Below are 72,089 nucleotides of genomic sequence, written 5' to 3'. Positions count from 1 at the left end.
TTCATATTTTGCTGGAATCTGTTAAACTTGCAATATAGTCCAAAAGGGTCAGGTTCCTTATCTGGTTCTTAACAGTAAGTTTGTTAGATCATCAAAACATAAGGCAAGGACATTTAAAACCTATCAATTTCCCCCTTTTTGATGATGACAAACTTAACATCGATACCGTGGATTTAGAGTAGTGAAAACCATATTGAGTAATAGGAGAACACAAGTTTCACAATTAGTTCCCCCTGGCTTTATGCCTTCCTTATTTCTCATTTTTAACTACTACACATTTTTTAGAACCAGATTAAGTAAAAGTTTCACAATTAGTTCCCCCTGACTTTTTTCCCCCTTTTGGCATCATTAAAAAGGCACAAACAGATAAATAACATAAAGAAGTCTAGCCAAGCTAACTCATGCCACATATGTGCACACAACATGATAGAGAAGAAAAACATAGAAATTAAGCATTGAGATAATAAAAGAGGATAGATTTGATATTGATGAAAATTCTATATGCCTTTGCTTAAAAAGAAAAGGCAACATTGGACTGTTACGACGGGAGCAACACTATTTCATCCCAACCACATCAAAAAAGGAAATCAAAACATATGCCAAATAAGAAAAACTTAAAAAAAAATATTTCCAAAAACCGGCCACTGAAGGGGTATTTAGGGGGGAACTAGGAGTAAAGGGCTTGGAAGCTGCAGCAAGTGATTGGAGAACAAGGTTTATTCGGGCATTGACCGACTTTTGCTCATTGAGCAGTTCTGCTTTCAGGTTCTCTACTTGCGCCCTGAGATCAGCATTCTCCTTTGTCAAACGAGCTACTTCATCATTTGACGTCGGAACCCCTTGGGCTTGCTGACCTTCCAGGATAGCATTCCTAGCCTTCAACCGACGAATTTCCTCAACTGCACTGTTCTGAACATTAATAAGTTGTGAGACGGTTGATGTACTTTTTACCCCCCCCCCCCATTCTTTTCTATACACTCGCATTTTTTCAAAGTAGTTTGTGAGAAAGTTTGCTTCTTAGTCCCCACCTTGCCTGGCCCTATTGGCACTTCAAAGAATTTAAACACTTGCGTAAGAAAAGAACCCATAGGCCATGATTATCATCTTTGAAGGTGGCAACCTTTTGCATGTGTTCAATCATAATTGCAGGCAGACTCACATGAGTAAAGCTATCCAGTTGCTCCATCAAGAATAGGTCAAACTTAGAAGTCACCGACCTTCTCTCAGCTCGAGGTAATAGAACTTGGTTTAACAATTCGAACAGCAGCTGATAGACCGGGAGTAGCACTTTGTTATGGATCCGGTCACCCTTTTGGTTTGCATTGTCTTTTACCACGGCATTTCTGAAGTTAAACTGACACACATCCTTTACACTGGACACACCATATGTAGGAACTTTAAGAATCTCTCCAAGCAACTTTATATCCAACACTATCTCCACTCCATTCACCACAACACAGATATGGTCTGTCTTAACGGGAAAGAGGATAGCAAAGAAGCTTTGTACCTCGTCCTCATATACCTTAGGTGCATCTATTTGGAATAGATGCGCCCATCGTTGAAATTCGACCATTTCAAGAATTTGTCGCATACCAATCATCTCAGAGATTGTTGGGTCAAAAGTACGACCCATCAAAACTTTTTGGTGCCTCAGGCGTTCTGAGCCAAGGCTGACTTCACTTCTCATCCTCTTGACAGAACCAGGTTCCTGAACAATTTCAGACTTGCATTTGTCGGACTTCTCACCACTTAATTTCCCTTTTCCTTTGGATTTGACTAACACATCCTCATCAGATATCGAGAACTCACTCACCACCTTCTGCAACTTGGAGCTAGAGGTTGACCCCTTCTCTATTGAAGCAGGCTGCCTTTTTTTCTGAGACCGCCTAACCAGTGAACCAGGTTTATCTGGGGTTTTCTCGTCCACCTCTACCACAAGAATCCCTTTATCACTTACAGGCACACCATCTTTCACCAGCTTCCTTCTTTGCTTTTTACTACTTTTTCTGCTCTTTTGAAGGACAGAGTCATAGGCCTCCTTAGCTTTCAACCTAGTAGTAGGTCGTTTAGTGGAGGACTCAGGAGTGGATACAACTCTTCGCTTAACTATGAACGCATCATAAGCCACGTTATCTAGGTCCTCTTCATCACTGAACCTCATCTCAGGTACCTGTATGTCCAAAGGCACAACATCAAATGCAGGAGCAGAACTGTCCTGGTCATGAGAACCCTGAACTGGGTCCTCCGGAGAGGGATCAGGTTCCTCATGTGAGGTCCCAGTAGCTTCTGCTAGTGCAGCGCCTTCAGCATTTACAATAGCTACTCCCCTCCCCCCCCCTCCGCACCTTGTACCTCATTTTTCTGAGAGATGATCTCATGCAGTACACCATCAGCAGACACCACAAAGACAGTTACAACACTCCCTTCCTCAATTGGCACTACTGCCACCACGGAATCGGAAGCAATAATGGCAGAACCCTCTGTGACCTTAGGATTTTGACTTTGTTCTCCACTTGGTCTTTGACTAGTGGGATCCTCAGAAGATGGAGAGAACGGATCAACAATTTTAGGGTTTTCTGAAATATAGAGAGACGAAGAATCTGGGTGAGGTGTGATTTCAGCAGGAAGGGTAAGAATGGGTAAGGAAGGCTCAGTAGGGACAGAAGTCTCCATAGGTTTATCAGTAGCAGGTACGACTAAAGTAGGGAGGTCGGAGTTTGTCTCAGCCATTGAAAAATTGGTGTGAAAATGCTTTGGGAAGTTCTAATGGAGGACTTATGGTTTGTGGAGAACAAAAGAAGGGTTTTTCTGAAGAGAGGATAATTATGAAGAGAGAGGGATATGCACCAGTTCTGAAATGACAGTTGGGCATGAAGACGTGCAACATTTCAGAGGGAGATGGAATGATTTGAAGTGAAGAGATGTGATAGCAGGATCTGAAAAGTTGGATGATATGGCAGTTGTGTTTTGTATCCTTTTAAGACGTGTATTAAAGAATGCACCGAACTACTAACCTTTGGTACAAGAACCAGGTTCTTGACCTGTTATTTGAAAATATTAATCCTCGTTTATCATCCATGCACTTCATCTACGACTTCTATACTCATCATGCGTGTTTACCTATAATGGTATTGAAGTGAGTTAGACAGGGCCAGAAAACACTTTTAGCCAATTTTTCTTGAAGATGTTTTTCATAGCCAAATAATGAGGAATCGGGTCCTCAATTGGGCTTTAAAAGCCCTAACTTCACTCTGTTTCTTTCAAAATATTCCCTACTTAATGCCTTGGTAAATATGTCTTCAATTTGATCTTCTGTGCTACAGAACTTCATGCATATCAATCCTTTCTCCATATTGTCCCTCAAAATTGATGCCTCACATCAATATGCTTGGTCCTTTTGTGTTGAACTGGATTCTTCGCTATATTGAGTGCACTTGTGTTATCACATAGAAGGGGTACACTCTTAATGAGTACCCCAAAGTCCTCTAGTTGCTGCTTGATCCACAAAAGTTGTGCATAGCAAGATGCTGCGGCTACATATTCTGCCTCAGCTATTGAAAGAGCCATTGAGTTTTGCTTCCTTGTGCCCCAAGAGATGAGATATGAACCTAGGAAATGAGCCATTCCAGAAGTGCTCTTCCTGTCTACAAGATAACCTGCATAGTCTGCATCAGCATATCCAATGAGGTTAAACCTATCACCTGTGGGATAATAAAGGACCAGGTCTTGTGTTCCTTTAAGATATCTCAGAATTCTTTTGGCTGCCTTCAAATGAGATTCCTTGGGATTTTATTGAAACCTTGCACATAGCCCTACACTGAAGACAATATCGGGTCTACTAGCAGTGAGATAGAGAAGAGACCCAATAATGCCTCTATACATAGTTTGATTCACAGGAGACCCAGCTTCATCCATGTCCAGTCTGGTGGCCGTAGCAATGAGAGTGTCTATCACCTTTGATGCTTCCATGTCAAACCTCTTCAAGAGCTCCCTGATGTATTTTTGCTGACAAATGAATGTACCAATTGGGGACTGTTTTACTTGAAGACCCAAGAAGAAGTTTAGTTCCCCCATCATACTCATTTCAAACTCACTTCCTATGAGTTTTGCAAATTCCTCACACAGAGAATCAATTGTTGCCCCAAAAATGATATCATCAACATAGACCTGAACAATGAGCAGATTCCTTTCCTGTTTCTTTAGAAATAGGGTGTTGTCAATTTTCCCTCTTTTAAAGCCATTTTCTAAGAGGAACTTTGATAGTCTTTCATACCAAGCTCATGGAGCCTGCTTCAGCCAGTACAACGCTTTGTCCAATTTTAAAATATATTCAGGGTGTTCATGACATTCAAACCCTGGGGGTTGCTTCACATAGACTTCTTCCTTAAGAAGTCCATTCAAAAATGCAATTTTGACATCCATTTGGAACAAGGTGAATTCCATATGATATGGAAAAGCGATTAGAATTCTAATAGCTTCCATGCGAGCGACCAGAGCAAACGTTTCATCATAGTCAATCCCTTCCTCCTGATTGTAGCCTTGAACCACTAGCCTGGCCTTGTTCCTTATGGTAATTGCATGTTCATCAAGCTTGTTTCCTATTACCTACATGGTTCTTATAATGGTTTGATCTGAGGTTTTGGGTACCAGGTGCCAAACATTGTTCCTCTCAAACTGATGTAACTCATCTTGCACGACTGTAATCCAATCTGCATCTTTCAAAGCTTCCTTGTCATTCTTGGGTTCTATCTAGGAGAGAAAAGCTGAGAAGGCAAGTGAATTTCTGGCTCTTGACCTGGTTTGTACTCCGAAATCTAAAGTAGTAATGATGTTGTTCATTGGATGAGAGCTTTGGTGTCTCCAGTTAGACGTTTGAGGTTCATTTTGAGAGGATGAGGGTGCGTTTGGCTAGTTTTCTAGCGCTCTTATCTCAGGTGCTAGTGGAGTTACCTGAACTGCAGCAACCACTCTTTCTTTAGCTTCAGTGGTTGTAATTGAAGTACTTGGTTCCATTGGAGATGAGGTAGTATTGTCTTCACTCAACTTTTTTACTTGACCCATCATATCTGCCTTTCTGTTTGTCATGTCAATGACTTCACCAGGGACCAGTAAGAGTTCTCCATCTTGATCTTCTTCAGCACTCTTCTCACATGATGGATAAGACTCATAAAAAATAACATGAACACTTTTCTCAACACATTGAGTTTCTTATTATATATTTTTAAGCCTTGCTTTGAAAAGAGTAGCCCAGAAATATTCCTTCGTCACTCTTGGCGTCGAATTTACCTTCCATTGTTGAGAACATAGCATTTGCACCCAAATGTTCTTAGGTGAGTTAGCTTGGATTTTCTTACATTCAACAATTCATAGGGGGTTTTGTTCAGAAGTGATCTGATCATGCACCTGTTCACCAAGTAGCATGCAGTGTTGACAGCTTCAGCCCAGAAGTTCTTTGCGATTCCATTGTCGATTAGCATTGTTCTTACCATCTCTTCCAGAGTTCTGCTCTTCCTTTCTACTACTCCATTTTGATGGAGAGTTCTGGGAGCTGAGAACTTGTGAGTGATGCCATTTTCATTGCAGAACTCATCAAATTTGACATTGTCAAATTCTATCCCATGATCTGATCTAATACATGCAACTCTAAACTCCATCTTCACCTGAATTTTCTCCACAAAAGCCACAAACACCTCAACAGTTTCATCTTTAGTTTGGGAAATAGAGTCCATGTAAATCTGGAGTAGTCATCCACTATCACAAAAATGTATCTTTTTCCTCCCCTTCTTTGTACTCTCATAGGGCCATATAGATCCATATGCAGAAGCTCTAGTGGCTTTGGGGTGATCACATCTCTTTTAGACTTAAAGGAGGACTTCATATGTTTTCCTCTAGCACAGGCATCACAGACCTTTTGCACTTTGAATTTTGACATGGGCAGACCATGGACCAGGTCCTTCTAGATTAGTTTATTTAGAAGAGAAAAACTTAATAGAAGAAAATCGGATTGGGCTTTTTCTTCAAATTTAAACCACAAGCCCAAAAGAAACAAACCCATACCGGGTCAACCCGACCCGGTCCGCCCCATAACCCCAAAGATCCAACTCCCCCTCTTCCTTTTCATTTTCATTTTCCCAAAAAAAAAACCAAACCCTAAAAAACCATCTACCCGCCCCCCTCTATCTTCTTCTCCGTCGTCCCAAACGACCCCAATACGAGCAGCAACCATGGCTGCCTCCTCCTTCCAACTCACACATGCACACACAGCAGTCCACCATCGTCTACCAACAACCCAGCCCCATCGCTACGTTTAGCCATGAACGTCCACCATGGCTGCCATCCTCCATTTTCTTCGAACCAACAACAACCCCATTCCCATCGAAACCAAACGACCACAGTCCTCCACTCAGCTCACGTCCAAACGAACCCCATCGGCTCCTGCTTCGTCCAGCGAACAACAACCACCTGCTGTCATTGCTTCGTCTTCACCTCATCGCCAAACGCCCCACTGCGTCGTCTCCGAGCAGCCATGAACGAGCAAGCAGCGACAACCCCAGCTCGAGCTCCGGCTCAGCGACGCAACAACAGTCAGGCACGTTATTTCTGTTGCATTCTGCTACGTTTAGCTGCTTCTTCGTAGTCATCTACTCGTCGAGTTATTTTCCGGGCAGATTCGAGTTATTTTGGTTTCAAAGTTTCCGGGCAGATTTGTTTCCAGTCGAGTTCGTCGTTGATCCGATCCGGTTAGTTGGTTTAAGTTTCATTTCTGTCCATATCTTGTTTGATATTTTCGGATATGAAATCAGTATATGTTTGATTCATTTCTTCATTATTTCTTCAGTTTGTTTTTATTCATTTGTTCTTATTTAGTTTAATATAGAAGTGTGTTGGTTATAATGTTGTTAGATTTAATTTGAAGTTCAATTATTTAATCTGAGTGCTCCGTCCACTAGGCATTAATAATATTACAATAGTACATGGTAGGGGACAAGACATAATGGAGTGAGAATAATGCATTTGTTTAATATAGTGGGGGACAAGACATAATGGAGTGGGAATAATGCATTTGTTTAATATAGTGGGGGACAAGACATAATGGAGTGAGAATAATGCATTTATTTAATATAGTGGGGGACAAGACATAACGGAGTGGGAATAATGTATTTGTTTAATATAGTGGGGGACAAAACATGTAGGCATGGGGAACAAGGGAATTAAATAAGAAAAAAAACATTAAGTAGTGGGGGCAAGACATGCAATTATGGGAATATTTTGGGTTAGTGGTTCAAGACAAGAGTCTTGGTTATAAATAGAGCCATTTTTACACAGTGCAGGAAAAAAAATAGAGGAAAAGTTGAGAGAGTTGACTAAAATTTGAGAAATCAGAATTTGAGAGCAAAAAGAGAAAAACAAGCTGAACTTTTACTTGAATAATTTCAGGCTGCTTTTCCTTGAGTGTTATTCAAAAATCAGTAAACTACTACGTCTTGTATCCGTCTCTCTTCTTCTTTGACTGCGATTGTATTCTGGTACTGCTGGTTTTCAATCTGTTACTGGGTTATTCTACTGGTCATTACTGGTTTTGTTGTGTTGCTGAACCTGTTGTTGCTGTGTATTTACACTACTGCTGCTTCTACTGATCTTCATCTTCTTTCCTTGCTTTCCAAATACCAGGTACACAAACTGATACACTGGTTCATCTTGTAAGCTACTCGAAGTATGAATGCAAAAATAGGAAAGATTTGAAGTTGTAGTTTAATGTAGTATTTTCTTTCTTTTATTGTCTGTACTTAGAACATTCTATGCGCTGCCCATGTAAACTCTGGTTATATACTGAATCTCGGTTGTATATATGTTAGCTAGTTGCCTTCACTAGAATCAGGTAGTTGTTGGTTATGTATAACATGGGCACTATCCTATAGCAGTTTAAGTTGTAAACTTCTTCCCCGTAGGTTTTTAGTTTAAAAGGTAACATTCTGCTAGTTCAATTTGTTCGATTAAACAGCATGTTCCAAATACACATTAGGCCTTAGGTTGATTACTCAATAGTTCAAACTATTTTAGTTAACAACTTGCTCATCTAAATTCGTTAAAAACGGGTTTCATTAGGTATCACTTTCATTTCGGATTCTTAAAGTTTGAACATGTGTAGAATCATTTAGCTAAGCCCAACATCTGAATAAGGATGGCACAGGTCCAGTTTTACCCCTTATACATCGGACCTGGGCCCATAATTGTTAACCGACTGCTCTTATTGTATCGTTTTCAGATTTAACGACTCACTTTCGAAACTCAACTATAATAACTCGTGAGCATGTAAATAAGTTAGAACTCTTTTTCTTTCATTATAGAGACGAACTAAATAGAAAACATAGTCACTATAGGTCAATCCTTTTGATAATGAGACGAGCCTCGCCAAATAAAAATGCAAATTGCGGGGCCCTCAATAATTGGTCATAATAAATACTTAGAATTTGGGATGGGCCGTTTAGCGAATTTCACTGCCTTCCTCAAAGATAATAACGCGTTAGACTCTTTAGGCGCGATTTTAATTAATTTACATTCTTAAATTCGGGTGTGCATTTATATGACCCAAATCCAAATCTCAACGGTGTCGGAATGTATCAACAACCACGGGTGCATTGATTGCGACGTGGTTTGAAGATCCATTTCCACGACGTTGCAATTCTTTAAAAATAATAATAAAGCGGTTTTAAACTTAATAAAAGCACACAGGTTATAACATGCATTAAAATCAGATATTTAGCCATTATAACAATTTAAGCGATCGTGATAGAACCACGGGATCCGTGGGTGCCTAACACCTTCCCTCGGGTCAACAGAATTCCTTACTTAGAATTTCTGGTTCGCAGACTTCATTTGGAAAGTCGAATATTTTCCTCGAATTGGGATTCAAGATAAACCGGTGACTTGGGACACCAAAAGCCAAACCTTTCTCAAGTGGCGACTCTGAATTAAATAAATAATCCCATTTTCGAATAATGTAACTTAAAATGGAAAAACTCCCCTCACGCATTTATCCTTCGGGGCAGGCGCGCAAAAAGGAGGTGTGACAGCTCTGGCGACTCTGCTGGGGAACAAACCCAGAATCTCTGGTTCAGGGTTTAAGAATTCGAGCTTAGAATAATTGTTGTATTTGGCTTTATTATCTGATCTTTATTACATGTTTGGGCATAACGTGCTAAATGTTGCCTTTTACCATTTTGATATTATCTGAACTGTATATAAACTGTGCCGAAACCCTCCTCTTCTCATCTTCGGGGATGTGCTTGCGGGTCGAGACTTCCTATTCTGTTAGTGTCATACCTTGAAATAAGAAAGAGGCCGGACAAGTTACAAAGCCGGACGATCTCGCGGGTCCCCGGTACGTAGCCCCCTCCTCGACTCGAGTTGTTCCGCTCTTGTACACAGTCTAGAACAAATAACCAGGTTAGGAACCTAGAATAACTCAGCTTCATGACGGATACCTAGTAGGAACGTTTGTTTGCATCATGTGCATTTGACTTTGGAGGCTCAACACAGGGGTTGGATCTGTCTAGGACAGATGTACCAAAATGACAAAAGACCATCCTGATGCATCCAACTTGCTACTTGTGCATTTGTTTGTTTCGGATTTGCATGTCGACCGGCTTTTGAATGTCTTGAGGAAAGGGAAATAGAGGTAGTTAATCGCCTGCTTTGGAAAAAAAAATCAACGTCCAAATAGTGTCGAAACTCTGCCGAATTTTTGAAAAAAAAAGAAGAAAAAATAAAGAGTTTTGATAAATGGTTTTGTTTGCCAATGGAAAAAGGTCTTGTTTTTCAAAAGAAGTTTGTTTTATCTGACCGAACTACGCGGGTCTGATTCTCACCGGATGTGAGATACGTAGGCAAATCTCATTGGTTCCGACCCCAATTTTCAAAAAAAAAATAATCCAAAAATATTTTCTTCCAGTCCCTTCTTTCAAAATATTTCCTTAAAAATTTTAAAAAAACAAAAAAAGTAGTTTTTAAACTCAAAAAAAATGGTTTCTTTCTTTCTAATATCTTTCATACAAAACAAATCAATAAAAATCAAAATCTAAAATACGGGTTTCCTTCATTCTAAAGTATTTTTCCAAAAAAAAATCCAAAAAATATCAGAAACAAAAATCCAAAAAAAATTGCTCTTTAGCTGTCTTTATTTTGTAAATATCCATAAAAACTTTGAAAATATGAGTCCAAAAATATTTTCGCTTTTCTTTAGAAGTGCTTTTGTAAATAAATAAAAAACTCAAAAATCCAAAATATTTACTTAAAAGTGCCTCTTTCGAAAATTAAGAGGCGACAGCCAAAATCCAAAGAAAATATTTTCTTTCTTATTTAGAAAAAGAGAGAACAAATGAAAATTCAAACAAAAATATTTTCTTTTTTACTTCTAAAATTCTCAAAGTTTCAATCAAAAGAAAAGGAATTTTTAGAAGTCTTTCTTTCAAAAAATAAAAATATAGTCAAATTCAAAAATCCAAAAAATATCCTTTTCTTCTTTTAAACCATTTTTTAAAAAAAAATCCAAAAAGAAACAAAAATCCAAAAAAAAAACCTTTATTCTTTTAAAGCATTTTTTGTTAAAAAAAATTCCAAAAAAAAAGAGTTAGTTTACTTACTCCATTCACGACCTCCCGAACTACGCAAGATCTGATTCATACGGGGTCATGATACGTAAGCAATCCCCATCGGATTCGATCATAGCCATAAAATAATTGAGTAAAAAATGAAAAAAAAAAGAGAATTTTTTTTTAAAAAAGTGCCAAAAACAAAAAAAGAGCGGAAAAAACAAGATCAAAAGTGGTTAAAGAGAGGCAGGAATAAAAGAAAAGAGGTACATAGTGAAGAGGGCTAGTTTAAGGCCGGGATGAAACATGCAACCCGTTCAAACACATGGTAGAAGCGTTTAGCTGTTTAGGTGCATTGCATCCCAACGTGCGATTTCCTATATGTTAAATGCCTCAAAACTAACAAGGTTGTGTGTGTGAGTAAATTAGCCAGGTTCTGTTAATGTGATTGGTTTTGTTGGTATGCGTTGATGAATGCGCAACCTTAAACGCGGCCATAATATTATCCACAAAACTGAGCTCCACTTCCCATAAATGTCCATCCTTACCAAGCTCCATACAATCCTCAATCAGATGTTCCCGGTACAATCCTCGCCCAAGAGAGCCTTTCAGAAAGAATCAGTTCACCCCTATTGGTGAATCGTATTCAAGCTTGTTCCAAAAGCTGATTAGGCTAGATCTATTGCAGCCAGTGGACCAAATTCGGCTGAACCTCGAGTCCCCACCGCACTGAGCTGACACTATATGTGAATACCACTCTGGAGCAGTGAGGCACAATACAAAGGACTATTGGACCCTCAAAAGGGAAGTTGAAGATTCGATTGAAGCTGAAAGAATCATTTTTCGGGATGAAGAAGCTCCTGACGTGATGAACAATCTGTTGGCCGCCCACAACAACAGGCCAATAGTCAGAATGATTTGTGAAGATGATGAATTTGATCGGGCACTGAAGGTCATTACAACCATTGCCGAGAAAGAAGAAAAGCCATAAAATGGTTGCCAAACATGAAAGTTCCTCATCAGACGGGAGTCTCAGTAGCCAGTCTTGCTATTCTTTCTGCATCCAGATTATCTCAGGGTGTGATCCAGATGTTTTACTTTATTGTCTTACTTTCTTGTATAAACCCTTCTATCTTCAAAAAATTCAAAAAAATTCAATCAAAATCAAGAAAAAAATGAAATTAATATTTCACTGTCTAGGAATGTCTCTTCTCTTAATCTTGTCATTTTTCTTTCTTATTCTCTTTTCAATTCTCTTAAATGCAGATTTCAATAACACAATATGCTTGCGGACTTCATGCCCGGATCCTGAAAGCTGTCAGACCTCGAAATAATGAATCAAGGATTAGATCGCAATGAAGATACGTTTAAGAAAATAAAATAAAGAGTTGGAAAGCTGAAAGAAAATTGGGTCCAGATTGGAAAGGTACATACATTGCAACAAGAGTACTGCCAAAAGAGTGTGTTGTACTTGGGACACATCGAAGGAAATGCCCTTGAAATAACTGTCAATGCAAATGCAGTCAAAAGGTACTATGTTGGATCCTACATATAGTTCTAATATTTTCCGGTTGAGATGACGAAGGCTTTCATTCTCGCTACCCAAACACTATCAACCCTTTGCAAACCCATTTGAGCTGGTTACTCTTCTTTGATTACCCTCTTTGGAACCTGAAAGTATTATTGAAAAATAAAATGTAAAAAAAAAAGAAATTGAAATGAAAAAGAAAAATGAAAAAAAAAAAGAAGAAAGAATTGGAAAAATAAGAAAATATATATAAAAAAAAGGAAGAAAAGACAATGAAAATGAAAAGAAAAAAGAAACGGAAGGGAAGAAGAAAGAGAAAAACAAAGCAAATCAGAAAAACAAAAGAAAATCAAAAACAAAATGTTTTCCTGAACTATGTCTGACTTAATTCTGAAAGGATACGTAGGCAGCCTTTCTCTGGGGTTCAGTCACACCAAAACAGAAATCCAATTTTCCCTGAAGCCAAAACTGGGGCAGATGTTATAATGGTTCAACCACGGGCACACCAAATGGTTCCGAAGTTGTAATTTCATCCACAATTCTTTTTACCAAAAACCAAGTACAATTCCTTCGGATCAATTGCCAAAGGCGGGGGAAACCAAGAAATATCATGGTTGGAAGCCGATGCATTCTAAAATTGAGAGAAATAAAATGAGAGAGTCTTGTCCGTGAAAACCTTCGGGCACCCTGAGGCGACGAGAGTAGAGAAACCAAGAATGAGAGAGTCCGTTTAGTGAAAACCCGCAAAAAGTACTATCGAGCGACGGTGAGAAGAGAAATGAGAGAGGTCGACTAGCGAAAACCCGCAAAGGGCGCTGTCGGCCAAAAAGATGATTTCACCACAGAAAGTTCTGGCAAGGTTCCCTGGTTGGGAAACATAGATCCGTTTTGGTTCATGAGGAAATGTAAGTTCGTGAGGTTTAGGCATCCAGTCCAAAAAGCATGTCATGTCAGTTTAAAGCCAGCATGCACCTCAGATAAGTCCTTCTTTTTCCCCGAAAGGGACGCTTCTCTTTTAAATTCGTTTTTCCGCTCTTTGTTTACCTTTCCTTGAATCCCTTTCAGCTTAACCCTAAATTCCAAAATGTGTTAGAAAGAAAAGGTGGCAGGACCGGTTTCACAGAGCTCCGTCTGGCAAGAGGTGAAGAAAATACCCAGCCTCAGTGGTGCGTCAGTCCAATCCCGACTGATCATGATGTTTGATTACCTCCAAAGTAAAGGCATTGAAGAGAAGAAAGTCCAAGGCAAATGTCTGGAAAGTGGAATGAAAACCAAAGCCTTACACGGGCGAGTCATCATGAAATCCTGAAATCTGAGTCTTATCAGTTTAAAAGGGGGTCGCCTTTGAAGCCAATCAATGGCGAAGTTTCTCAACAGAAATGAGGTCGGGACCAAGCAATTGGAATGATCAAGGCCACCTAACCAACCACCGTTTTCAAACTGACAATTGTTCTTTGTTTGGAAAATTGAAACAGGTGCAATCCAAAGCAACCGTGCAAGAAACAGGTGCAACCAAAGGGAAAAGAAATGCACAAGTGCAAGAAACAGCTTTGCAGCAAGGAATCAACCCAAAAGGGAAGTTTCCTCCAAATTCTTTCCTGCATTTTTACTAAACAAAAAAAATAAAAATAAATAAAACGAAAAGAGAAATAAGAAGAAAATTCCAAAAAAAGGGGTTAGTTTAGAATCCCCAATATCAACATATTTTTCGCAAACATTAGGGCTCCAATCCCTAAGTTAAAATTTTAGACATAGGGCCTCCATTCCCTAGTCGCCTTTGCCAACATTAGGGCTCCAATCCCTAAGTTGAGATTTTTAGACATAGGGCCCCCATTCCCTAGTCGCCTATTACCAACATTAGGGCTCCAATCCCTGAGTTGAGATTTTTAGACATAGGGCCTCCATTCCCTAGTCGCATTTTTTTTACCAATGTTAGGGCTTCAATCCCTAAGTTGAGATTTTAGACATAGGGCCTCCATTCCCTAGTCACCTTTGCCAACATTAGGGCTCCAATCCCTAAGTTGAGATTTTAGACATAGGGTCTCCATTCCCTAGTCGCCTTTACCAATATTAGGGCTTCAATCCCTAAGTTGAGATTTTAGACATAGGGCCTCCATTCCCTAGTCGCCTTTACCAATATTAGGGCTCCAATCCCTAAGTTGAGATTTTAGACGTAGGGCCTCCATTCCCTAGTCGCCTTTACCAATATTAGGGCTCCAATCCCTGAGTTGAGATTTTAGACATAGGGCATCCATTCCCTAGTCGCCTTTTGCCAACGTTAGGGCTCCAATCCCTGAGTTGAGATTTTAGACATAGGGCCTCCATTCCCTAGTCGCCTTTTGCCAACATTAGGGCTCCAATCCCTGAGTTGAGATTTTAGACATAGGGCCTCCATTCCCTAGTCACCTTTGCCAACATTAGGGCTCCAATCCCTGAGTTGAGCAATTTTCCTTTAGCAAACATTAGGGCTCCAATCCCTGAGTTGAGATTTTAGACATAGGGCCTCCATTCCCTAGTCACCTTTGCCAACATTAGGGCTCCAATCCCTGAGTTGAGCAATTTTCCTTTAGCCGACATTAGGGCTCCAATCCCTGAGTTGAGCAATTTTCCTTTAGCCGACATTAGGGCTCCAATCCCTGAGTTGAGCGATTTTTTTAGCCAATATTAGGGCTGCAATCCCTGAGTTGAGCGTTTTGCCTTTTGCAAACATTAGGGCTCCAATCCCTGAGTTGCACCTTTTAGACTTGAGGTTTCCAATCCCCTCATTAATTATGTAGATTTTTATGGCAATTAACTCACGAAATTTTACTAGTGAAACTGGGGCAGAAAAATTTAATTCGTTTGTTTGTTTTGTTGTCTGAGCAGGTTTGACCTCGAAGCACAGGGATCGAGATGACCTACGGAGTGAGTCTCAATCCAGAATAAAGAAAGGAAGGAAAGAACAAAAGAAGATGAGCCCAAATACTGGAGCAAACAAAGGGCAGATCGCTCAAAATCTGATTGAAGTCACGAGCTCCGCCAATCCCGCTTCACTCAATGCTGCAGAAATAAACAAGCACCTACAACTTGCAAGCATCAAGATTCAGATCGAAGTCTACAAGCAAAATCAGCTAAGACTCAAGATCAAGTTGCGAAAGAATTATGGATAGGAATCTTGTAACTAGTAGTTGATAAGCATAGCTAGCTTAGCTTTAATTTTTCTTTTTAATGTAATAAGGAGGTCAGTGAGCAGTAGTAACAGCAGTAACAGCAGCATCGCAGTTCCATGGTAGTCCCAACTACCAAAACTTCCCGAACTACATTGACCAGATTCTTGTTTAGCCCAGGATATGTAGGAAACCTTTGAAACAAAGGTTCGGTCAAATCTTTTTCAAAAAAATGCTTCACACGGAGTACTCGAATGGGCAAAAATCGCTCACTTTATCTTTGCACGAAAACTCTTCGTGTTTTCGGACAAAGAGGGGAAGTTGTAAGCACGTGATTTTTGCCCTATATGAGAATTACTCCCAAAAACAATTTTCCTTTGTGTGCAATTTTTGAATTTTCGTGGCATTTTTGGATAATTATTTGTATTTTTGTCTGTGCATGTTAACGTGTTAAATTAATAAAAAATATATAAGAATATGTCGCATTTGCATTTGATATTTATTTAAGTTTGTTTTACAAAACGAAAAAAAATCATAAAAAATAATGTATGTTGCATTTTAGCATTTAACGTCCAAATTGTGTGATTTTATCGTTAATTGCTACTTAAATGTGCAATAATTGTTATTAGTAGTTAACTAGTATTTTGAGATAATTTTGGGTTTTATAATTTAATCTTAGCATTTTTAGCTTTATTAATTAGGAAATTGAATAAATAGAAAAGAACAAAAAATAGAAGAAAATCGGATTGGGCCTTTTTTTCAAATTTAAACCATAAGCCCAAAAGAAACAAACCCATACCGGGTCAACCCGACCCGGTCCGCCCCATAACCCCAAAGATCCAACTCCCCCTCTTCCTTTTCATTTTCATTTTCCCCAAAAAAAAAGCCAAACCCTAAAAAACCATCTACCCGCCCCCCTCCCCTCTATCTTCTTCTCCGTCGTCCCAAACGATCCCAACACGAGCAGCAACCATGGCTGCCTCCTCCTTCCAACGCACACACAGCAGTCCACCATCGTCCACCAACAACCCAGCCCCATCGCTACGTTCAGCCATGAACGTCCATCATGGCTGCCATCCTCCATTTTCTTCGAACCAACGACAACCCCATTCCCATCGAAACCAAACGACCACAGTCCTCCACTCAACTCACGTCTAAACGAACCTCATCGGCTCCTGCTTCGTCCAGCGAACAACAACCACCTGCTGCCACTGCTTCGTCTTCACCTCATCGCCAAACGCCCCACTGCGTCGTCTCCGAGCAGCCATGAACGAGCAAGCAGCGACAACCCCAGCTCGAGCTCAGTTCGTCGAGCTCCGGCTCAGCGACGTAACAACAGTCAGGCCCGTTATTTTTGCTGCATTCTGCTACGTTTAGCTGCTTCTTCATAGTCGTCTACTCGTCGAGTTATTTTCCAGGCAGATTCGAGTTATTTTGGTTTCAAAGTTTCCGGGCAGATTTGTTTCCAGTCGAGTTCGTCGTTGATCCGATTCGGTTAGTTGGTTTAAGTTTTATTTCTGTCCATATCTTATTTGATATTTTCGAATTTGAAATCAGTATATGTTTGATTCATCTCTTCATTATTTCTTCAGTTTGTTTTTATTCATTTGTTCTTGTTTAGTTTAATATAGAAGTGTGTTGATTATAATGTTGTTAGATTTAATTTGAAGTTCAATTGATTTTTTTTGAGTTTAGTGATTTGAATCTACTTGTTTGTTAAATCTGAAAGTAGGTTTGTTGTTAAAAGAAAAAATAAAATAAAAATATTGTTCAGTCAAAATAATTCCAGTTGTTTGTTTGTTGTTCATCATTTAGTTTGAATTTGTTGTTTGAATTTGTTCAGAAATTGGTTATTGGTTATAGCTGTTGTATTTTGGTTAGAATTGATTAGGCGAATTGGTTATAGCTGATGGGGGTAGAATGGTAAATTGCAGTATTTTCAGGGGTAAAATGGTAATTTCAGTAAGTTCGGAGGGGTATTTTTCGGAATTGAAAATTTGAACAATTATTTAATCTGAGTGCTCCGTCCACTAGGCATTAATAATATTACAATAGTACATGGTGGGGGACAAGACATAATGGAGTGAGAATAATGCATTTGTTTAATATAGTGGGGGACAAGACATAATGGAGTGAGAATAATGCATTTGTTTAATATAGTGGGGGACAAGACATAATGGAGTGAGAATAATGCATTTGTTTAATATAGTGGGGGACAAGACATAATGGAGTGGGAATAATGTATTTGTTTAATATAGTGGGGGACAAAACATGTAGGCATGGGGAACAAGGGAATTAAATAAGAAAAAAACATTAAGTAGTGGGGGCAAGACATGCAATTATGGAAATATTTCGGGTTAGTGGTTCAAGACAAGAGTCTTGGTTATAAATAGAGTCATTTTTACATAGTGCAGGAAAAAAAATAGAGGAAAAGTTGAGAGAGTTGACTGAAATTTGAGAAATCAGAATTTGAGAGCAAAAAGAGAAAAATAAGTTGAACTTTTACTTGAATAATTTCAGGCTGCTTTTCCTTGAGTGTTATTCAAAAATCAGTAAACTACTGCGTCTTGTATCCGTCTCTCTTCTTCTTTGACTGCGATTGCATTCTGGTACTGCTGGTTTTCAATCTGTTACTGGGTTATTCTACTAGCCATTACTGGTTTTGCTGTGTTGCTGAACCTGGTTTTGCTGTGTTGCTGAACCTGTTGTTGCTGTGTATTTATACTACTGCTGCTTCTACTGATCTTCATCTTCTTTCCTTGCTTTCCAAATACCAGGTACATAAACCGATACACTGGTACATCTTGTAAGCTACTCGAAGCATGAATGCAAAAATGGGAAAGATTTGAAGCTGTAGTTTAATGTAGTCTTTTCTTTCTTTTACTGTCTGTACTTAGAACATTCTATGCGCTGCCCATGTAAACTCTGGTTATATACTGAATCTCGGTTGTATATATGTTAGCTAGTTGCCTTCACTAGAATCAGGTAGTTGTTGGTTATGTATAACATGGGCACTATCCTATAGCAGTTTAAGTTGTAAACTTCTTCCCCGTAGGTTTTTAGTTTAAAAGGTAACATTCTGCTAGTTCAATTTGTTCGATTAAACAGCATGTTCCAAATACACATCAGGCCTTAGGTTGATTACTCAATAGTTCAAACTATTTTAGTTAACAACTTGCTCATCTAAACTCGTTAAAAAAACGGGTTTCATTAGGTATCACTTTCATTTCGGATTCTTAATGTTTGAACATGTGTAGAATCATTTAGCTAAGCCCAACATCTGAATAAGGATGGCACAGGTCCAGTTTTACCCCTTATACATCGGACCTGGGCCCATAATTGTTAACCGACTGCTCTTATTGTATCATTTTCAGATTTAACGACTCACTTTCGAAACTCAACTATAATAACTCGTGAGCATGTAAATAAGTTAGAACTCTTTTTCTTTCATTATAGAGACGAACTAAATAGAAAACATAGTCACTACAGGTCAATCCTTTTGATAATAAGACGAGCCTCGCCAAATAAAAATGCAAATTGCGGGGCCCTCAATAATTGGTCATAATAAATACTTAGAATTTGGGATGGGCCGTTTAGCGAATTTCACTGCCTTCCTCAAAGATAATAACACGTTAGACTCTTTAGGCGCGATTTTAATTAATTTACATTCTTAAATTCGGGTGCGCATTTATGTGACCCAAATCTAAATCTCAATGGTGTAGGAATGTATCAACAACCACGGGTGCATTGATTGCGACGTGGTTCGAAGATCCATTTCCATGACGTTGCAATTCTATAAAAATAATAATAAAGCGGTTTTAAACTTAATAATAGCACACAGGTTATAACATGCATTAAAATCAGATATTTAGCCATTATAACAATTTAAGCGACCGTGCTAGAACCACGGGATCCGTGGGTGCCTAACACCTTCCCTCGGGTCAACAGAATTCCTTACTTAGAATTTCTGGTTCGCAGACTTCATTTGGAAAGTAGAATATTTTCCTCGAATTGGGATTCAAGATAAACCGGTGACTTGGGACACCAAAAGCCAAACCTTTCCCAAGTGGCGACTCTGAATTAAATAAATAATCCCATTTTCGAATAATGTCACTTAAAATGGAAAAACTCCCCTCACGCATTTATCCTTCAGGGCAGGTGCGCAATAAGGAGGTGTGACAGATCTTAAACTATTTTACTTGGGTAGTTCCCTCATGAACTATTTGCAAAGCTTCCATATCTCCTTAGCAGTGTCGCAAGCGGAAATTCTATTATATTTTTCAGGTCCTATTCCACACACTTGAATCTTCTTAGCACGAAAATTCTTCTCCACAACTTTCTTGTCTATGTTAGTGTATTCTTTACTGGTTTTTGTCATTGAAAATGGGAGTTCTTCCAGTACCTTTGTTGGAACATAAGGACCATCACATATGATATCCCATAACTCAGAATCCTCAGCCATGATAAAATCATGCATTTTTGTTTTCCACCACCCATAGTATTGTCCGTGGCACCTGGGTGGTCGGTATGCATATTGACCTTCTTCAAAATTTCGTGGAGCAGCCATAAGGATCCTTCCTAGGTGTTAGCCTATTAGGAGAAATCCGCTCTAATACCAATTGTTAGTTTGTATGAGTCCACCAAATAGTAAAGTACCTGGTCCTCTACAAGATTCTGCTGAGAATGCTAATAAACTGTAAGTAAATGAGACAAGGGATTTTTACGTGGAAAATTCCCACACAAGGGGACCAAAAACCACAACCTACACCTATAGGCCTTCAACTTCACTAACTTGTAAAAACCTATTACAAGCCACTTTGTAATGACTCCATTACAAAGAGTTCAACTCAACTAACTTGTGGTACTCTTACCACAAGCCACTTTGTGACTCCCTAGTTATAAAGACTTTCACTAACTTGTGATGCTCTCACCACAAGCCACTTTGTCACTCTACAGTTACAAAGGCTTTTGCTTATGACTAGACCTAGTCACAACATAAACTCAAAGAGTTTACGGATTTTACAAGACGATTCCTAATCAACGCTTCTAGCTAAGCAATTTAGGAAATACTATAAGTACAATAACAAAGTTACAACTCAACTAAGGACAATAAAATACTGACTTTAGGAACTGGTCCGTAGTAGCGTTCAACTTTGTTCTTCAAGCTCGTGAGAATTGATTTCTCTGTTTTTGCAAAAGGCTTGAATGAGAAACTAAAACATTCAAGTGATGTTTTAATATCAACTCATTGTTGGTACACCTTGATCACATCACTTGAAATGATGTGAGCACTTTAGTTGGTCAAGGAATGAGTGGGCACTGGAAACAGTGCAGTGCGGCAGAAATAGTGCAGGCGGTCACCTCATTTCTAGCTGTGTCCAATTGACTTTGTACCACTATGAGGGAACCACAAGGGTATCAGGTCCTTGTTTGGTTTCCTAGCTCCTGAAGCTATAGCAGTTTACATTTTGCTGAAATCCGTTAAACTTGTAGTATAGTCCAAATGGGCCAGGTTCCTTATCTGGTTTTTAACAGTAAGTTTGTTAGATCATCAAAACATAAGGCAAGGACATTTAAAACCTATCAAAGTTGTTTTGATCGAGCATCTCCTAGATCATAAAGTATACTTGGGAACGGGATTAACCCCCGAACTCAGGAAAAAACTTATTCAATTTCTTATTAATAACATCGATTGCTTTGCTTGGTCCCATTTAGATAAGACAGGGATCCCGCCGGAAATAACCACCCATCGACTAAGTGTCGACCCAAGGTTCAAACGGTAAAGCAAAAAAGAAGACCTCAGTCCGAGGTAAAACACACATTCATCAAGGATGATGTAACAAAACTCCTCAAAATAGGGCTTATTGGGGAGGTAAAATATCCCGAATGGTTGGCCAATATGGTGGTAGTTCCCAAAAAGGGGAATAAGTTAAGAATGTGCGTAGATTATAAAGACTTAAATAGATCGGGCCCCAAAGATTCATTCTCGTTGCCCAACATCGATCGCTTGATTGATTCCACGGCCGTCCATGAGATCCTCACCTTTCTCGACGCCTACTCGGGGTATAATTAAATTCAGATGAACCCCGAGGATAGGGAAAAGACTTCGTTCATCATGAAGTACGGTACGTAGTACTACAATGTGATGCCCTTCGGGCTAAAAAACGCGGGAGCCACGTACCAACGCCTAGTTAATAAGATGTTCGAACATCAAATAGACAAATCCATGGAAGATTACATTGATGATATGCTAGTTAAGTCCCTGTGCGCGGAGGACCATTTGAATCATTTGTAGGAGACATTTGACATCCTCAGAAGCTACAACATGAAACTCAATCCCGAGAAATGTGCCTTTGGAGTGGGTTCGGGAAAATTTTTAGGCTTTATGATGTCCAACAGGGGGATTGAGATCAACCCCGACAAAATCAAAGCCATCAAAGAAATCACGGTGGTAAAAGATGTGAAGGTCATGCAACGGCTGACCGGGCGGATAGTAGCCTTGGGCCGATTTATATCGAGGTCATTGGACACGAGTCATCATTTCTTCTCCTTATAAAGGAAAAACAACTTCGAATGGACTCCGGAATGCCAACATACCTTAGAGGAGTTGAAGCGATATCTGACAAGCCTACCTATTAGAAACTAAGCTTCCACCAGACTGTATAGAGAACCAGGTTCTCTATGAGTTTCCACTAAAAATACTAATGAGCCAAACTGTATAGCGATCTGGTCCTATATTAGTTCCCACAGTACTAACTACTGAACCAACATGTAAATGAGACACAGGATAAGTTCCCACTGTATAGAGAACCATATTCTCTATAAGTTTCCACTATAAGCAATAGACTTTAAAACCAACCAGTATAGGGAATCAGGTTCTCTAATTGTTCCCACAGTAGTTCGGCAGTAAGTAAAGAACATAAAGGATTTTTACGTGGAAAAATCCCAACTCAATGGGACAAAAACCACGACCTACACTTGTAGGCTTTCAACTTCACTAACTTGTAAACCCCTAGTACAAGCCACTTTGTAATGACTCTATTACAAATGATTCAACTCAACTAATTTATGGTACTCTCACCACAAGCCACTTTACGACTCTCTAGTTACAAAGACTTTGACTAACTTGTGATAATCTCACAACAAGCCACTTTGTAATAACTCTATTACAAAGACTTCAATCACTCTAACTTGTAATAACACTATTACAAGCCAATTTATAACTCTCTAGTTACAAAGACTTTAACTTATGACCAAACCTAGTCACAACATAAACTGGAGAGTTTACGGATTTTAGGTTTCCTAAAAACAACTTCTAAAAAGCAAGATAGGAGTTACAATGAAGAACAAATAACAAAGACTCAACAAACGTATGGACTTAAGATATCTTCAATCTTGGATCCGGTCCTTGAGGTTGAAGCAGCTTTGTTCTTGAGAGAGGTTGTGGCAAGAACTTGAGAGAGGATTTTCGTTTCTGATTTTGCAAGCCTTGGAGAGGGATGCCTTGTGTCTTGCACCAGGTCTATATTACAAAAGACATCACCTTAGTGATGTCAAATCTTGGTTAGTACATGCTTCTTCTCAATGGGAAGTGACTGCTGCACTGTCTGCTGCACTGTTGCATGTACAGTTGTAGGCAGTCACTTTCTGCAGTTGCTTTCCAACTGTACTATTGACTTATACTTCTGTCAGGGGAACACCAAGGTATCAGGTCCATAATCTGGTTCCTGTGTATCTAAAGGCACACTGCCCAGATTATCTTGAGTCGATTAACTTGAATGATTGTACTAGGCATGCTTCAGGTCCTTTATCTGGTTCTCTCATAAAGTAAGTTGTTTTACCTTCCTTGATTGTATTTATACGTGTGCAACATCACTTATAATGATGTAAGCAAGGTAGGTAAAAAGCCTTTCATAGAAATTTGACTACTGCACTATTCCTGTGCAGTAGCGTGTGCAGACAGCAACTTTCCTGCTGGAGAGTTGACTTCATATAGTCTCCTCGGGAACTGGTGGGGATCTGTACCCTCAGCTATTCCTTCTACTCTGAAGAGTTGAGTTATATCCCACGCTGGGTCCCAATCTGGAACTTTGTGATCTCAAGGTCTTGTAAATGTGTAACAGGTTCCTTATCTGGTTCTGGATGGTAAGTTTGTTCGATCATCAAAACATAAAGTAAAGTACTTGTGCCCAAGGTACTTGTAACCTATCACTACCTTTACTCCACAACCCAAAGAAGGATGAAACGCTGTATTTGTACCTGGCCGTATCCAAGGTGGCGGTGAGTAGTGTGCTGGTTCGAGAAGAACAAATTACGCAATTCCCTGTTTATTATGTAAATCGAACCCTGGGAGATGCCGAAACTAGGTATCCGCACCTAGAAAAATTAGCCTTTGCATTGATAAGTGCATATCGAAAATTAATGCCTTATTTTCAATGCCATCGTATTTGTGTTTTAACGACATATCCTCTTCAAAGCATATTTTATAAGCCCTAATTATCGGACCGACTGGCCAAATGGGCTATCGAACTTGGGGGGTACAATATCGAGTATCAACCCCGAACGACTATCAAGTCCCAAATTTTGACAGATTTTATGGCCGACTTTATGCCCGCCCTAGTGACCGAGGTAGAGAAAAAACTCCTAATAAAAACAGGCACATCTTCGGGGGTATGGACCTTGTTCACTGACGGCGCCTCAAAGGTGAAAGGGTCCGGGCTCGGCATAGTTCTGAAGCCACCTACAGGCAGCATGATTAGGCAATCTATAAAAACTGCAAGGTTGACTAACAACAAAGCTGAGTATGAGGCTATGATTACAGGTCTGGAATTGGCCAAAGGCCTAGAAGCGGAAGTCATCGAAGCAAAATGTGATTCCCTTCTGGTGGTAAATCAGGTAAATGGGAACTTCGAGGTTCGAGAAGACAGGATGCAAAGATACTTAGACAAAATTCAAGTCACATTGCACCGCTTCAAAGCATGGACTCTGGTCCACATACATCGAGAGCAAAATAGCGATGACGGTGCCCTCGCAAACCTGGGATCATCTATCGAGGAAGATGACATACTCCCCGGGGCTGTTGGTCAGCTATCCAAATCAGTGATCGAAGAAGGCCATGTCGAGATCAACTCCACTAGCCTGACATGGGATTGGAGAAACAAATATATCGATTATTTTGAAAGTGGGAAGCTACTTGCGAACCTAAAAGAGTCGAGGGCCTTGCGAACCAAAGCATCCTGATTCTCACTCGACGAAAATGGAACTCTATACAGAAGAACCTTTGATGGGCCCCTAGCGGTATGCCTGGGACCAGGGAACACAGATTACGTGCTCCGAGAAATCCATGAGGGCACTTGTGGAAATCACTCTGGTGCCGATTCCTACTATTGGGACAACATGGAGAAGGACACTAAAGAATTCGTCCAAAAATGCGACAAATGCTAGAGATTTGCACCAATGATTCACCAACCCGGTAAACAGCTACATTCAGTCTTGTCACCATGGTCGTTCATGAATTGGGGGATGGACATCGTTGGACCCCTAACAATGGCACCAGGTAAAGCTAGATTTATTTTATTAATGACTGACTAGTTCTCAAAATGGGTGGAAGCGCAGGCCTTCGAGAAGATAAGAGAAAAAGAAGTCATTAACTTCATTTGGGACCATATCATGTGTCGATTCGGGATTCCCTCGGAGATAACATGTGATAACGGGAAGCAGTTCATTGGAAGCAAAGTAACAAAGTTCCTCGAGGACCATAAAATCAAAAAGATCCTGTCAACACCCTACCACCCATGTGCAAATGGTCAGGCCGAGTCCACAAACAAGACCATCATTCAAAGCTTGAAAAAGAAGTTAGAAAACACGAAATGAAAATAGAGATAAGTGTTGCCCAAGGTGCTATGGGCATATTGAACAACTCCGAAATCGAGCACGGGAGAGACGCCTTTCTCTCTAGTATATGGCACCAAGGATTTGATATCGGTCGAGGTCGGAGAGCCAAGTGCCAGATTTCGACATGCCACCGAGATCTCAAACAACGAGGCCATAACTGCAGCCCTTGAACTATTAGATGAAAAGCGAGAAGCCTCACTGGTCCGAATGGCCGCCCAAAAATAAAGAATCGAAATTTATTATAACAGGAGAAGAAATCTCTACAATTTCGGAGTCGGGGACTTAGACCTAAGGAAAGTCACCCTAAACACTCGAAACCCTAATGAAGGGAAGCTAGGCCCGAGCTGGGAAGGACCGTACCGCATCCTCGGAGTGATCGGCAAAGGGTCTTACAAGCTCGGTACCATGGAAGGCGAACAACTTCCAAGCAATTGGAACATATCAATGCTCAAACGATATTACTGCTAAGGTGTCCGATGGAATACACTGAAACATACTCTGACTCAAAGACCTTGGGTTTTAAATCATGCATTGCACTCTTTTCCTTCGATCGAATTTTATCCCAAAAAGGGTTTTACCGGCAAGTTTTTTAATGAGGCTACGTCTATATGCTACCTAAGGAGGACTCAACAAGTATTCAAGGCTTCTCTCCAATCACCCTTGAATACTGGGGGGCATCCCCCGGGATATCGCCTCATTAAAGAGATCAAAATAAGCCAAAAAGGGTCCCGATAGGAAGATGATGTGTCGGGCCAAACGGTCGAATGAACCGTGTCCGCGTAGAATAATCGAACCCTCAATGGCGAAAACTATGTATACGTGTGCCAAGTAATCAAGGAATATTTTTTCCATCAAAACACTTTGCGCTTCAAAGAAGTTTGCTATTTTCACAAGAAACGGCCCTAGGGCCAGAAATTTCTCGAACACTCAGAAACTGACACCAAAAACTCGAAGCCATAAGACCTCCGGGCCGAAAAATTTGAGCTCATAAGCCCTCAATGAGGCAACATCAAGTTTACAAGGAACGACTCCAGAGCCAAAAACTTTTGACGTCTCGGGGACTGTCGCCGACTGTGACCCCATCGAGCTATCAAAAACTCGAGGCCATAAGACCCCAAGCGGGCAACCTCGAGCCCGAAAGCCCTCCATGTGACAATGCTAGAAAATGTAAGACCTCCATGAGGCATTATCAACAATGTAGGACCTCCATAAGGCAACCTCGAGCTCATAAAACCTCCATAAGGCAATACAAATCTGTAAGACCTTAAGCAAGGCATGAATTATACTTGTGCCAAGTAGCCTATCTGTAAGACCTCAAGTAAGGCATGTTCAAATTTATAAGACCTTACAAAAGGCATAATCCCGATCTTAAAGTCAAGGATATATATTTGAACTTGTAAGACCCCTAAAAAGGCATACCCTCGATATAGACGTCGAGGCTACCTCACTCGGGGACTAAAAGGCTACGGCCAAACACAATGACTACGGTCACAAGGCTCCGGCCAAACTAACGCGACTCGAGGACGCCCGATCGTCGCCATAAAATCATAGGCCTTCAATTACGTCGAAAATACTTCAAAAAGAATCGGTTAATCAGGATACCCTCGGCATAAGCAAAAGAGCTTCGATCATGTCAGCTCCAAACAATGAAAAGGCTTCGGAACAATTCAGCCATCGAGCGAAACCTCCCGAGGTGCTAATTTATCATTACATAACGGCTCACAATCGAGGTTCTTATCGAACCGTCGAAGAGTCGGACGAACACAAAAACTTCAAAAAGTCTTTAGCGAGGGAAAAATAAAGTCATATTAAAGGTCGCACCGACCCAATGCGTAAGAGCCTAAGCGCCAGCCTATGTTAGAGGTCATACCGACCTAACAAGTAAGAGCCTAAGCGCCAGCCTATATTAGAGGTTGTATCATCCCAACGCGTAAGAGCTTAATGGCTGGCTCAAATAGCCTCAGGGCCGATTTTTAGACCTAAAGGTCGATGAACTCAAGTCGAAACTTGACTTGGGGACTAAGCCCCGAGCGGTCAACTTTTGACCGTTACAAATCGCTCAGCAGTAGCAAGAACCTAAGGATTTAATTTAAGGTCCAAAATTTCGGACCAATTGTCAACAAGCGTCACAGTTTATTCCTAAAAACAAAGGAAAAAACGAGAAATGATGATAAACGAAAGGCTTTTTACATATATATTGAAGGTTTACAATGGTGCATTTACAAGGCCCACGCCTAAAGCCCTTAAAAGGGAGAGAGCAAATAAAACCCTAATCTACCATCGGGGTTGTGCCTTCGATGGCTCCCTCGGAGGTTGTTCCTTCAACAGCTTCGGTCGTAGCCCCCAGGTCTTCAACGGCCTCTTCCCCTTCGGGGATTTCGCCTTCATCTTCATCATCTTCCTAGCCACTGCTCGACTCACCTTCAGAAGTAAGCATGGCCGCAACCTCCTCTTCTAGGGTCTTCACCCTCTCGATCTCGGTAGACAAATCGATGCCCCCTGCATGTATATCCTCGAGAGCCTGCCTCCGAGATTCTAACCGAGCATGCTCCATGGCTAGGTTCAATTGCAGCTTGGCCTCCTCAGACACCTTCCTAGCCTGGGCATTTGTAGAAATAGCATTCTCTTTGTATGAGTATACGAGCGCCTCGGCTTCATCCCTGACCCTAGATAGCGCAAAAACCAGCTCAGTGTGAAGATCTTTATACTTACTACTCTCCACCATCGCATCATAAAGTTTATGTCTGACTAAGACCGCCTTCCCCTAAAGGGTATCTCTCTCAGAGGCTATCTCACTCACGTGCCGTTTGAGTTCGAGAATTTCAGAGTCTCTGGCTCGGAGCTCCTCCCTCATTAGGACATCTTTCTTCTCAAGCTGTAAAGATCAGCCCAAAGGTGTTAAAATACTAAAGTCGGGTAAGTATGTAGACAAAAACAAACGGAGACTATATAACCTGCTTTGTGAAATGAGTTCTCTCTCGGGACGTCGCCTCCAAACAATCCCGAAGGCCACATAATTTCTCCTCTTTCTTGGTAAAAAAAGCACTAAGCTCATCGGCTTCTGAGGTGAGCTTCCTGCGCTCACCCTCGTAGCGATCCAACTCGGCTTGAAACCTGGCAAAGGTATGATTATAAAGCACCTTGGCCTGGAACCATGAAAGAAACTAAGATAGAAAGACGAAGATCAGGACGCCGAGTAGAATTTACAAAAAAATACTTGATCATAGAGCCTATCGATCTCACTGAAAATAAGTGACGCGTCGAGCTCAAGGTTTTCCTTGAGCTGGGCAAAAAGCCTTCCAAACGCGTCTTTACCTACGACGGGAACCCCCACATCGGAAGATTTTTTATTTTGGACATCCTGAATCTCCCTCGGAGGTAAAGTCGGTCCTAGAAGGGAATTGATTACTTCAATAACACCGACTGGATCAATCGGGGACGTCTCTTGTTTCTGGAGAACTTCAGAACTAGGCTCCTCCGGACCTCCTACCGAATGCACCTCAGCTCGAGGAATATTTTGGCCGTCAACCGGCTCAGGGACATTACTCGATACACCCTCGAAGGCCTCTTCAGCCCAAGGTAGGACAATAACAACATCAAGTTCCGATTTAGAAGCCACCGGCTCAGTAATATGTGGGATGGTCAGGTTTTCTCCTCCCTTAGGTGCTACCAAGGAATCATCTTTCTCCTCACCTTCAGCTCAGGGACTCCCCGATACTTCTAGAGTTAAAGCTGTTGAATCAGCCTTAGGTTCTTCCGCTTTGGCCTTCTTGGATTTCGAAGGCTCGATCAATGATTTCCTTCGTTTTTTCTTCTCTTTGTCAGGTTTCGGGGTATCCACTTTCCCAGGCAGTGCTTCTCTCATCAAGGAGGCCTCTCCCAGACCAGCGCAAATACAAAATATAAACACAGGGAATGAGGGCGCAATCAGTGATAGTTCTTCTGACATATTCAATTACAACAGAAGTGAGGGCTCACCGTGGTTCTTGGCCTCCCATTGAGCCTTAGATAGGTCATGCCACATGCGTTCAACATATGGGCAAGTCAAATCTAGCCAGCTAACTCGGCCCGAGATGTCCTTAATAGCGCTAGGGTACACTGCGGCAGCTGCATCAGTGGAGGAAGTCAATTCATCGAGAAATTGATCCAAAGGGAAAAGAAAATACTTAATTAGCGTATTCACTTATGTTTCGTGTTCCACCTTTCGGGGAATGACATCTTCTCCACTGGAATCAGGTCTGAGGTCATAAGTCGGACAAAACGGCTCATCCACCCTCTATCCATAACCTCGTTAGTGCAAGCAAGAAAGGCTTTTGAGGCCTGACATTTGAGCTTAATCAGGCCCCCCATGGAAGATTCGGGGATTGTACGTTCTGATCAGGTGGTCGAGGGTAAAGGGCATCCCCTTAATCATGTTCACAAAATATCTGATCATGTAAATAATACGCCAGAACAACGGATGAATTTGGCCGAGAGTCACTCGATATCGTTCGCAGAAGTCGAGGATCACGGGGTCTATTGAAGGCGAGGATGGCTCCACCGAGCCAAGAGTAAATGGATAGGTATACACACTAAGGAAGCTGGCCTTGTATGTCATTATGTCCTCTCCCCGAGAAGAAATCTCCACCAGTACCGCGTCCCTCCAGCGGCAGTCAGTCTTCACCTTTTTGTCGTCTTCTACTAAACTAATATATCGGGACATGGGTTCACATCGTCCCAGCCTCAAAGAAGGATTGTCGACCTTGAAATCGGAGGTCGTTTCGCAGGGTCCTAGGATGCATTCCTCAAGATGAGGGGTACTGTTACCTTGCCCTTAGACGAGCATGAAGAAGAGGAAGGCACATCTTCCTGAGGGACAGAGGTGGAAGTCTTCGCCATTTTTGTTAAAAGATTTTAGAGGAGAGAAGAAATTGTAATCAGAGAAAGAACATAAGAGAGAAGTAAGAAGAACTCTTTTGAAGGCTTGATGATATAGTGGAGAATAAGGAGCGAAGGAAGAAGTATTTATAAAGGCCAATCATGTACATTGGAGCAGGCCAAAAGATAGCCAACTGATGTAATCAATTCAAAGGCTTTTCAAGGGTTGTATGGATGCGACCTTGAATCACCCTTTTGGTCACATCAATCGCTTGATATAGCGTAACTGACGTCATGATGGAAGTATCGAAGAGGCAAGAATTCAAGACCTTTTCTTATCATTTTCACTCTAAGAAATGCGGGAACTATCTTTATACGGCTAAAATCGGAGAATCCAATTTTATGATCATTATGACATTCCATAACCCGTCTCCAGAAGGCTCGAGGCACAACTCGAGGTTCGACCCCGAGTGTTCTCTATGCTCGATCTCGGGGCAACGTAAATCGGTAGCTATCATGGACAAGCGGGAAATTCCCAAGGCACGTGGTCAAAGCTGACAACGCCTTCAAGAATAGTACAAGTCTGTACCGGACCATTAAGTAGTTGTACAGCTACGTATCTTTGTAATAATTATATATGTACCATGTTAGGATTCCCCCTCCTATATAAAGGGGACCCTTATCATTTCTTGCACATATAATATTCAAAACAAGAACAAGAACATTCTCTGCTCTCTAACTTAAACATTCTCCATTGTCTTTCCTTTGATTTATTGCTTACATTTATTGTGTTTCATTGATTGTTCCTCATTTATTATTTATCATTGATCATAAAGAGCCATTATTGAGGCCCTTGGAACTATTAGTCCTTCATCAATCATCCCCATTCAAGCTCATTAGCTCAACCTCGAGGCCCAACTTAGGCCAGTCCGAGACTCCGATTCGCAGCCGTTCGGTTCGAATAACAACACTGCCTCTTACTCTTACTTTACTTTCGTATCTCACACTTAGCATCTATTACCTAACAACTAGTATTAAAATAAATTACATATTTTTAGAACCACAAAATCAAATATAATTGTAAATTACCATTTTCAAGGTAAACATATAAAATTACCAATTACGTACATTTTTAAGATGAGAAGGGGCAGAGCTACCAGGCCAGACGAAATTCTGGTTGAACTGTGGAGGTGTGTGGGTAGAGCAGGCTTGGAATGGCTTACTGCATTGTTTAGTGTTATATTCAAGACTAATAGAATACTCGAAGAGTGGAGGTGGAGTACAATGGTACCGCTGTATAAGAACAAAGGTGATGTCCAGAGCTGTAACAACTATAGGGGCATCAAATTATTAAGTCATACCATAAAAGTTTGGGAGAGAGTGGTAGAAATGAGAGTGCGAAGGATGGTGTCTATTTCAGACAACCAGTTCGGGTTCATGCCGGGATGATCTACCACAGAAGCTATACACCTTATTAGGAGGATGGTGGAACAGTACAGAGATAAGAAGAAGGATCTCCACATGGTGTTTATTGATCTGGAGAAAGCGTACGATAAGGTTCCTAGGAAGGTCTTATGGAGCTGCTTAGAGGATAAAGGGGTCCCGAGTAACTATTAGGGTGATTAAAGACATGTATGATGGAGCTAAGACTCGGCTTAGGACAGTAGGAGGCGACTCTGAACACTTTTCAGTTATTACGGGGTTGCACCAAGGGTCTGCGCTCAGCCCATTCCTATTTGCCCTGGTGATGGATGCACTGACTCATCATATTCAAGGGGAGGTTCCATGGTGCATGCTATTTGCTGATGACATTATTCTAATTGACGAGACAAGAGGCGGCGTCAACGAGAGGCTAGAGATTTGGAGACATGCTCTTGAGTCTAAAGGTTTCAAGTTGAGTAGGACGAAGACGGAATACCTCGAGTGCAAATTTGGAGTTGAGTCGACGGAAGCGAGAGTTGAAGTGAGGCTTGACTCTCAAGTCATTCCCAAGAGAGGTAGTTTCAAGTACCTTGGATCGGTTATTCAGGGGATCGTGGAGATTGACGAGGATGTCACACACCGTATAGGGGTGGGGTGGATGAAATGGAGGTTAGCGTCGGGAGTTTTGTGTGACAAGAAAGTGCCACCGTTACTAAAAGGTAAGTTTTATAGAGCAGTGGTTAGGCCTGCCATGTTGTATGGAACTGAATGTTGGCCGGTAAAGAACTCACACACCCAGAAGATGAAAGTAGCAGAGATGAGGATGTTGAGGTGGATGTGCGGGCATACAAGGATAGATAAGATTAGGAATGAAGATATTCAAGAGAAGGTGGGTGTGGCCCCCATGGAGGACAAGATGCGGGAAGTAAGACTCAGATGGTTCGGGCACATTCAGAGGAAGAGCACTGATGCACCGGTGAGGAGGTGTGAGCGACTGGCTGTAGTGGGCACGCGGAGAGGTAGAGGAAGACCTAAGAAGTATTGGGGAGAGGTGATCAGACAGGACATGGCGCGACTTAGGATTACTGAGGACATGGCCCTTGATAGGGAATTATGGAGGTCGAGCATTAAGGTTGTAGGTTAGGGGAGAGTGTGAATATTTCTACAGCACAATAGAGGGAGACTATCCAGTTAGGAGTTAGACTAGGAATGTCATTGGTCGTCTATTGATGCAGGGCTTTACCTTCTAGTTGTACTATACCAGCCATTTATTTCGTATTTCGTATTTCGTATTTCATATCCTGTATTTCATATTTCATATCTCTTATATATTGTTGTTATTTTTATTACGCATTTTTATGGTACTAATATATCATCTCCTATTGCTTTTTTGAGTCGAGGGTCTCCTGGAAACAACCTCCCTACCCTTCGGGGTAGGGGTAAGGTCTGCGTACATATTACCCTTCCCAGACCCCACTTGTGGGATTATACTGGGTCGTTGTTGTTGTTGTTGTTGTACATTTTTAGGATTTAAGGATAATCAATCAATTCCTACAATCACTGTAACGTACAAATCTCACTCCCCCATGTTTCTCTCTCCACATCTCACCCACTCCCCCACGTTTCTTGTACAAGAGAGCAGCAATTCCACCACTGACAACCATTAAAAAGCTTTGAAGCTTTGAATTCGAATTTGGGTTTTCAAAAAAAATTATTTGTTTGAATTGGGTGTTGTTGCAAAGAATTGGGGTTCTCTCTACGTCCCTCTCTATCTCTCAATCCCTAATTTCAGTAATGTAAAGCTAAGGAAAAGATAGCAGCAATTCCACCATTGACGGCCATTAAAAAGCTTTGAAGCTTTGAATTCGAATTTGGGTTTTTAAAAACTATTATTTGTTTGGATTGAGTGTTGTTGCAAACAATTGGGAATATAGTTTGGAGTTTATATCTCAATTTTGAGGGTGTTTTGGTGAAGATTAGACTTGATTTTGGCTGAATTTCATATTGAAACTCGAAGAAGAAGAAGAAGAAGAAGACATGACATACATTATGCTGCAGAAATTGTAGTAAAATTGTAGAAAAATTGTTGTTTATTTATATTTTTTATTTAATTATTGTATGAAAGTTGAACAATATTGTATAAAACTTATATTTAAGTTGTATGATATTGTAGTTGTATATAACTGAGTAGAAATAATGTATGAAAATTGTAGATAAGTTGTATATAAGTTGTATAATATATAATTAGTTATATGAAATTTACTTTTACTATATATATAAATCAGATACAAAATATACAAAAGATATTGTATAAAATTTGTATAAAAATTATTTTTAAGTGGTATGATATTGTAGTTGTATATAACTTGATATAAATAATGTATGAAAGTTGTAGATAAATTGTCTCTAAATAGAACGTTTCTCAGCTCTTCACGAAAAAAGAAAGAATATAAATAAAGTAGTACATATTATTACTAGGATCTTGCAGTCATAACGTTAAGTAAAAATATTTTTAATTTCATCCAATTTTTTTTCTTTTTCGGTTCACATAGAGAATTTGATTAGTGTCTTTTTGCAAAATATAATAAGTGAAACAATAGATACAGCTATACAGCTTAGCTGTGCACTCCAGTAGGACCTAATTCAAGCTCAAACAATTATGAATTGCCTATTGCAAGACACAGTATTGAGAAAGCCCAACTTTGTCTCGGCAAGGAAGCAACTTTAGCCATGGAGTGAGGTTCTCTGTGCAAACAGCCTCACAGGGCAATGTGGAGAGGAGGGGAGAGAGGAGAGAAAGAAGGAAATTGTGTAACTAAATCCCTTAATTGAAGCCACAAATAATGGATTGAGAGCCTTTTAAGGTGGATTGTATATATTTGGTAAACAAAACTTGTTTATGCCATGTAATTAGCTAAACATAAATATTAAGGGTAATAAAGTTTCAAATAGTGTATAAGTATGAAAAAATCAGTTAATGAATTTCTCCGAAGTTCTAACTTTTGAATACGAATATTTAGTGAATAAATAAAGTACTTTGACGAGCTGCGAATTAATGAAGGGTAGAAAATTAAATTCTTTCTTGATGTGGCCCAATTGCAACAGCAAAGATGTTGTGTGACCAAACTACAAATTCAGAAAATAAAAATTACAAATTTATTGCACGTTTGGACATAAGAATTTTTTTCCTTTTTTGGGATTTTTTTTTTACTTTTTTTTAAAATTAGTGTTTGTTCACAAAATTTTCAATTTTCACTTGAAGATGCATTTTGGAATTTATCAAAAATTTAAAAAACTCCAAAAAGCTATTTTTTAAAATTTTCACTGAGATCACTCACAAAACTTAAAAAACAATCCAAAATTATATTCATGTCCAAACACAACTCTAATTTTCAAATACCATTTTCAGTTAAAATTTTTTTTCATTTTTTTTTTTGAAATTTTACAATTCTTATGTCCAAACGCCCGCTTAGACTCTCTCACTCCTATTTTATACTCCATGACGTGTTTGACTAAACAAAGATTAAAGTAACCTAATAACTTTCATATATTATAGCCAATTTGGCTGAGGTTTTTTTTTAGTGACACTAGGTAGAACTCTAAAGGGTTGTTATTTAGGAATTAGTCGGTGCGTCCTTAATTTTAATTTTTCGGTTTAATTCTTCAGGATGAATTGTCCTGAAGTTAAGATTTGTAATTTAAAATTTTAGGACAAAATAAATACTGACTAATATCTAAAAAGCATCTCTGAGAATGGCTATCTGTGCACCAGAGGCGGCTCAAGCACATACGGGACCTAAAGCCAAAATTTAATATGAGGCATAAATTTTTAAAAGAAAGTTATAAGATATGTTTTATTTGAAGTCTATTCTTCTAACTTTTTGAGATATAAAGTTGTTAATATTTTTTTATAATCGATTTTCTCTAATAATTCTTGCTCGATTGATAATATAGCCAACCTATCTAGTCTTTCTTGAGATTGTTGATTTTAGATAAGATTTTACAAAGCAATAGAAGTATAGAACTATTAGAAGCTTAAATGTATTGTTGAATACTTGAACTAGTGAAATCTTGGAGAAAGAAGGTGAGTAATGAAATCTTGGAAAAAGAAGTGAGCAAGAATATCAAAGAGAAACGCAAAAAAATATGTAGGGTTTTCTGAAATATGAAGAGATTGAAAAAAAAAGATTGACTTGGACAAATTAAGGAAGAGAGAGCAATTTTTTTAACGAATGAGTGAAAAATGAAAAACTAAAAGTTATGAAAACTATTCATCTACACATTTTTAAGTGAGTCAAATTGTTATTTTATTTATTTATCTACAAAATTTTCTCTCCTTTATAATAAAAACTCTAGTTTTGTATTAAAAGTACTAAATATTATTTTTCAAATACCTATGAACCTATTATTTTTAAAAAATGCCCCCCCAAATTTGGGGGCCTAGGGCACAAGCCTTACTCCACGTAAGGTTGGAGCCGGCCCTGCTTCGACTTGCTTCCCCCCCCCCCCCTTTGGACAGAAGTAATTTTTTTCAAAGTTAAGGTATTTGGCTCAACTTTTAGAAGGAAAATAGTGTTTTTGAGCAGAAGCAAAATCAGTTTTTGAGGAGCTGAAAAATATAATTTCTTGCCAAAAATATTTTTTTGAAAAACTTGACCAGACATTAATTGATGCTCAAAAGTACTTTTCAAATTTATTAGCCAAACACAAATTGCTTCTTACTAAAGGTACTATTTTGAAAAACACTTTTCAAAAGAAATTAATTTTAGAAGCTTGTCCAAACAAATATTAGACTATCATAGTAATAGTAAAAACATATTAAAATAATTAACGAGGTTGGTTTTATATAAATTATTATGTTAAGTCTAAATTATAAATAGTAGTAAGATAAATTTGAAGTCTTAAAATGTAAAATTGTGTAAATAATACTTTATGCGAGATGATATCACATATTTTAAAACTCTTCAGCGAGAACTATGCCATATAAATCAAAATGGAGCAAGTAATATAATACTTTTATTATTCTCAAATCGTGGAAGCAGTCACCAATGCTTGCATTAAGATAAATTGTGTACATCACACTCCTTAAAGTACAGTCATTTCTTAGATCCTACGTAGATGGAAAATACCTTGTGTATCAAATTGTAAAAACTTCTTAGGGCTCGTTTGGTATGAGGATAAGGAATAATTAATCAGAAATTAAGGGTTTGTTTGGTATGAAGGAAAACATTTTTCGGTAAATATTTTCCAATTTTTCCATGTTTGGTTGGCTTAAATGTTTTGGAAAATATTTTCCTTATGAACTCATTTTCCTCCAATTGGAGGAAATTTTCCAAAACTCCTTCTCAACCTTCCCCACCCTCACCAACCCACCCCACCCTCTCTCTCCAAAAAAGGCTTTTTTTTTCTTCAAATTTCAGTTTTTCCATTATCACCCTCCCTACTACCCCGCCACCCCATCCCACCCCACCCCCACCCCCTCCCACAAAAAAAATTATTTTTTACCTCACTTTTTTTTTGCAATTTTAAATTTTTGTTTTTTCATTTTTCTGCACCACCCACCACCCACCTCCCCGAAAAAATATTTTTTGAATATATATTTCAGTTTTAGTTTTTTTATTTATCGGTTCAAAGATTCAAAATTTTACAAGTTCCAAAGTTATGAGTTCGGAGGTTTATATGTTTGGAAGTTTACGGGTTTAGAAATTATAAAGTTTACGGGTTCGAAATTCCGCAGTTTCGAAAGTTTATGACATTTGTGGGTTCAGAAGGTTGTTGGTTTAAAAGTTTATGGCTTCATGTTTATTACTCCCTCCGGTCCAAAATAAGTAATTTTTTGGCTTTTTTCTTGTAGTCCAAAATAAGTGATTTTTCCAGATTTCAAGAATGAATTAATTATTTTTTTCCTACATTGCCCTTGGAGTAATTAATGTTGGAGTATGTGTTAGAAGTGTTTATGTGAAGATATAATAAAGGTTAATATGATCAATTTCATTGCTAAATAATATTAAAAGGTGAATTTCTTAATATGTGTGAAAACAACGAAAAAATCACTTATTTTGGACCAGAGGGAGTATATCTAAATTATTTATGAATACTCTTGAAAAGTCATTTTCCTTAATTTGCGTACCAAACACCGGAAAATGAATAAGATTACTACTTGTTTTCCGAGAAAACATTTTCCCCGAAAAATATTTTCCGTTATACCAAACACATCCTAAATTTGAGATAGAGTTTATTCCAAATTTGGTTGAGATAAAACTGAAATATAACTATACTAAGATTAGTTATTTGGAGATTGCACTATTATTTTTATTCCTATGAGAGAATTCAATAACAGTTCCAAATAACTAGTTCCAAAATAATTAATTCTGATTTCCCAACCAAACGACCCGGTACACCAAGTGGCCCATAAGATTCATTCGAGCCGCGCAAAAAAGGAAAAAAAGAAAAAAGGAGTAATTTGGAGCCACAAATTAAATTGACACTCCTCTTTTATCCTTCACATTTTCATGACTTTCTGCTCCTGTCCATCTTGATGTGTTCACCTCTGTACTCTTTCACAAAAACCCAACTTCTACACAATGTTGTAGCTTTACATGACATTTAAAAACCACAGCTTTGTACAAAAAACCCAAAGATGAATTCTGCTTCAATGTCAGCATCAGTTTTAAACTGCCAAATCTTGAAATTTCTCCCACCCAAAAGCTCTATATTCTTGAAATCTCCATTACTTAGTGGCAAAAGTTGCAGACTTTGTGTGTCAGCAAGTTCAAATGAGTTGGATAAACAGTTAATAGAGGACCCAAAAGAGGAAATACAAGAAAAGACTAATGGGGTTATTATTAACAGTGAGGAAGAAAGAAGAGGGGAAAATTCTACTTCTACTGGTCCTAATGCTGTTCTTGATAATAAGGAACTCAAAAAGGTCAGATTTTTATGTATTCTTTACTCAGTTTTATTCAATTTTTGATATGTTTGAGGTAGCTCGGTTCACATGCTAGTTATGCGGGAATTATAATGCATGGATTGTCTATGCAGTGAATTAATTATAATGCAGAGATTGTTATGCGGCGATTAATAATGTGGAAATTGTTATGCAATGATTAATAATGAAAGGGTTGTTATGCAGGAATTACTTACTTTAAGGTTATTTTTGTATTTAAATACTTTAAATCCTGTGTTGCTAATACATTGCTTAATGCGGGTATTATGCAAGAATTGTTTTTTCTTACACGGCCAATCAAATGCTGCATAAGTTAGGCATGAATTATTAGTTCTAATGTTAGGCATGAATTATTACTTCAAAGGTGAAAGAAGCTAATGAAAAAATTACAAGCATGACCATTTTATTGTGTAACTGCATCAGCATGAACTTTGTAAAGCATAGCCGGTCTTAGATCCATATAAAAGAGAATGCTTGAGTAAGTTTGTGGGGTCTTTGTGATAATTGTCTAATCATAATGAAACCTTTGAAAGAAACAGAGCTAGATTTTATAGTTGAGTTACTCCCAAGGTTCTTTTTCTTAATAGTAACAATTTGCATCAAAGAGAGGTCCAATGGAATGACTTGTAGATTATCGCACAAACTTTCATCATCGAGGACGTTAGAACGGTCCATCTGGTATTGTGCTAAAAAACGTCTCAAATTTCTGTCGGGGCTTTGCAAAGCCAACAGCCAAATTTGCAACATGATTATTTTTCCTGCTATGCTACATGGGCAAATATAATTTGACTAATTTATAACTTTGTGATGTCTTACCAAGAATGTGTGATAACCTCAAAATACTCTCTAACAGGCTGTTCTAAAGACTGCTGCGACCTTTGCACCAAGGGCTTCCACTGCCACAAAAAATCCTGCTGTACCTGGAACTGTTTTATACACTGTTTTTGAAGTGCAAGGCTATGTTTCAATGTTGCTCGGTGGAGCTCTCTCCTTCAATCTCATATTCCCCTCAAATGAACCAGACATCTGGAGACTAATGGGAATGTGGTCCATATGGATGTTTAGTAAGTAATTTTGTTTTATAGAACTAAACCTTGCTTCTAAAGTAGTAGAAATAAGATCATTTCTGTATAAGAGATTCAAAGTTGCTTTTATGACGTAGATATGTAAAGTTCATCTGTCCATTAATTCATTTCGTTTTCCTTTCACTGTTTTCTTAATTGGAGGACTATGATTAGGTGGTTCCATTTGCGGCTTTAGTTGGTTGCTATTTGAATCTGATGTTACTTCATTTAGATAGTTTTCTCAAATGTCAGTTCATGCCTCATCATGTAAGGAACATCAATTGTTTTAAAGAAATATTATTTTCGTATTTTATACAATTTTCCTAAGTGGAGGGGGAGCCTTAGCATAATGGTAAAGTTGCTGCTATGTGACCAAGAGGTTACGGGTTCGAGCCTTGGAAAGAGCCTCTTGCAGAAATGCAGGGTAAGGCCGCGTATAATAAACCCTTGTGGTCCTGCCATTGACTGGACCTCGCGCATAGCGGGAGCTTAGTGTACCTGGCTGCCCTTTATACAATTTTCCTCAATATGGTATCTTATATTCTTGAGATTCATTGTGATTTGAGTTGCTGTGTAAACGATGTTCAAACATTTTGTGTTATTAAACACGCTAGTCTCAATTGTGAATGCCAAAGTAAACACTAGCATAAAATGTATAAGTTGATGTAAGGAGACACTATAATTTGTAATTCTAATGTAATTACTAATTTTTCTATCTCCCCAAGATATTAAACTTTGACTGTATATATGCGTTTTAAAATAAATATCCTTATAGGTGTAGAAAGTTAATTTGTACCCTTGCTACTTATACCTCAATTTAGCTGTAAATTTGAATTCAAATATTAATTTCTATTATTGCAGCTGTCCCTTCTCTTCGGGCTCGGGATTGCTCAAAGAATGAGAAAGAAGCTCTCAATTATCTTTTTATCCTCATTCCCTTGCTTAATGTTATAGTCCCATTCTTCTGGAAGTCATTTGCTGTCGTTTGGTCAGTGGATACTGTAGCATTTCTTGGGATGTACGCTTGGAAGGTATTTGGTTTATTCAGTAGACAAACTGAGCATTGTTTATATTCTCCTCTCTGCTAACATACTTTGTTCGTGCAGCTTGGATGGCTACAGAAAGAGTGACGGCAAAAGAAGTGACGGATCAGTGTCGCTCTTGTTGCTTCAAATAAGTAGCTCGTTCAGCTGATATAATCTCTACTATGGCTGCTTATGGTTCACGTCATGTCTGCTATATCATGATTCGTTTGAAAAATGAAACATCTACGAGCAGAGTAAGAATATCTCATATCAAGTTGCCTTGCTTCGGCTAGTTCGAGTTATGAGCTTTACTGCTAACACAGATAGATATTGTTTTCTTTGGGTTGGGGGTTGCACACCTTTAGTTTTATGTGCTCTGTGTATTTCGTTACCCTTAAGAAAGTACAGATGTTGTCCATCCTTCTTCGTACCGATGATAAATTACTATTAAGAAAGTACATGCACTCTCCCTCATTTATGTACAGACGATAAGTTGTGAAGATGAATTTTTGAAGCCCTAAAAATACATCTGAGAAATGACTTTATGTTTACATTGAAAGGAACTTCGTTAGCTTGAAGTAAGAAAAATAGGCATTGGTCCAATGGTGCTGCCCTATAAGTTGCAGGTCATTGTGTATTTTTGGTGGGTTAAGGAGAGGATATCGTCAAATATTTTCAGTTCCCCCAATTCCCCCCCCCCCCCCATTTCCCTCCGGCAGAGGTGGTCTCCTTTCTGCTGGAGGCAGTATCATATTGCATGACGAAGTTTAAGTAAATTAAAGTAAGACCTTTTTCTACAACCAAAAACCTGGCTTCATACATTCTTCACAAATTCATGAAGGTAAACATACACAGATACAATTTGGTTGTTTGGTGACATTTTATATACTTTATCGGTCATCTGTAATGTGTTTTTGTGTATCCTTTCATGCGTAAATGAGAAATCAAATCTTGAAACTACTACTATAGTAAACTTATTAGCTTGTTTCGTGGAGCATAAAATTACTACTATCGTAAAATTTATGAGCTTATTCAAGCCATAATATATTGACACGGATGCTTTTTGAGCCTGTGGCGTTTTGGCCTGAGATCTCCATGCACAAGCTGCTATATTTAATGTTAGTGAAACATCTTACTCAAAAAGCTCACTCAAATAATCACTTGTGTCAACACTAATCATAGCCAAAATGTAAAATTAAGTTTGTCAAAATGGAAATATGAAATATGAAAAAAGTTTAATTACAAGGTACAGTTACATGCTTTTAATTCTATACTCTGGTGATGATTTGAACCATTACTTTAACGTTATGATTCTTCCTTGTGCTGTGACTTGATGCACCAAAACTTCCATAATTAGAATTTAAGTTGCTTTGTTGCCTTAACGAAATCAATACTTACATTACTTGATTCCATGTTGCTTTTACTTCTGCGATTTGTGCTAGCAATTGCTCTCTTGGATCTTTGTTTTGTACTCAAACCAAGTTCTCTATCTGTGACTTAAATTTGAATCCATGCTGTTGCAAGACTCACATTATTTCCCATTAGATTCAACAGTTGCTTTCTCTTGACGCTCCCTTGTGATATTACTGTTGGATGTTCCGCTACTTGAACTTGAGTTGACACTTCTAGAGCGGGATTTTACCTTGCTTTTATGTCTCGAACCTGCAGAACCCCATTTTCCAGATTTTGTTGTCACCTCTCCTTGTTCATCTCCACTGTCATCCTCATATTCTGATGATCCCGATCCGCTTCCGTATCCATAATCTGAACTTCCTCTATCATCCTCTTGATTATCATGAGCTTTTTGAGACCGTTGTTTGTCATGGACCTTTTGAGAATATTGTTTGTCATGGACTTTTTCATTGCTTTGCTGGTCACTCTCACTGCTTGCATCCTCATTATTTGAATCGCCTTGATCCTCATCATCTGAATCACCTTGGTCCTCATTTTCTGAACTCTGTTGATCTTTGTTTGACTTATCCATATTTGATGTTGGGGTTGGAGCTGGAGGCGAACTAGGAATAGGGTCATCGGGTTGTGGCATTGTAAGAAAACTAAGAGCTGCCACAACATCACCAATTAAAGGACGAACCATTGGTTCGTCTTGAAGACACATTGCGGCAACCCCAACTGCTTGATTTAAACTTTTGGCAGGAAACTTCTTTCCAAGACGCGGATCTGCCAATTCAGGGAACCTCTTTGGATCCCTGAAAAAGGGTTGTGCCTGTTAAAATCACATACATTTGGTGACCAGTTAGAACTATACTCGAATGCCCTTTTGTTTTTAGCTAAGCAAAGGCACAAGAACTATGAGATTTAAAAAGAAATTCTTGTATAGAATGTACTTACCCAAGCAACTAGATTTTGCTCGTCTGCTGGCCTTGATGTATCCACTACGCGACGCCCTGTTATAAGTTCAAGCAAGACAACTCCAAAACAGTATACATCTGACTTCATAGAGAGTTCACCCGATCTTTCAAACTCTGGAGCACAATAACCATTTCCCACCATCATTGGAGACATATTTGTCCTACTCCCTCCACCTGCAAGCTTAGCAATACCATAATCTGAAAGTTTAGGATTGAAATCTTGATCCAGTAGAATGTTTGAGGGTTTCAGATCACGATAAATAATTGGTGGATTGGCCTTTTCGTGTAGATACTCGAGTCCATTAGCAGCACCTGAAGCTATCTTCATTCTGGATAGCCAATCTAATGGCTTTTTCCCATCTTTGAGGTCTGGAATGTAACAAAACTTTAGTTAGTACAAAATCAAGAAAGTGTATGACTACATGAAAGGGGGAAGGGGATGGTGGTGGTGAAGAGCTGTGGCAAGTGTAGTTAAGGGAGTTTAATTGGATCCCCTTCTTTGGAAAGTTACACTGAGCGAATACGATGAAAACAAATTCTTTTCTACATATATAAATTGTTGGAAGGGGAGCCTTGGAGCAACGATAAAGTTGTCTCCGTGTGACCTATAGGCCACGGGTTCGAGCCATGGAAGCAGCCACTAATGCTTGCATTAGGGTAGGCTGTCTACGTCACATCCCTTGGGGTGCAGCCCTTCCCCGTACCCTGCGTGAACACGGGATGCCTTGTGTACTAGGCTGCCTTACATATAAAGTGTTGAATTCTCTTTAATATAAGGGAAGTTTGTAAAGTAGTGGGAAAAGTAGCTCAAAAATTGTGTTAGGTTGTTGGTTTGAAGTTCAAGTGTGGCATTCTTGTATTTTTTTCTGATTCCTCTGTTCGAATTTCTGACTCTGCCACTGGTGAAGAGTGCGAGGTATGTGCATAAACTTACCAAGGAGATGGTCTTCTACGCAACCCATAGGCAGGTATTCAAAGACCAAAATCCGCTGATCGCCATCAGCACAATATCCAATGAGATTGACCAGATTTGGGTGCTTAAGGAGAGTCAACTTTGAGAGCTCAACAAGAAACTCCTGGTTTCCTTGTGTTCCACTCCTGTCTAGTTGCTTCACTGCCACAACCTATTCAGGTACAAACCAGACATCAAAACTGAAGTTCTTTCTTGACTCGTAATATAGGGTGACATGTATAAAAGAATTTTTTATTTAAACAAGTTAAAGTCACAACAAGGCTGAAAGAGATAAACGGTAGTTTTACCTGTCCGCCTTGAAGCGTTCCCTTGAACACTCTTCCGAATCCACCTTCACCTATCAGGCATTCTTGCTTGAAATTCTTTGTTGCACTGGCAAGCTCACGGAATGTGAAAGTCTTAGCATTGGTGTTACCATTTTCGATAGGGTTATTGTCGTCTTTCTGAAAGGGTTCAGCTGGTGGGTTACCCCCAAAATGCATGGAGAAAGTGAACATCAGCCTACAAATGTGTTAGGAAAACTACACAAGACATGTAGCAGCACACCATCTTGTCTTTTGTTCTGAAGACCATAACCATCTATTGTTTTTATTTAGTAACGCTTGGTGCATGAGCATTCCCCAGACTCCGATTAGACTGTGTTTGTTGTTGTTGTTTGGTGCATGAGCATAAGGGGGCAGCCCTGTGCACTAAGCTCCTGGCGTACGTGGATCCGGGGAAGAGTTGAACCATATTGAGTCTTATGTATATAGCCTTACTTTGCATTTCTGCAAGAGGTTGTTTCCATGCTCACACGCCCGGCAACTTTACATGGTGCGTGAGCATATTTACTCAAAAGGGGTATGTTTTTTACAAACAAATCTTGCCTTTACTTCTAAAGACCATGGCCATCTATTGTTTTCATTCCCTGATTATCTTAAAACTATTGGCTTTCTACATAGCGTTAGTATTTTGTGAATGCTTAGGTTGATGCTGTTGTCTTCTTTTCCTTTCAAATTAATGATCCTAGGAAAACCATTGGCTTTTGCATGACTTCTAGGCATGTATTCTTCTCTTATTAACTAAAAAATGAGACAGATTTAGACAAGAAACAAAAAAGGGTAGGGAAACTAAGGAGAAACATCAAGTTTGTGTTATTTAGGAGAACACAACCATCAACAATTCATTTTCTTTAAATTTCAAAGGATCTATAGGAATTCAAGTATGATATTAAAAGAGCATACCGGGATGTGGTGGGATGGTTGCGATCTCTTTAGGCTGAGCTACCGGCAGCTCCTCCTGCGGCGATTCGGATTTTTTCTTGAAGCAAGGGAGGCAACTCATGTTCTTGATCCTCTCAAAAGATCAAAAAAAACTTCCACGGTCCCCTCAAGAAAAAAAAAATCTCTTTTTCGAAATATATAAGAATTAATATGAATTGTGTCTATTTACAAATGGAACTCAAATGGAAAAAGTCTACAAGAAAAAAAAAATATTTCTTCACGTTGTCCCTCTCAAGATTCCAAAATGTTTAAAAAGAAAAATGCATGATTGTACATAAATTCATGATCATCACGTTCAAAAGCTTTTAGGTAAGAAACGAAAAAAAATAGTTAGGAGGAGGAAAAGGGGTGGCAATGGCCCTTTCCTCTCATCCTCCCCGGTTCTGGTTCAAGAAAGGGTCAACGTAAAGATATTATTTCGAAGCAATCTATATAGTTTTTTTAATGCGAACATGTCTTGTAAAAGAATATAATTCCATATTGATCTCCAATGTACGTTTTGCAATGATATGGCTCCTTCTATCAATGGACCCTAAGGTTGTGGAGGTGTTAGAAATTGTAGGAAAAATAAATCACTTGGAGAGGAAGCAGGGACAAAATTTTTTTCTTTTTTGGTCTTTTATCTTCTTTGTTTTTTTTTTTTGGGGGGGGGGGGGAGGGGGGGTTAAATTTTTGGCTAAAAAATATTGGTGATATCTCTCATTATTAATTAGAGGGAAAAGGGCGATGTGAATGGTTATATTTGTAAACGCACGTATATTTATAATATGTTACACGTATCTCTCTTCATTTTTTATTTTTTTAAACCAGGGAACTGCATAAGAAAAATAAAAATATTGAGGCTAAATATAAAAAATAATACCACTTATCATTGTAAGAATTTGTAATTAATCCAGTTTTTCTAATTGTCGCACCTTATGAAATATCTTGCATACGACATTGGACAAGCTAACGATAATCATGCAACAGACGTATAATTGTATACTATGAAAGTTAGTACCATCTGAACAGGTTGGGTACTTTTATTTCTATTTATTTATTTATATTTCACTCGACTTGTAAGTTGTAACTAGACTCTGATTTTAGATTCTGCAAGCTTATTTTAAAATTATATTGAACCAAAGCATCAGCAAGCTATAAGAATGAACTATGTTAATTCTTTAAAAGTTTGTCCTCCTTTGGTGGGGATCCAAATAAGTTTTTTTTCTTTTTCTTTTTCACTTACAGGAATTTTCTGCTAATTTTGTTCAAATAATCTTGTTGTAGGAGTGAGGAGGGCACATCCCTATAAAATATTATGTTCAAGTTCTACATATATGTTTGTGTGTATAACTAATGGATTTGTCTCAACAACAAACATGAGTTGTGAAAATGAACAGTATCACTCCATACTTAATTATAATTCTCGGGTTCGTGACCTGGGAATGAAAAAGATCTTAATAGAGAGTGCATCTTCTTTTAGTTTGCTTTACGCAATATGAATTTGAATTAGTCCGGACTGCAATGCGAATAACGGACATCGATTGAAAAACCCAAAAAATAAATTTATCTCACGTTTAAATCATCGATATCTGCTCGGAAAACTTTTAAGAAAATAATTTTAAAAAGGATAAATCGTTGTTTGGTATGCTAAAAGAACCTTATACCAATTTAACATGCTCTCATAATTTATCAAAAAAATTCCAAAGCACAAATTTGAGGAAAGAATTTTGCTACAGCAATATATTCCTTGTCATCATTTAAAATTTTCTGTTTCAATCGAGAAAAGGAAAAGAAATATTATTCCCAATGGACTTCAATAGAGATTGGAAAAGAATAATATAATTAAAACTTAATTAATTTTTTTTACTTGAAATACCATGATTAAATTATTAATGATGCGTTCCCAAAATATAACTTCAAAACTAAAAAAAGAGCTAAATTAAGCAAAATGAATGTACTTACCCCTTTGTTTCTTAATTATGTTGAAAATATCTGGATAATTTTGCTACATGGCATTGGCTCTGTTGGTATAATTTAAAGTATTTTAAGATGTTACGTTTGATGATACTTGATTTTAGGTAATATTTAGTCCGTTAGAAATACCAAATAAAGGAAAATAATTTAGGTGATATTAAAATAAGTCATTTTTCATTACTATGTACTATTTTATTTTACTGGTACATATAAATTGCTCACACCAAGTAAACATTTTCTTTCACTCTTTACTACTTAAGGTTATTAGCAAAGCATCTCAACGAATCCCATTATCACCTTCTCTTCCTACAACATACTATAATATTATAACACTACTAAAAAAATTAAAATTAGCACTACAAAAAAAGCTGTGAATTTGAGGCGGTTTGTTAACCGCCGCTAAACACAAAAATGGCGAAAATGGCAGTTCACGTAAACAGATAGTCGTCACTAAATTATTCGTAACTAATAAACTTTTTTAATAATTTATCGTTAATTCATTACTAAGTAGAATAAGCAGCGAATCTGCTGTTTAGCTTCAGAATTTGTCCATTATTACCTCTATTTTTTAGTACACGTAAAAAAAGTCAGAAAATAAACGATTTCCCGTTGACAAAATCTTAAATGATTCGCAGAAGATTTTCCCGAAAGTGGACATACTTTTTTGGTCATATTCGAACATACTTATAATTGAATCCGAATTGGCAGAATAAGTTTTCTACTTTGCTTTTTTATGTCATTTGCATAATTTTGTTCTTTTAAAGGATTTAATTCATAAACAGCGATAAAATAAACTTTACATTATTGATATACTTTAACTAGTTATAACATATTATTTTGTCTTACTGTCTAACTTACTAATTTCTCTTTTTCTCTAACCAATAACTTGCTTCAAATATTAAACCCACTTTGAGCTACACGTATCCTTCTTTTTTAAGAAACTTTTTAAAAAAGAATAACATAGGGGTGTGTTTGGTATAAAGGGAAATATTTTTTTGGAAAATAAATAGTAATCTTATTTATTTTCCAGTATTTGGTATGTAAATTAAAGAAAATAACTTCTCAAGAGTATTCATAAATAATTTAGATACAATAAACATGAAGCCATAAACTTTCGAACCAACAACCTTCCGAACCCACAAATTTCATAAACTTCCGAACCATTAAACTTTCGAACCCGCGAACTTTTGAACCCGTAAACTTTATAATTTCTAAACCCATCAACTTCTAAATACATAAACCTCTGAACTCATAACTTTGGAACTTATAAAATTTCGAACCTTTAAACCGAAAGATGAAAAAACTAAAACTAAATATATATATATAACCGGAGGGGAGGGGGGTAATGTATGCAAAAAAATGAAAAACACAAATTTGAAATTACAAAAAAAAAGTAAAAAAAAAACTTTTTTTTGTGCGGGCTGGAGGAGGGGGACAGTGGGGTTGGGTGGGGGTGGAGGGTGAGTGGTGCAGAAAATCGAAAAAATAGAAATTTGAAAAAAAAAATAGTGTGTGTTCGGGGGAGGGGGGATAGCAGGGTGAGTGGTTAAAAAAAGCCTTTTTGGAGAGGGGTGGAGTGGGTTGGTGAGAGTAAGGAATAGGGCGGGGAAGGTTGAGAAGTAGTTTTGGAAAATGTTTTCCCTTCTCTTGATAAGGAAAACATAATTGGAGAAAAATGAGTTCATAAGGAAAATATTTTCCAAAACAATTAAGCCAACCAAACATGGGAAAATTGAAAAATATTTTCTTTTCCTTCATACCAAACACACCCCTAATCTCCGGCCAATTTGAGCACCTCGTCTGAGTAAAAGATATACTAACCTGATCCAAGGGGAAAATGGTATGTGAAGCGAAATTATCACATCTTAGCCACTTTTAGGATTAGTAATCGAAAAATAGTTAGCATTTGCAAAGTCATTGAAAAATTACCACTGTTTTGCTGAACTCAGAAAGTTCCAGCATAATATGCTGAATTATGGAACTCCTGCGTATAAACTTCCAACATGGAAAATTCTAGCATAATATGTTGGATTATGGAGCTCTTCCATTTAAACTTCTGGATATTATGTTGGAACTCCAGCACATTATGAAATTCCAGCATATTATACTAGAATCTCATATGTAAAAAATTTGAACTCCAGCATATTATGCTGGAATTTTCTCTAATATTTAAGGGTATTTTTGTTCAGATTATGTATTACATGAAAAATAACTAAATTTCCATTACTTTTGAAATTGTGGCTATGTTTCAATTACCAGTTGTAAATCTGGCTATTTCTGATTTTTTTTCTTTTCGTGTACGTGAAAGCAAGCTCCTCCAAGCAGGTCCAATTCTGGGCCGGAACTCTTTTTATTGCCCAATTCTCTTGGCTTTTTTCATTTGAAAATTTTCGTTCCTATACCATATATGAAACTATATTACCAAATATGTTCATAGTTTGCATATTACCCGCCATGCTAATAGTATTTCTACAAAATATAGACAATTCATTAAATAAGGAATCATTGTAGTTGTAGGCTTCCTTATTTAAGCGCGCTAAAATTGGGGAATTAAATATTCTTCCAGATCTTCTACAACGCAACTCTCTAAATCCCACCACATCACTCATGTATCAAACCACACCCCAGGATTTTCTCTTCAATCACCCACGATTTTCTCTTCTAAAACCAGCGAAAATCTGTAATCCCTCCACCAATGACAACCATTAAAAAGTTTTGAAGCTTTGAATTCGAATTTGGGTTTTCAAAAGATATTGTTTGTTTGGATTGGATGTTGTTGCAAATAATTGAGAATTCTCTCTACGTCTCTTTCTATCTCTTAATCCCAAATTTCAGTAATATAAGAGGAAAGGAAAATAGAGCAGCAATTCCACCATTGACAACTATTAAAAAGCTTTGAAGCTTTGAATTCGAATTTGGGTTTTCAAAAATCATTATTTGTTTGGATTGGGTGTTGTTGCAAATAATTGGGAATATGGTTTGGAGTTTATATCTCAATTTTGAGGGGTTTTGGTGAAGATTAAACTTGGTTTTGGCTGAATTTCATATTGAAACTCGAAGAAGAAGAAGAAGAAGAAGAAGAAGAAGAAAAAGAAGAAGAAGAAGAAGAAGAAGAAGAAGACATGACATACATTATATTGCAGAAATTGTAGAAATATTGTATTCTGTTGTTTATTTATTTTTCTTTTATTCATTTAACTATTGTATGAAAGTTGAACAACATTGTAAAAAAAATTGTATTTAAGTGGTATTATATTGTAGTTGTATATATCCGAAAAATTATAGAAATCAAATACATTGTCAACGAGCAATGGAAATTAGGAACGATATGGGTGTTCGTGTATACATGGAGACGGAAAAGGAAAACAAAAACTTAGGTTCATATCCGCTGTGTATAACTGTTCACGATTTCAATATGGAATTGAGTATCACCAATGAGAACACAATTGCATGTTTGTGCTGTTACATTTTATATCAAATTCTAGTTGTATATAAATGTCCTACACTTTATTTACATTTTATCTACAAATAAACTGTATGTCAGAGTAAATATATATATCAGTATGGATTTTCACAATATCTACAAAATTTCTACATTTAGAATACAATAAAACTACATATCATTTGAAAAATTAATATGAAAATACAGAATTTCAATGTTTCTACAAATAATCTACAAACTGTTCATAACAGAATTTATCTTTATTTTCATGCAGGTTCGTCTGTAACACTAAAGTTACTTGATATGCCAACATCTCCTGGTATAGAGGAATATGACTTATCTATGATTTTCTACAACTTTCACACATTATTCCACCCAGTTAAATACAACTACAATAATACAACTTACATACAAATTTTATACAAAATTTATATAATATGTCTTTTGTATATTTTGTATCTGATTTATACATAGTAAAACACAAATTTCATACAACTAATTATATATTATACAACTTATCTACAAATTATCTATAATTTTCGTACATTATTTCTACTAAGTTATATACAACTACAATATAATCCCACTTAAATATAATTTTTTTACAATGTTGTTCAACTTTCATACAATAGTTAAACGAATAAAAGAAAAATAAATAAACAACATAATACGATTTTTCTATAATTTTTGCAATATAATGTATGTCATGTCGTCTTCTTCTTCTTCTTCTTCTTCTTCTTCTTCTTCTTCTTCTTCTTCTTCTTCTTCTTCTTCTTCTTCTTCGAGTTTCAATATGAAATTCAGCCAAAACAAGTCTAATCTTCACCAAAATCCCTCAAAACTGAGATATAAACTCCAAACCATATTCTCAATTATTTGCAACGACACCCAATCCAAACAAATAATGATTTTTGAAAATCCAAATTCAAATTCAAAGCTTTAGAGCTTTTTAATGGCTGTCAATTGTGGAATTGCTGCACTCGTTTCCTTTCCTCTTATATTACTGAAATTTGGGATTGAGAGATAGAGAGAAATGTAGAAAGAATTCTCAATTCTTTGTAACAACATCCAATCCAAACAAACAATGTCTTTTAAAAACCCAAATTCGAATTCAAAGTTTCAAAGCTTTTTAATGATTGTCAATGGTGGAGGGGTTACAAATTTTCGTTGGTTTTAGAAGAGGAAATCGTGGGTGATTGAAGAGGAAATCGTGGGGTGTGGTTTGATACGTGAGTGAGGTGGTGAGATTTGGAGAAAGAAACTTGGGGGAGCGTGAATATACGGTTGAGTAAAATTAGGAAACTAATTAATACCATTAAAATCCTAAAATGGTAGATAAATGGTAATTAAGTATATAGAAGGTAATTGTATCAAAAGTTAAGCATGAAGGGTAATATAGTTTACTATATAGCATAAGAATGTAAAAATTCCTTTTTCATTTTTAGTCCGCACCAAAGACTATTCACATTTGGTAGCTGAAAAAGTATATAACTTTTGTATATATCATATATATATACAAAAAATATATATATTTTCGGTTATTATTTTAAGAGCATCATTTTCCTAATTCTCTTTCCCAATCAAAGTCACTAAGAAGGGCCAGGAAAGAGCCAATAGTTCATCACTGACGAAAAAACTGAATAAATCGAGAATCACTAACTAATACTACTAATCTGTTAGATCCTTGTCAATTATTGCTAAGATTGATCAAATATGATCTCTTAAAAGCCCTTAGGATTGTAATAATTCCATTGTGTACAAGAATAAAGAGGTCATAAATCATCGCAAGATTTAAATGTCTAACTACTACTTCGGACATCACCCACAAAGAGTATTAAGCAGCATGTGAGTTCCACAAATTATTTTAAGACAAATAACTAAAGAAAAAAACGACATTACAAATCACAAGAAAATATAAAATGCTTAAGACACTATACACGTACTAGCTTTTAGCACCAACTTGACTGCAATGGTGATTCAATTCTTGTAAAACTTGTGCAACTCTTGTGGTCAAGATCTCCCCAGCCACATGTGGGACAACGGTTTTAGGCCTCGTAGCTTCTGGTCCCTCTTTGTCTTGCACTCACTTGGAAAGTGGCTTAGCACAGACACCAAATGAACTTTCAATATCAAATCATTAGTCTTCCTTGGGCCTGATTTCAATCCCTTCAACAACTAATCCACTTTTCCAGTTACCTTCCTTGATCTCTGTCAAGCTCATCTCCAGTTCGACTTCTTGCCCTCTCTTGACAAAGAATTCTCCCAACTCAACTTCTAACCATCCATCACTTCTCTGTTGTGGATATCGTGCTTGTGCTTCGTTTTCTAAAGGTGGATTCACTTCCCGTCTTAGGATATTCGCCATCTGGTTCAATAGTCCCACCCGCCTTGGAACAATTTGGTACATATGCCTCCGTGCTGCCTCTGGATCCAGAAAAACTGTATGTGATTTTCTTTCATGCCCCGAAATCCTTAATGCACCCTCTGCACTTTGGTGATCAAATCCATAGGTCCTGGATTTCGTTGTGAACACGAAGTACGCTGCATAATTGGTGTCAGGGGATAACATAGAAGTGTTTATCTTGCCGGCAATGTCAAACCAGCAGACATCAAGAAGCTCAGCGACCTCTGAGAACCTAGTTTCAGAAACATCACATTACATCAACTTGAGAATGACAAATTGACATCTTATAAGAACCAAGACTCTACTCTTCTTCGCTTTAGCATTAAAACTTTTATCCTTAGAACTAGAATGCAAATGAAAAAACAAGTACTAATCGTCAACTCAAATAAAAAAAAGGTAGAGGAAAAGGACTTCTCTTCTACCCCATAATAAAAGTTACTTGTCAAATGAAATACCTGGACTCGGGAAGGGAGATCCATCTCCAATACCTAGGTGTGTCAGCCCAAACAATTGCAAGTGACTTTGCAGCTAACATGTAACATTTCTTTCCACTGCGCTTCTCCAATGAGAAGCTCTACATTTTATCAATACCAAGTCAGAAGTAAACTTAGCAAGCAAGAAACAAAACTAAGCGCAGCAATAGTTGCTCAAAGTAGAGAAAATAGGAAAAATGAGCTAATCACATGTGAACCAAAAGACAAAGCAATGATATGAAAAGTGTAGCAGAAAATACACAATGTGATCAAGGCGATATCAATATGTACTTAAAGACAAAATGGCGGATACACACCAATCCACAAGTGGCAACTGTGGTCCTGTTGCTTTTTTTTTTTTTTTAATAATATTCTAATTTCCTTTAGTACCCAAAAGATAAAAGAGGGGAAAGGGGTTAATGGGAACGTGAAAAGGCTTTGATTTGTGTATCATAAAATGTTAATACCATTCACAAAAGAATTTAAAAGAATATGGTTAGCAGACACCACTATATAAGGTTCTAACACCGTATTCAACTTCCCATCTTCTGCATCAATGGCGATGTAGCCAATTGCAAACAGATTGTCTCTCTGACACATGGACTTGACGAATACAGGAAAGATATCAGCTTTCAATGAGTTCAAATTACCAAGAACTAGCACATACTTAATGTCTATGTGATCGACGGATCACTTTAATCTTTGAAAGAGAAGATTCCAGGAATAATTTGAACCACTATCTTTTCTTCTGCATGTTTCACATCGATATAATTCCCATATTCTATACGTTTCTTTTAGTAATTACCTCACAGACTGCCAGGTAGCTTTTATATCGTTGAAGTCGGTCTTTAACCTACTCTATTTGGTTGAGTGACACAAGCAAAAAAAAAAAGTCGCAGTTATCCACTTGTCAAGGAAATGACTGACTATTATATCTTCTTCACTAGTTCAATCCATGTGAGTAAACATATGAGCAAAAGATTCTTATTGTTGTTCAAAATCACATGTTCTAGAGTAAAAATTGTCTCACATTATATTTCATATCAAAACAAACCAAAATCAATTCTCTCCTGACAAATTACAAACAACTCTTTCAAAATCAATTCCAAACAGTCCAAAAAAAAAAAAAAAAAACAAACAACACTAAACAAACTACCCAAAAGTGTGGCCTAGTGGTTAATGAAATGGGTGAAAAACACTAGGTGACCGGAACCAAAAAAACACAAGGTGATTTCGTCCCATCTGTGACCTTGGCGGATGGGAGGTGGCAGAGGTGCACACAAGCAAGCATGGACACCATAGGTAAGTTACTTCGGAAACAAAAAAGTAAAGTCAAATTTCTTTGGGTATTATCTCAATTCCAATAAAATGCAATCGGGTCCAAAAAAACACTAAAACAAAATCATTTCTAGCCCTGACGCTTGGTTTAGAATGTATTCTCTAACTATAACAAAATGAGTTACTGACAATGTAAAATTATTTTCACAATCCGATCACTTAAATAGGTAATTAACATGCTATCACAGAATAATGTAAAAAGACCTTTACCATGTTAGTGTATATAACTTAAATTCCAACAAGATATGAGTATATCCGCAATTATTGTTTTCAAAAACAAAACAGACCAAAACCAATTTTACAACAAACTCAAAATTATTCCTCTCAAAACTAAATCCCCACACATACCAAAAAAACAAACCACCTCACTCCACCAGACGCATAGTAGAATAATAATATCCAACTATAATAACAAGCCTTTTTTTGTGTGTATTTTATCGATCGCTAAAGGAATGCACTTCATTCCGAAATATTCCATACAAGAAAAATCACATTTTTCGAATTCTCAAACAACGAACAAAAAATTCGAGATTAAAAATTATTAGTTCCAACGAAATCAAAATAAAGAAAACATAGTAGATAACACTATGGCGAACCAGAAAAATAAAAATAAAAAATCATATATATCAAATAATCCATCATGTATAAATTACCTTAGTGCAACCGTCAATCAGAAAAGGATGATCACAGAGGTAAAGATAAAGCTCTTTCTTCGAACCGAACACAATCGAATCCTGTCCATTACTAGACCGGGAAATAATATCACGATAATCCGGCGGCAAAAACCGGTCCCAAACGGCATCCGATTCAGCAGCGGACCGAAAAACTGAAGCTACAAGCGATAACCGACTCGCATCCCTCGGACATGTTAATGATAGAACGTTCGCTATGCAACCTTCCGGCAGGTGGTAGATATCAACGCCGTTGACGGCGGAGCTATTTCGGCTTTCCACCGCCATTGTGATGTACCTTTGTACCTGATGATTTCTCTCACTATTTATATGTGTGAGGGTATGAAAAAAAAATTATTTTCGTGACGGTAATGGGTAAGATTATGTAAACGGGCCAAAGCAGCTACTTATAGAGATGTGTGGTTGAAAAAGACTTCTCTTTTTAAAAATTTAAAATTGCCGGAACAGTTTTACGTGTAGACAAAGTGTATGTATTCTTTGTTCTTGCCCGATTTCCTTGCTGATTTTTTTTTAAATGAGAAACTTGTAATTCTCTGTGTAAATCAAACTTATTCTTTTTACAACTATCAAACTTATTGCATTATAGTATCATTTGTTTGTCACAAGGGTGTCAAACGGACAGGACGGATCGAATATTAAGGGCCAAAAACAGATAATATAAAAAACGGATAAATATTCGATCTTACCCATATTTAGCACGGATAGAAAATGAGTTAACTATCGAATAATATGGATATCCATATTATTATTCATGACTTCTTAAATATAATCACTTTTGGAAGAATTCCTACTTCCTAGTCTTCCAAACTTAAGGAACCCCCAATTTGAGTCTTTAAAAATGTAAAAGTTAAAATTATTAGTTTTCCATTGGTTATCCATTTTCTAAGTGGATAATATGGCTTTTATTTATATTTGACCCGATTTTAAAATTTTCATTATCTAGCCCATTTTTAGTGATAGTTGGATAACTATTTTTTTAATCCACTTTGCCGCCACTAGTTTGCTATATATTGTAGAGAAATTTCCATAAAGCACTATCTTTTAGTGGTAATTGGCTATCTATAGATATCATTTGCTATATTATGGATTGTAGATATGTTTTCTATTGTTATAAGATGTATTAGATGTATTTAAGTATTGTATTCATGAATACAGTAGCAAAAATAGGCGTGAATCAGGGAAGTCCAGCTAATCAGTTATTGTATTCGAGTGTATTCGACTGTATTCACGGCGTGAAACAAGGGGTTACACTGTTTTTAAACGGAAAGTGAATCAATTAACATAATAGACTCCTAATATAACTCAACAAACTCAATTATAACACACAAAATTTGTATTTTCAGTTATAAAAAAGATTCTCAACCGAAAAATACCCCAAAAACATAGCAATCTTCAGAGAAATTATATAATACATCTGAATACATAAATTATATTAATTAAAAAAAATATATGAATACATTCATGGCATATAGCGAGACAGTGAATATAACTAAATACATATAATAATAACGGGATACATTGAAATACAATAAAAAAAAAGACAATGAATACAATGAAATACATAAAAACACAGTGTGATACATTGAAATATATTAACAGAAAATCAAGTTGCTCAGCCCCAAACTCCGTCATCTTTGTTCAAGAACAAACCCTAATTTCCGGCGAATCCACCATCGAGAAAAAAACTCTAAACACTACATGTCTTTTTGTAAGTGGTATGTAACTTATACAACGTCCATCGCACGTATTTGTATTGTAGGAGAACTATATTGTTGTTGTCTACCTAAAACTCCTTCATCAACATATAGTCCTCTCCAGATGAAAGACCCGTGAAGCACAGAGGGATTGACCAAATTCTGGGTTGCACAAAATTGAGGAGAAAAGTCAGAGAAGTCTTCGTGGTATACCAGGCAAAATCACCGTTTGTGGCTAATGGTAGGTGATAATAGGCTAGATTTATGTAATATGGCGATTGTTTATGCCCCAGCTTGATTATGTTTCACGGTGATAATATAGTTAAATGATGATAAATTGGCTCTAATTGTGAATTTCACACGTTGCAGGAGTGAGTAGCACGTATGAGGACTTAAAGCTGTGATTGGAGCTAAATTGAAGCAAGAAAAGCCCCATAGGAGCGGAGTACGTGGGAAGATAAGAAAAAGAAGAGATGAAATGAAGACCTGGACTAGCACGGCCACTAGCGTGACCGCGCTAGCCCAGATTGTCGAGGCAGAATGATAGGGCATATGCACGATCACTAGCGCGCCCATTAGCGCGACCGCGCTAACCCAGTTCTGGAAAAGTAAAATTTAGGGGTAAAACTGGAAGTTTGGGGGAAAATCCATTTAACCTATAGAAAGTCTAGCTCGCCCAAGAGATCATTATCAAGGTTTTCATAGCTTAGTTCAAGAAAAGGAGAGGTAAAAGCCAAGGAGGATAATTCACCATCGAGTTCTTCCTTTCTTCCTTTTGTTTTTACGATTGTGATGAATTTGAATATTGTTATGATGAACAATAGTATGAGTAGCTAAATATTTTAGTCTAAGGTTTTGATGGAACCTATTGAAGAGTGGACTTCTTGCTACGTTCTTGTTGTAGTTAATTGATAGGATCCTCAATTAGCTGTGCCTATTTAGGGTGCATAACTCGGGAGAGAATGCATATTTTGGTAATTGTTGAACAACACCACTTTCAAAGTATATAAGGGATCAATAATCGAGGGTTTAAAGGCGGGATTAGGGATAACGAAGCCTTGGGTGTAATCTAATGTGAGCTGTAATAAATAAAGCCATCTAGCGTAACTCAGGAGAGTGCGTCTAGTAAATTATTGTGATTACTCGGGAGAGATTTACTGTAATAAAAGTGCTCATGATTGATAAAGACGGTTAGGCAATTCTATGTGAAACATAACTGGAAGAGATTCCATCAATAGGGGAAATCATAACCTTAGAACCTTCTCTTAATTGTTTACAAATTAATCATAGTTAGTTTTCAGTTGCTTATTTACATTCATTCTTAGTTAGTAGAAACATCTTCAATTGCATTTCACAACGTTTGAGAAGTTGATTCCGTGGAATTTGGTAAGTCTAACGAGAGTAATTGATAGGTTAATTCCTTGTGGGTTCGACTCTGGGCTAAATACTCAGATTATATTTGCAACGTCCGCGTGTCTTTTTTATAAGGCATAGTTGGGCGTGATCAAATTTTGGCGTTGTTGCCGGGAAATTAACGGTGTTATCAATTACAATTGAAAGAAGTACAAAAATTCTTAGTGTAGTCAGTTTTCTCTATACTCAATCTTTACATTGAAATTTTAACGTTTGTTGACGTGGTTGTACAGGTGCATGCCTAGAAACTCATCGAGAACTGGTGAAGTATTTGAAGCATTATCAGATCCTGAGAGAGTTTTCAAGGTCTTGAATCGGGCCAACCGGAAAAACAAACAACTGAACAATTCGAAACAGACATGGGAGATCACAAAGAAGACCCAGCTGCACCAATAGCGCCAGTGGCACCTCTTGTGCCAGAGGCTGCTCTCTATGACTGGGCACAACACACAGCTGAAAATCTGGCCACAACAATTGTAGTCCCGCAGATACAAGCTGAATCATTCCAAATCACGAATAACATGCTGCACTTGTTGCAAAACAAGGGACTATTTTCGGGGTCACAAGTCGAATATCCTCAACAACACTTGAAGAATTTCCTGTCAATTTGTAAAACCTAAAGGCAGCCCAACGTAACTCTAGAAGCAATCAAGCTGTTATTGTTTCCATTCTTAGTGACAGGAGCTGCCCAGACCTGGCTAAACTCACTCCCCATAAATTCCATAACAACTTGGGAGGAGTTAGTCAAGCAATTCGTGAACAAGTTCCACCCACCCAACAAGACTGCTCAACAAATTGATGAAATTTTGAGTTTTAAACAGAAACCAATGGAGACACTACATGAAACATGGGAACGTTTCAAGGAGATGCTGGTTATATGTCCGCACCATGGTATTCCAGATCTGATGTTGGGACAACGATTTTACATGAGATTGCCAGATAGTGTGAAGAACATTGTTGATGCTTCAGTTGGTGGAGCATTTTTGAGCAAAACATGGAGAGAAGGCCAGAGTCTGCTTGACAAGATAGCACAGAATTCAGGATGGACAACCAGGAATGCACCTATCACTCCAGTGGTTCACTCAATACCCTTAGATCCATCCAACTCTATGGCTGAAAATATGGCCACCTTATTGACACAGATGAGTATCCTCACCAAAAAGGTGGAGGAGTCAGGGCAGAAGCAACAGGTACACATCGTAGATACTACCAATGAGGGCTTGTGCACATTTTGCATTAGTCAACCAATTGGTAACCAGTGGAATGCAGAACATGATCATCATCACTACCCTGAAAACATGAACTATGTGTCTAATTATGGAGGACAGAGACAGGATGGTCAGAATTGGGGCCAGCAAAATCAGCCGTACAGGCCAGTCCAGCCACAATTCAACAATGGGAGCATGGGAGGTATGAGACCTCCTAACAATATGGCACCTTACCCAAGGCCACACGGATATAACAATCAAAATCAGCAATAGGGGTATCACCCTCCTCAGCAGCAGCATGGTGGATGACAGGTTGATGGGTTTGCTAGACTTGAGGCAATGATGCAGCAGGTTATTGGGTATAATGCAAAAATTAGTGAAAGAGTAGATGCACATGATTCAGCTATCAAGAATATTGAAGTGCAGATGGGCCAAATTTCGATGTCTCTAAACAATCGTCCTCATGGGCATTACCTGCAGACACTCAAATAAACCCAAAAGATCAAGGCCCGAAGTAGCTGATGGCAGTGAGTCTACGAAATGGTAGAGATTTAAACATGGATCAAGAGAGGGATCGAGAAAGTAGACAGGCTGAGACACTCATACCCGTGCCCATTGAGCTAGATGAGTCAACGAAACTGACAGAGGTGACAGTCTAGCCTGCCCAGGAAGAACATAACATTCAGATTGAGACTGAGAAAGAAGTTGAGACAGCCCAGGAACAAGTAGTTGAGGTGGCAACTGATAAAGAGCAGTCCCAAATCATTGGGAAGAAGAGACCTCCCACACCATTCCCTCAGAGGCTGGCTAAGTACCAAAAAGAGGAGCAATACAAGAAATTCTTGGAGATGCTGAAATAAATCCAGGTAAATATTCCATTGATAGATGCTTTGAAAAAGATGCATGGGTATGCAAAAATGATGAATGACTTAATGTCTGGAAAATTCAATTTCCAAGACTTGGCCACGGTGACTCTTACTCAGACCTACAGTGCAGTGGTGACTAGACCAATTGCGGAGAAGCTATCTGACACAGGGAGCTTTACAATTCCCTGCACTATTGGTAATTTTGCTTTTGCTAAGGCACTTTGTGATGTAAGGGCCAGCATAAATCTTATTCCCCTGGCGATTTATAAGAGGCTGGGGATTGGAAGAGCTAGACCCACCTCTATATTGTTGTAGCTGGCTGACAGGACTGTAAAAAGACCCTCTGGTATCCCAGATGATATGTTGATTCAGGTGGGGAAATTTGTGTTCCCTACAGATTTTGTGATCTTAGACTGCAAGGTGGATGAAGAAATTCCCATAATTTTGGGAAGGCCATTCTTGGCCACTAGGAGAGCTCTCATTGATTGTGAGACTGGGGAGCTCAAGATGAGATTGAACGATGGAGAGATAACATTCAATGTGTAAAAATCTATGAGGCGACCAAGTGAATTCGCCAATTGCTCTCTTATTGATGCCGTTGATGTAATTGTAGAAACTGATGATGAGATGCTGACTATTGAGGACCCTCTTGCTGCATGTCTGATGAATTTAGATGAGGTGAATGGAGAAGAACTGGCAGAATGGGTGTTGGCATTAGAGGGCAGAGGGTTCTGGGATAGAACTCCTGAATTTGAGCCCTTGCATTTAGAAAATAGAGAAACTCCTCCAACCAAGCCATTCATCGAAGAACCACCAAAGCAAAATTGAAGCCGCTACCCACCCATCTCAGGTACAAGTTCCTTGGACCTGACTCCACATTACCTATTATTATCTCATCTAGTTTGTTAGATGTGCATGCATAACAACTCTTGCAAGTACTCAAGGAGTGTAAGACTGTCATTGGGTGGACCATGGCAGACATTAAGGGGATCAACCCCGCCTACTGTATGCATAAAATTCTGCTGGAAAAGGGATACAAACCTTCCAGGGAACACCAAAGAAGGATGAACCCAAACATGAAGGAAGTGGTGAAGAAGGAAGTGATAAAGTGGTTAGATGGGGGAATCATTTCCCAATCTCTAACAGTAGCTGGGTTAGCCTAGTACAATGTGTTTTTAAGAAGGGTGCCATGACGGTGATAAAAAACGATAACAATGAATTGATTTCAATAAGAACCATCACGGTTTGGAGAATTTGCATGGACTACAGAAAGTTAAATCTAGCCACCGGGAAAGACCACTTCCCACTTCCCTTCATTGATCAGATGTTAGATAGATTGGCAGGGAGGGCACACTTCTTTTTTCTGGATGGGTACTCAGGGCACAATCAAATCTCCATTGCACCAGAGGACAGAGAGAAGACCTCCTTCACTTGCCCATATGGCATTTATGACTTTTGGAGGATGCCCTTTGGCCTATGCAATGCACCCGCCACATTCCAAAGGTGCATGATGGCCATATTCACTGACATGGTAGATGACATAATGGAGGTATTCATGGATGATTTCTCAGGGCGACTTATATACTTTCAGATCGAGGGATGAAATAGTGTATTGAGACTAACCTATTTCTTAATTAGGAGAAGTGCCATTTCATGGTACAAGAGGGCATATTTTTGGGGCACCGGGTGTCAAGTAAAGAAATTGAGGTGGATCGCGCTAAAGTTGACATGATAGCAAAGCTGCCACCTCCAACTTCAGTCAAGGTAATCAGGAGCTTCCTCGGGCATGCTGGTTTCTACCGGAGATTCATAAGAGACTTCTCAAAAATTGCCAACCCTCTCTGTAAGCTGTTTGAAAAAGATCACCCTTTCTTGTTTTCTGATGATTGCAGGGTAGCATTCGAGGAGTTGAAAAAGAGGCTAGTCACAACACCCATCATTGTTGCCCCCGACTGGGAGCAACCATTCGAACTCATGTGTGATTCCAGTGGCTATGTAGTGGGAGTAGTGCTGGGACAGCGGAAAGACAAGCTAATGCATCCAATCTACTATGCCAGTCGAACGTTGAGTGGAGCCCAGTTGAACTACACTGTGACTGAGAAGGAGATGTTGTCTGTGGTGCTTGCTTTCGACAAATTCAGATCGTATCTGATTGGTTCTAAGGTAATTGTATACACTGATCATGCAGCTCTCAAGTACTTAATTGAGAAGAAGGAGTCTAGGTCACGCCTGATTCGTTAGGTGCTGCTACTGCAAGAATTAGACCTTGAAATTCGTGACCATAAGGGCACAAAAAACTAAGTCGCTAACTATCTATCACGACTTGAGGGAGCTGACAACTCAGTTGAGGTTGATGACATTCTGGAAACCTTTCCAGACGAGCAGAAGCTCACTACTAGTTTTGAGGAAGTACCATGGTATGTAGACTTTGCAAATTACCTGGCTATCAGTATAGTTTCTTATGACCTTTTATCTGTATAAAAGAAAAAGTTTTATCATGACCACCGCATGTATTATTGGGATGAACCTTACCTATTTCGAATATGTGGTGACAATATGATCCGGAGGTGCATCCCCGAGATAGAACAATCTTCTGTTTTGCAGGCATGTCATGCATCAGCGTATGGAGGGCATTTTGGAGGAGTCAGAACAGCTGCGAAAGTGCTAGATGCCGGTTTCTTTTGTCCAACAGTGTTTAAAGATGCGCACCAATGGGTGAAGGGCTGCAATGAATGTCAGCAAATTGGGAACATTTCCCGTCGCCATGAGATGCCCATGAACCCGTTTCAAGAAGTGGAAGTGTTTGATGTCTGGGAGATTGACTACGTGGGACCCTTCGTCAGCTCCTTTTGCAATAAGTACATACTTGTTGTTGTGGATTACGTGTCCAAATGGGTAGAAGCTGCAACATTGCCCACTAATGATGCAAGAGTGGTGGTGGAATTTTTGAAGAAGAACATATTCACCCGTTTTGGGACCCCGAGAGCGATTATCAGTGACGGAGGTACCCACTTCTGTAATAGAGCCTTCGAGAAGTTGCTAGCAAAGTATGATGTACGCCACAAGGTGGCTACCCTTTATCACCCATAGACCAGTGGACAGGTGGAAGTGTCTAATAGAGAAATAAAGAGTGTATTGACCAAGACTATAAACACTACAAGAACTGATTGGGTGAAAAAGCTAGATGATGCACTCTAGGCTTATAGAACGGCTTTTAAAACACTAATTGGTATGTCACCATATAAGTTGGTGTTCGAGAAGGCCTGCCACTTGCCAGTGGAACTTGAACACAAAGCTTGGTGGGCACTAAAACAGCTGAACCTAGACATTGAGGCTGCGGGCACAACGAGAATCACTGAATTGCATGAGCTTGACGAGTTCCAACATCTTGCTTTTGAGAGCACAAGGTTGTACAAGGAAAGAATGAAGAGGTTTCATGACCAGAACATTGTTGAGCGACATTTCAAACCCGGGGACATGGTATTGCTCTATAACTCAAGATTACGGTTGTTCCCTGGTAAGCTTAAGTCACGATAGTCTGGTCCATTTCAAGTGGTTGAAGTATTCCCTTCAGGGGCTGTAGAGATTGCCTCAGAGAAAGACTCTCACACATTTAGAGTCAATGGGTAGAGATTGAAGTTATACATAGGCATGAAAGAACCAAAGAAAGTGTCAGAGATCCACCTGACGGAACCTCAGAGGTCGAGCGAGCCTTAAATGCGCTTGTCTATGTCATGCCGCGACATTAAATCAGGCGTTGCATGGGAGGCAACCCATTGAATTGCTGTAATCATCGTGCCACGACATTAACTAAGGTGCTAGTTGGGAGACAGCCCAACGATAGTAGTAGTTGTTAATTATGAGTTTTTAGGAAGTGCTAACCAATGCAGGTGACAATGGGTGGGTGATAAGGCCATCGAAAGTGGTAAGAACAGGTGAAAAATGTGAAACAAATTGTGCCCAAGAGTGCGCCCGCGCATATGGGTAAGTATTCTGCCTGGGATCAAAACTATTAGCGCGCCCATGCTATTGAACGTGCTACTGGCCGTGCTACTAGCGCGATCGCGCTAGTGGCCATGCAAATCAATGAGTTTTCTGCCTGGGCTAGCGCGGTCGCGCTCGCACCGCGCTACGACTGTGCTAGTCTCACCCACATCTGTACGTTTAGTGTTGTTTTTTTTTGTTTTTTTTTCATGTTAATTTTTAATTTAGCCTAAAACTACCCTTTTTTTCTAATAACCCCTCATCTAATAAACCCCTCTTAAATCACAAATTCCCTCCCCCCCAATCGGTACAACCATCTTTAACAGCCCTCCCTAACCCTAACCCCCCTTCTTCTTCAAAGAACTCTCCTCTTCTCCAACATATTCCCCATCCTCATTCTCTCAAGTCTCAAGCCTCCTTCACTTCTACATTTCTTCTCTTCTCTCCACACTTTATCACTACAGGTATGAGTCCCTTATTCTATTTTTCCTTTTTTTATATATATTTTTTCAGAATTTTGTGTGTTTAGTGTTGCATTTATGTAGTTGTTTTTCTTTGTCTTGAGTAGTAGAATTGGTAACATATGTTGTAGTGTTTGTGGGTGGTGAGATTGGTGGTGTGTTGCTTCACTTGGTTTGCGATTTTGGAAGATATTGTGGTGGGTTGAGGTTGTAACATGTGTGAAATAGGGTATGAGTGTAGAATGCCCACAACGTGTTTGTGTAAATGCCTCAGTAAACGTAATTGTGTAGTTGTGACCACTTATGCGTGTGAAGTCTGAGTAACCGCATTGCGTCACAATTGTGTGTTGGGCTGTGCTAATGTGCTCCCATTTTTCAGGTACTATGGCTCCATCTCAGAAATGCTGTGCCATAGGTGCCTCTTCTAGAAGCCAAGCTGGCTCGTCCAGGACGTGCGGGGCAGCCGCTGCGCGCCCTTTGATTGTAACAGATTTGTATCTACCAAGGCTCAGGACCGCTTTGCGGATAAGGCCTCTAAAAAGCTGATTCCAAAGAGGGGTATTGACATAGGATCAGTCCAGCTACACTGCCCTCACATGTACACTGAGCTGGTAAGGCGGGGGTTGCAAACTTTCATTAACGAGTCGGGCAAGGGCAATGTAATGGTTGTTAGAGAGTTTTACGCCAATGTGCAGGAGCATGAAAATGGCGTAGTCACGGTGCGACGAAAGGCGGTGAATGCTTCTGTTGAGGCTATACGGACGACCTACCAGCTGCCCCCTCCTGTGGACCCTTATGATGACTATTATGAGGGGTATGGCGGAGGACACACACAGTGGGAGAGGTTCTTTGAAATGATCTGTGTACCCGGGAAGGAGGTGATCTGGATGAAGTATGGTGAGAAATTTCACTCCTCGGCACTAACCTTTGAAGGGAAGTGCTGGTTGTATATTATCAACAATCGTCTGATCCCGTCCCTGAACACTACGGAAGTGAATGGCCCCCGAGTGGCCTTGATTTTGTGCTTCATCAATGGTCACAACTTCGACGTGGCCAAAGTGATCCATGAGGAGAGGTTCATCTGCTGTCCAATCAAAAGGTATGGATTCGTTTTCCCTTCTTTGGTCACTAACCTTTGCAGGCAAGCTCGGGTGCTGGAGAATTTGGCAGTGGATGGGCTGGTGCCAAAAGACCGCAAGTTCCGGGCCGACAAGGTAACCACAGGCAAGGAGCCGGCGGTAGCAGTTGGGGAGGATAGTAGTGGCTTTGATGACTCGGAGGACGAGGAGGCTGGGCAGGAGGACGTGGGGGCCAAACTACATGCCCATGAGCAAAGTGCAGCAGCTGCAGCACCATCTGTGACTACAACATCTTCTGGAGCTGCCCGGGTGTCCCATTTCACCGCTTTAGAGCAGGAGGTGGCTGGGTTGCATACCTCAGTCACTGATTTGGGTGCCCGCATAGACGCGGTGGCTGACCGGTAGGTGAAGTCGGAGAAGAAATTCTTAGGCTGGCTGAGAGCTCTGGGTCGTGCGTGTAATGTGAACCCAAACACCGTCTCCAATCATTAGTGATATTTCAGGGAAGTTCCTTTACCTCACTGTTCTTTAAATTTTTATGCCATGAGGACATGTCTGCATTTTAAGTGTGGGTTGGGGGATACTTCAATGTATATATATATATAAGTAGCAATTTGACTGGCTGATGTTTCTTTATTTCTCTTTGATTGTTTGAGGTGTCATTAGGTAATTTTAAAGTAGGTAAGTGACTTGTCGCGACGACAGATCTCTTTCGGCAGGGTTCTTGAGGGACTAAGTCGATAAAAAAAAAGGGAATATGGAAACTCTTCCTGATGACGGATCCCTTAGACTATTTTCTTGAGGGAAGTAAGTCTAGAGAAAAGACCAAAAAGATTTTTTTATTTTTATTTTTAGGTAGTGTAGTAACTCCCCCTTGGTATTTCTTTGGGCCACAATTCTTTTCCAAGGGTTTAGGTTGAACCCGGTGTAGGTAGTTTTTGTTTAGTTTGTTTTATTTATTTAGTTTTTAGTTAGGATTGATGGGCTACGAGCTAAAATCAAAAGAGAAACCTTTAGCGTTGATACACCTGAACACAATAGACACTAGAGTGTAACGCTTAGTCTCAGTAGTTGATTCTTGCTAAAGTGCCTTAAAATTATATGTTTGTCACTCACTTGAATACTCAGAAGAGAGTGTCTTGATAAGCCAATCTGAAATGAGTCATATGCCATGTGTGTGTGAGTTTTACTGTATTCCATGATTCACATTTGATGCCTAGAACTTGCCCCATGTGTTTGCAAAGCGAAATAGTAGTTTCAGCCAGTCTTAGAAGTGATATAGGCATTTCTTTGTTAAGACAGACATATAAAGTAAACCCACCTAACTGTAATACATCGTAGTCAACCCCGTTGAGCCTATAAGCATGTTTCTTTGGCAACCACATTGCAAACCTTACCCAATTATTTGAATGGACATCTGTTTGAACCCCTTTACCTCTCATAAATCACTTGAATGGTATTGAAATTATGCAAAAGCAAAATTGTGGGGTGGTGGTTTGGTTTTTGAGTGGAACCATTGAAATAGAGAAAAGGTGCAGTGTTTGGATAAGTAAAAGAATAAGCACCACTGAAAAAAGAGAGTAAATGTAGTAATCGATAAGTGGTAGTTGTTACAATTGCACCTAATGGATGGGGATGCTGTAAATAAAAAGTGGTGGAGTGTTTGGTTGACATAAGTATGGTTTTGAAGGTTAATATAATTGTATTAAAAGTGCTTATGGAGGTTAGTCACTATATCCAAATATATCCTACCTGTCCCTTAGCCTACATTGCAACTAAGTGAAGTCATATTGATCTTAGACTGAGTGGGCTCGATTAATAGAGTAGTACACTACGGGCAAGCCTATGGTGCATCTTTGTGGCATGTGAATGTTCTTTTTGAGAGTGAGCGAATTTTGTCTATCTAAGTTCCTAATTGTTCTAAATATCATTATATGTGGAACTACTCTCTTGTGTGATGTGAGGGCATGTGATTCACGAAGGAAAGACAAGTCTTGACTTCTATGGAAAGTAATTTGAGTAAGTATGAATAATGCACGGCACGTGAGAGTTGATTTTTGAGGCGAAGATTGTTCACTATTAGGCATAATTTATGTGATATGTTCTTGGTGTGATGCGTTAAGGAATAATGCTTAGTGAAGGAACCTCTATAGAGTGTGGTGGATTGCTCGAGGACTAGCAATGATTTAAGTGTAGGGTGTTGATAATAGGCTAGATTTATGTAATATGGCGATTGTTTATGCCCCAGCTTGATTATGTTTCACTGTGACAATATAGTTAAATGATAATAAATTGGCTCTAATTGTGAATTTCACATGTTGCAGGAGTGAGTAGCACGTATGAGGACTTAAAGCTGTGATTGGAGCTAAATTGAAGCAAGAAAAGCCCCTAGGAGCGGAGTACGTGGGAAGACGAGAAAAAGAAGAGATGAAATGAAGACCTGGACTAGCGCATCCACTAGCGCGACCACGCTAGCCCAGATGGTTGAGGAAGAATGATAGGGCATATGCGCGATCACTAGCGCGATCGCGCTAGCCTAGTTCCGGAAAAGTAAAATTTAGGGGTAAAATTGGAAGTTCGAGGGCAAATCCACTTAACCTATAGAATGTCTAGATCGCCCAAGAGATCATTATCAAGGTTTTCATAGCTTAGTTCAAGAAAAGGAGAGGCAAGAGGCGAGGAGGATAATTCAACATCGAGTTCTTCCTTTCTTCCTTTTGTTTTTACGATTTGTGATGAATTTGAATATTGTTATGATGAACACTAGTATGAGTAGCTAAATATTTTAGTCTAAGGTTTTGATGGAACCTATTGAAGAGTGAACTTCTTGTTATGTTAATATAGTTTGTCTGGTTTAACCTCTATTTGTTCAACTACGTTCTTGTTGTAGTTAATTGATATGATCCTCAATTAGCTGTGCCTATTTAGTGTGCATAACTCGGGAGAGAGTGCATATTTAGGTAATTGCTGAACAACACCACTCCCAAAGTATATAAGGGATCAATAACCGAGAGTTTAAAGGCGGGATTAGGGATAACGAAGCCTTGAGTGTAATCTAAAGTGAGCTGTAATAAATAAAGCCAACTAGCGTAACTCAGGAGAGTGCGTCTAGTAAATTATTGTGATTACTCGGAAGAGATTTACGATAATAAAAATCCTCATGATTGATAGAGACGGTTAGGCAATTCTATGTGAAACATAACTGGAAGGGATTCCATCAATAGGGAAAATCATAACCTTAGAACCTTCTCTTAATTGTTTACAACTTAATCATAGTTAGTTTTCAGTTGCTTATTTACATTCATTCTTAGTTAGTAGAAACATCTTCAATTGTTATTCACAACGTTTGGGAAGTTGATTCCATGGAATTTAGTAAGTTTAATGAGAGTAATTGATAGGTTAATTCCTTGTGGGTTCGACTTTAGGCTAAATACTCAGATTATATTTGCAACGTCCGCGTGTCCTTTTTATAAGGCATAGTTGGGCGTGATCAGTAGGTGATGTGGGTGAGAGGAATTTTGAGATTGAGCATCATGTTTTCAGGAAATGGGGGAAGAGAATGACATGTATCAAAGTAGAGAAAGAAAGAAAATAGTGTAACTGAATAGCGTGTTTAGTGGCTTAGGGGTAGGAGGTAACCAAAAGTAGATATTTTGCTATAAACATTAAAAGGTATCTATAGAATATAATTTTTTTAAATGGTATTTATTTAAAATAAATAAGATGTTAACCTTTGCTATAGGAGGTAAAAATTCCTATATTATACCACTTCAAGTTTTTATTCTTTTATGATAAGTTGTGAAATTGTAATATCTAACATATAGTTCTAAATTGATTATAAATCTGATATATTAGTATCACCCTTTAGGTTTGCTCAGATACACGTGACTATGATTTTGATATATACTAGAAGCTTCGATTAAAAAAGTTATTTAAGTAGTTGTGAAAATGGCGAGGAGAGGGAAAATACTGTTATGAAATAAAAACTATAAAGTAAAGACAAGTATAGAGAGAAACTGATATATTATTCGAATTCAAACTGATGTACATAATGAACTGAAATCTCTTCTATTTATAGAAGAAAGGAAGCTGCTGTGTAAGCTGCTACGCAAGCTGCTGTGTAAGCTGCTACTAGAAGCTGCTGTGTAAGCTGCTACTACAAGCTGCTGTGTAAGCTGCTACGCAAGCTGCTGTGTAAGCTGATACTGCAAGCTGCTGTGTAAGCTGCTACTATACCAGATATGGATAATCTTCTACCTAGGGAAATATTTACCCATAACCGGGTACCGAAGTGATAAGCTTCTTCAGGAAGATTATTTCCAATAGAGTACTAAATAGATAAACATATTTACGGTGGAGTCCCATATGGATAAGCTTCTTCAGGAAGATTATTTACAATGGAGTACTAAATGAACATCCATAATATAATATATTTATAACACTCCCCTTTGGATGTTCATTAAAAGATAATGTGTCTCATTAAAACCTTACTAGGAAAAACCACGTGGGAAAAAAATCATAGTGAAGGAAAAAGAGTACACATATTTAGTAATACGCATTGCTAGGTGCCTCATTAACAACCTTATAAGGAAAACCCCATGGGAAAAAACCTTAGTAAGGAAAAAAGAGTGCATCGCGTATTTTACTCCCCCTGATGAAAACCTTGTTTCAAATATTTGAGTCTTCGTATTCCAATCTTGTATACCATCTTTTCAAAAGTTGAAGTTGGCAAAGATTTAGTGAATAAATCTGCTAGATTATCACTTGAACGGATTTGTTGCACATCAATGTCACCACTTTTCTGAAGATCGTGTGTGTAGAATAATTTTGGTGAAATGTGCTTCGTTCTATCTCCTTTTATAAATCCTCCCTTCAATTGGGCTATGCATGCAACATTGTCTTCGTATAAAATTGTGGGTTTTTTCTCACATTTCAAACCACATTTTTCTCGAATAAAATGAATTATTGATCTCAACCATACGCATTCCCTACTTGCTTCATGAATAACTATTATCTCAGCGTGATTTGAAGAAGTAGCAACAATAGATTGCTTTGTGGAGCGCTATGATATGATAGTACCTCCATATGTAAATACGTAGCCGGTTTGAGATCGAGCTTTATGGGGATCAGATAAATAACCTGCATTTGCATTACCAATACGATCTGCACCACTTTTGTTAGCATTAGCAAGATAAATAAGTGCACCATCTACACCGAGATAGAGTATTTCAGGACCAAGGAGCTCCTCATCCTCTTCTAGAGGTTGGAACGGATCCTTATTCACTTCAAGTGATTGAATATTCATTGATGTACTTAATGGGTACACTTTGTCCATGTAAAAGTATTTTTAATACCCTCTTGGAGCTCTTCCGGAGTTCCAATAAGATTTATGTCACCAACATAAATAGCAAGTGTAACAAATTTTGATGACATTTTCTTTATAAAAATACATGGACAAATAACATAATTTATGTAACTTTCTTTCAGCAAATATTTACTGAGGCGATTATACCACACGCGCACAGATTGCTTTAAATCGTACAAAGATCTTTATAATTTGATCGAGTACATTTCCCAAGACTTTTAATTATATGCTTCGGGCATTTTCAATCCTTCAAGGATCTTCATATAGATTTAGCCAAATAAGTCATATAGGTTAAGACTTGTATCTAAATGGTATGACATCTTCAAGTGTCTGGACTGTTAGTCCGATCCTCACAATCGTTTACAATATAGTGCACTATATTGTATTAAATATATCGACAACGATCATTTCGTGTCAGTTCCGAAGCGACATAACTTGTGGAGATCTCATCACTTTCTTTATTTTCAGGTACCTGAACTTTTTCGGGAGTTTCATGAAATGTTATGTCGTGGGCTCTTCTAGAGCTTATTTCCTCCTCATTTTGATCATTAGCTCCTACTATTTTTCAAGGATTGTTACCTTTGGAACCGATTGGTCTACCACGCTTCATGCGTACAGTAAACTCTATCCTTCAGG

At 38.5% G+C, this 72,089-nt stretch overlaps 3 protein-coding genes and 1 non-coding gene across 4 annotated transcripts; 1 reads left to right on the top strand and 3 right to left on the bottom strand.

Annotated features, from left to right (window-relative positions):
• The first annotated feature begins 37,904 nt into the window (after positions 1-37,904).
• On the top strand, positions 37,905-40,998 carry LOC107803005 (protein RESISTANCE TO PHYTOPHTHORA 1, chloroplastic). Its single transcript, XM_016626600.2, has 4 exons — positions 37,905-38,367; positions 39,239-39,449; positions 40,311-40,480; positions 40,556-40,998. Exons 1-4 carry the CDS (start codon positions 38,080-38,082, stop codon positions 40,577-40,579), a joined length of 693 nt encoding a protein of 230 aa, XP_016482086.1. The 5' UTR covers positions 37,905-38,079; the 3' UTR covers positions 40,580-40,998.
• A 584-nt stretch (positions 40,999-41,582) lies between these two features.
• On the bottom strand, positions 41,583-45,653 carry LOC107803002 (putative serine/threonine-protein kinase PBL25). The gene is made up of 5 exons (XM_016626598.2): positions 45,040-45,653; positions 44,104-44,273; positions 43,778-43,967; positions 42,824-43,212; positions 41,583-42,698 (listed from the first exon to the last, which is right to left on the bottom strand). The coding sequence occupies exons 1-5, from the start codon at positions 45,137-45,139 to the stop codon at positions 42,006-42,008; spliced, it is 1,542 nt and encodes a 513-aa protein (XP_016482084.1). The 5' UTR covers positions 45,140-45,653; the 3' UTR covers positions 41,583-42,005.
• A 6,641-nt stretch (positions 45,654-52,294) lies between these two features.
• Positions 52,295-55,746, bottom strand: LOC107803003 (putative F-box protein PP2-B12). The gene is made up of 3 exons (XM_016626599.2): positions 55,345-55,746; positions 53,336-53,454; positions 52,295-53,112 (listed from the first exon to the last, which is right to left on the bottom strand). Exons 1-3 carry the CDS (start codon positions 55,648-55,650, stop codon positions 52,614-52,616), a joined length of 924 nt encoding a protein of 307 aa, XP_016482085.1. The 5' UTR covers positions 55,651-55,746; the 3' UTR covers positions 52,295-52,613.
• Positions 55,747-59,278: 3,532 nt separating this feature from the next.
• LOC142166617 (small nucleolar RNA R71) lies at positions 59,279-59,385 on the bottom strand. The gene has a single exon (XR_012697020.1). It is a non-coding gene; the product is annotated as a small nucleolar RNA R71 (small nucleolar RNA).
• Positions 59,386-72,089: the final 12,704 nt, after the last annotated feature.

This window comes from Nicotiana tabacum, chromosome 11 (assembly GCF_000715075.1).
Source record: "Nicotiana tabacum cultivar K326 chromosome 11, ASM71507v2, whole genome shotgun sequence".
NCBI classification, from domain to species: domain Eukaryota; kingdom Viridiplantae; phylum Streptophyta; class Magnoliopsida; order Solanales; family Solanaceae; genus Nicotiana; species Nicotiana tabacum.
This window is presented reverse-complemented; position numbering and strand designations above follow the sequence as displayed.

Excerpts from the sequence above, each read along its gene's own strand:
- LOC107803005 (XM_016626600.2), top strand. The coding sequence starts at position 38,080 with ATGAATTCTGCTTCAATGTCAGCATCAGTTTTAAACTGCCAAATCTTG. Across the intron at positions 38,368-39,238 it reads ATAATAAGGAACTCAAAAAG|GCTGTTCTAAAGACTGCTGC; the intron begins GTCAGATTTTTA and ends ACTCTCTAACAG. Across the intron at positions 39,450-40,310 it reads GTGGTCCATATGGATGTTTA|CTGTCCCTTCTCTTCGGGCT; the intron begins GTAAGTAATTTT and ends CTATTATTGCAG.
- LOC107803002 (XM_016626598.2), bottom strand. The coding sequence starts at position 45,139 with ATGAGTTGCCTCCCTTGCTTCAAGAAAAAATCCGAATCGCCGCAGGAG. Across the intron at positions 43,968-44,103 it reads GAACGCTTCAAGGCGGACAG|GTTGTGGCAGTGAAGCAACT; the intron begins GTAAAACTACCG and ends GTACCTGAATAG. Across the intron at positions 43,213-43,777 it reads CGTAGAAGACCATCTCCTTG|ACCTCAAAGATGGGAAAAAG; the intron begins GTAAGTTTATGC and ends GTTACATTCCAG.
- LOC107803003 (XM_016626599.2), bottom strand. The coding sequence starts at position 55,650 with ATGGCGGTGGAAAGCCGAAATAGCTCCGCCGTCAACGGCGTTGATATC. Across the intron at positions 53,455-55,344 it reads TGATTGACGGTTGCACTAAG|AGCTTCTCATTGGAGAAGCG; the intron begins GTAATTTATACA and ends GATAAAATGTAG. Across the intron at positions 53,113-53,335 it reads ATCTCCCTTCCCGAGTCCAG|GTTCTCAGAGGTCGCTGAGC; the intron begins GTATTTCATTTG and ends TTCTGAAACTAG.